Source organism: Miscanthus floridulus, chromosome 19 (assembly GCF_019320115.1).
Source record: "Miscanthus floridulus cultivar M001 chromosome 19, ASM1932011v1, whole genome shotgun sequence".
In the NCBI taxonomy this organism is placed as follows: Eukaryota; Viridiplantae; Streptophyta; class Magnoliopsida; order Poales; family Poaceae; genus Miscanthus; species Miscanthus floridulus.
This window is the reverse complement of record NC_089598.1, coordinates 37478244-37550332: the sequence shown is the minus strand read 5'-3', so window position 1 is coordinate 37550332 and position 72089 is coordinate 37478244. Positions and strand designations below refer to the sequence as shown.

The following is a 72089-nucleotide window of genomic DNA, read 5'->3' as shown; positions in this document are numbered from 1 at the left end:
TGTTTCCTAGGTTAATGGTCAGGATAGAGCGACAGTGTTTGTGTCACCACCCCCTGGTGTAGATTGGCCGCAAGTTGCTAACCCGACCACCCAGACCAGCATCAGGGGCGAGGACATGGACTGGGCCATGCTCGGAGTTGGGGAGGAGGCAGCGGCCAAAGCTACTGGTAAGCGGCCGGCGACCAACAAGCGTCATCAGGCGATCTTGACTTTGTCAGACGATGACACAGAGGATGCAGACATCTTTCCACTCGTCCCTCAAAAGAGGAGGAGGCAACTGGAGTCGACGGAGCAAGGTGGCTCCTCCGTGCCAGTGGGACTCACATCGCATACCACTGCAGCACCGAGGACGAGCGACGGAGGGGTCGAGCACCAAACCCCAGCGTCGGTGCTAGTCATAGAGGGAAACCAGGTGTCACCCACAGAGCACGTGGAGCAAGCACGGCCGAAGAGACGCGCCTTCACCACATCATTCCGTGCTTCCAACATGTAAGTATTTGTAACTTTGATGTAAGCTTGCAATTTTTATTGACTATGGTTGCCTTTTGAACTTATCTTGGATGTACTAGGTCGGCGTCCACCAAAAATCCAGATCAACTAGCCGGGAGCAGCATGGCTCCAGCAACAGTTGCAGAGAAGACTACGCAGTAGCCGGCCATGGAGGAAAACATAGCAGAAGGTCCACCGGAGCCTCAGACCACAAGCAGTCAGACAACAGTCCCCGAGCAGGGGGTCGAGAGAAGAGCTGAGCCAAGTGCAAGTGCTCCGAGCACTAACCCTGCTGAGGGCGACACTTCAGCACCTAGGGTAATGGGTCAAACCAAGGAGTAGGGGACGGAGGCGAGAGCACAGAGCACGTTTATCGATGCTGTAGCCCGTGGGAAGGCTATAGTGATCGCAGAAGCTGCCAACTCTGGACCAGCACCAATACCTGAAGAAGAGGCCAAAGAGGACGAAGTAGAAGAGGTCCTAGGCCATCCATAGGATAGACGACAACATGTATATGTGTCGCGCTGGCGGAACAACCAATGGGTTGTTCATGAGGAAATCCTAGAGGTCGAAGAGACCATGAAAGTTGAACGGGTGGCGAAATGACTAGTAACGGAAGTCCAGGTATGCTTTGCTTGACCACCTAATCTTGCCATCTAGTCATACTGTCTTACTTAGCTTTTTGCATGTAGGACTTAATGAAGACCGCAAGGTACTGCAAGAAATGCTTCGACCAGATTGAGGGGATCACATCAATCAATAAAGAACTGGCGGCCGAAGTGGAACGCTTGCGCCACCAACTTGAAGCCACCAACCATGAGAGGACAGAGCAAGAGGCGTAGAACCAGAACCTAGTCGTCCAGCTCAGTAACAAAGAGCAGAAAAAACAAGTAAGTAGTTACTTTATCACAATGATTGCATGACAAGTGTTGTTGCGTTGTTGGTAGTAATAGCCGTAGTGCAGGCTTAGAAGCCGAAGTAGTTTGTCTCCGAGAGGAGAATAGTCGTGTGGTCATAGAGTGTGATCGCCTGAAGGAGGACAACAAGAAATTGGCGCACGACTAGTCGTAGCTCTGGGACCACACGACCAAGATGAAAGAGGAACTGAAAAGTAAGTGTTTCAGACCCCTTTGCTCACTTTTGTTCCCCACCTTATCTTGTCGGGGTATGACGTTTTAATGTCTTGTGCGGTTTGTAGTTTTAAAAGTCAATGCCAAGAAGCATCTAGAAGCTGTGATGAAAGATCGTGATGGCTAGAAGGCGCAATGCCAAGAGATCACCGAGGATCGGGACACATGGAAAAACTGGTGCCAGGATGTGGCAACGGGCATTTTGCTGGTCCTCAACCTTATTGACCCAGCGCTTACAGAGGACGTGCCAAGGACGCCATAGCTCAGACTGGTCGATAGATGTCGAAAGGCATGGGGATGGTTCCAAGAGTTCGTGAAGGAGGCGGGTGAGTACACAGGCGCACATGTGCTAAGCATGGTACGTGCTCACTACCCTTTGATCGATCTCAAGCGCCTAGAGGCTGGATACCCGAAGGAGGTAGATCCAGACAAGGCTGAGGAGCTTCGGATGACCCAGCTGGACTTGTTGGCAAAAATAATTGGCGACATTAACCTATGTGGAGGCGGGACAACACCTGTACAGGGTACGCCATCAACAAGTCAGATGGAAACTCCATCAGTTTTGAGCCAACCGACGAAGCCTGCGGTCTCAACCAGCTAGGCATCGGCGGGGCCATCTTCTTCAGCTCGACCAGTACAAGAGTCCCTAGGACTTGAGCACGATGTTAGGCCCAGCGAGCAGCAGGTGCCGCGTGACCCGACCAGCCAATAGTTATAGGCTATAGCTGTAGAAGAAGATGTAGTTGTGTTATTGTAAACTTAGACCTTTTCAGGCAAGCTTGTAATAACGTAACTATATATCATCATGAGCTTGTTTGTTTTGTGGAAAACGTATTTAAGCTTGAATCTCGCGTTGGTGTAACTAAGTAAGAATATGTTAGCGTTCTGTTTAGTTGTACCAGTTTAGTCGACACGTCATCCTGACTGGTTTGTATGGCCCTAGTTTGTCTTGTGGTCAGAGTGTGAGGAGTGTAGCCTGTGCACACGTAGACACAGACAAGTCAAACCAGAGGGGACCTACCGATCACCCGCAGCGTAGAGAGCAGATCCCATGCACGCATTGGGAGGAACCGGAAATAGGGCCTGCTCCGAAACCTTGGGAAGGAATGGTGGTCGGTTTTGACTGGTTAAGTTAGACTAATAATGGACTTCGAAGTGACACATTAGAGTGGTCGGAGAAATCATAGTAGCTTTATTGAATTAAATCAAAAGTACAAGAGGAGTACATATCTTAGCAGTTAAGCATAGAAATGCCTAAGCTTGTCGATGTGCCATGAATTGGGTACGTCCATACCATCCAGGTGAGCTAACCTGTAAGACGTAGGTCGTGTAACTTCCTTGATCATGAAGGGCCCTTCCCATGGAGTTGTGAGTTTGTGGACACCAGCCTGATTCGTCTTCCACTTTAGGACCAGGTCCCCGACCACAAAGAACCGCTCCTTAACGTTCTTGTTGTAGTACCTGCGCAAAATAGCAAGGTATTTGGCTGTACATACGCAAGAATCGAGCCGCTTCTCTTCTGCACTATTCACTTCTAGCTCCCGCGCTTCATTGGCCTTTTCTTCGTTGAAGTTCTCTACCCTTGCTGATCTGAAGGCTATATCTGCTGGGAGCACTGCCTTAGCGTCGTAAACCATAAAGTATGGTGATACGCCGGTATTGCGACTGGGCTAGGTTCTGAGGCCCCAGACCACGGCTGGTAACTCTTTGAGCCATCTTCCAGGAGCCTTGTCATTTTCTCTGTACATCCTCTTCTTAAGTGTGTCCAAGATCATACCATTTGCCCACTTGACCTGTCCATTAGCTCTAGGGTGCGCCACCGAGACATATTTTACTACTATGCTCCTTTCATCATAGAAGTCCCAAAAAGCATTCCCGGTGAACTGAGTACCCAGATCAGTGATGATGCTATTGGGTATGCCAAAGCGGTGGATGACCTGGTCGATGAACATGACAGCCTTTTCTGAAGATGCCTGTACCAGAGGCATGTACTCTATCCACTTAAAAAATTTGTCGATGAGCACAAAGACACATGTAAATTTCCTAAGAGCCGGTTTGAAGGGCCCGATCATATCCAGTCCCCAGCATGTGAAAGACCAAGAGGCTGGTATTGTTTGGATCTCATGTGCTAGTACGTGGATTCTCTTGGCGAAGAACTGACAACCCTCATAATGGCGGACTAGCTTCTCTGCATCGGCCACAGCTGACGGCTAATAGAACCCTGCTTGGAAAGCCTTGCCAACTAGCATTCTCGAGGCCGTGTGGTTGCCACAGGAGCCAGAGTGGATTTGGCCCAGGGGTTGTTCACCATCCTCTTGGGTTATACACTTCATCAAGATTTCCTCCTTTGCGTTCTTGCGCCATAATCTACCATCGACGAGCATATACTGCTTACTACGACGCATCAGGCATTCATTTTCTGTCCAATCAGTGTAACCACTACCATCTGTCAGGTATTTGATGAAAGGTACTCTCCAGTCGGGCTGATTAGTGGATGGAGGTGGCTTGGTGGTGCTTGATGCCAGAACCGTAGCCACCAATGGTTGGTCTAGAGGTTTGTCGACCATGGGATCTTCCTCTTCGATGGAAGGCGTGAGCAGGTCTTGAACGAATACACCATGTGGGACTTTGGCTCGGGATGAACCTAACTTTGACAGCGCATCTGCTGCTTGATTTTTGTCCCAGACCACGTGTGTGTACTCGATGCCATAGAACTTGCCTTCTAGCTTTTCTGATCGATTTGCAGTATGCATCCACCTTTTTGCTGGTCGTGTCCTAGTCCTTGTTGAGTTGGTTGATGACTAGAGCCGAGTCTTCGTAGACATAGAGACGTTTGACACCGAGCTCGACCGCAATGCGCAAACCATGTAGGCATGCTTCGTACTTGGCGGCGTTATTAGATGCTGGGAAATAAATCCTGAGGACGTACCAGAGCTGCTCCTTGGATGGTGACATGAAAAGGACTCCTGCTCCTGTGCCGTCGATGTTGAGAGAGCCATCGAAGTACATCTTCCAATACTCGTCAGGCCCCTGAGAGGCAGGTGTGCTTAAGTCTGTCCACTCGACGATGAAATCGACGAGTGCCTGAGACTTGATTGTAGTACAACTTGCAAATTCCAAGGAGAAAGGGCATAGCTCCATTGCCCATTTGACGATGCGCTCGTTCGCATCCTTGTTGCGAATGATGTCTCCCAGAGGGTACTAGGTCATGACCACCACACGATATCCATCGAAGTAATGTTTCAACTTTTGGGATGTTATCAGTATGGCATAGATCGGTTTCTGAATCTGTGGGTACCTGGTCTTGGATTCATTGAGTATCTCACTGATGAAATAGATTGGTCGCTGTACCTTATAGGCATGGCCAGGCTCATCGTGCTCGACCACCATGGCAGTGGAGACCACCCGATTAGTTGCTGCAATGTAAAGTAGGAGAGTTTCATCTTCTCTAGGAGCAGTGAGGACCGGAGGTGATGTAAGGTATTGTTTCAGCTGTGTGAAGGCAGCGTCTGCTTCCTCTGACCACTCAAACTTCTCGGATGCTTTGAGCAGCTTGAAAAACGGTAGTCCTTTTTCTCCTAATCTTGATATGAAATGACTAAGAGCAGCCATGCATCCAGTAAGCTTCTGGACATCCTTCACCTTTTTGGGCGGCTTCATGTCTAAGACAGCTTTGACTTTCTCTGGGTTAGGGCGTATGTCATCATGACTGACGACGTTGCTAAGCAGTATACCAGAAGGAACACCAAAGATGCACTTCTTTGGGTTTAACTTCCATTGGAATGTATTAAGGGCTGCAAAGGTGCATTCCAGGTCATCAACAAGGGTATGTGCTTCCTTCGTCTTGACAACTACATCATCAACATAAGCCTCAATGTGGTCATCTTTTATCTCATCTTTGAGGCAGGCCTGTATGGCACGTTGATAGGTAGCCCCAGCGTTCTTGAGCCCGAACGACATGGTCATGTAGCAGTAGGCACCGAAAGGCGTGATGAAAGATGTCTTGATCTGGTTGTCCTTTTTTAGAGCAATCTGGTGATAACCAGAGTAGCAATCAAGAAAGGAAAGCAGCTCGCAACCGGTGGTTGAATCTATGACCTCGTCTATGTGAGGTAAGCCGAAGGGGTCCTTAGGGTAGTGTTTGTTGAGATCAGTGTAATCAACGCACATTCTCCATTCATTATTCTTTTTGCATACAAGAACCGGGTTGGCTAACCACTCCGGATGATACACTTCTTTGATAAATCCGGCTGCCAAAAGCCATGTAACTTCTACCCTAATCACCTTCTTCTTGTTGCGAGCGAACCGTCGTAGCTTCTACTTGATAGGTTTGGCCTTGCCGTTGACATTCAAGGAGTGCTCGATCAAAATCCGAGGTACACTGGGCATGTCAGCAGGTTTCCATGCGAACACATCCACGTTGCTCCTCAAGAACCTGATGAGCGCGTCTTCCTATTTGGGATCTAGGTTGGCCCTGATAAGGGCCGTTTTGCTAGGATCACCGTCGACCAGCTGGATCACCTTGTGCTCCTTGGACTTGATGTTCTTGCGTGGAGCCTCGAGCTCTAGGATCTCCAGGTGGTCGGCTAAGGTCTTCTTGGCATCGAGCATGGTTTCAGCCATGCGAATAGAGAGGTTGTGAGCCTCTGCTATTTTGAAGCTATCGTCCTTGCAGGTATACGCTACGTATACGTTGCCCCTGAGAGTTAGAAACCCTTTCTCGGTAGGCATCTTGAGCACCAAATACCTGTAATGAGGTATGGCCATGAACTTGGTGAGCGATGGTCGACCAAGGATAGCATGGTAGGTACCGTCGAAGTCAGCGACCACGAAGTTGACGTAGTCGGTGCGGAAGTGGTCCGGGGTCCCAAATTGCACGGGTAGCGTGATCTGCCCAAGAGGTGTAGAGCTCTGTCTGAGGAGAACACCCTAGAACTGTGCCTCATATGGTTTGAGATCCGCCTAGGTTATCTTCAGGGCTAGTAGACTATTCTTGAACAGTATATCGATGGAACTGCCACCATCAATCAGCACTCTGTCGAACTGAACCATGTTGATACAAGGATCGAGGACCAAGGGAAAATGCCCTGGCTCAGGTATCGCAGCCCATTGGTCCTTTTGCTGAAGGAGATCTCACGGTGAGACCAAGGAGGGAGCCGTGGATCGGCGATGAGGTTGTCGGTGTTGGCCACGTTCAAGCAAGCGCGGGCGAGCAGCTTGCGTTCTCATTTAGTCTCAATGGACACTTTGCCTCCAATGATGGTGTGGACGCGATCAGTTGGCTTGACGTACTTGTGACGGGGATCTGCGTCATCATCGTTGTTGTCCTTGTTGCGCTGTTCCCCTACGTCGTTAGGCTTGTCGGACATATCTGGAGCCTATTGACGTGTGTAGATAGACTTGAGAATGTGGCAATTCTCCATGGTATGGTTTGACTTGGGGTGGAGCTGGCAAGGTCCTTTCAATGCTTTGGCGTAGTCTTCTTCGTAGTTGCGACGTCCGCCACCTTTCTTAACGGTGTTGACCTCACCGTCGTCTTCCTAAGCACGCTTGCCCCTGTAATCATCACGGCGATTACGCCACTGATTACGCTGGCCGCGGTGGTCGTGGAGGTCGTTGCGCTGGTTGCAGCGATCAAAATTGTCGTTCTGACCACGATTGTCGCGGTAGTCGTCGTGGTGTGGGGGGTGGTCGAAGCGTGGAACCCTTGCTGCTTCCTTGATGATTATCTTTTTAGCATCGTCGGCATCTGCATATTTCTTTGCAGTGGCCAGGAGCGCTGTGAATGATTCAGGTCTCTTGCGAAGGAGCTTCTCCCGTAGGGCATCGTGGAAGTGAAGACCAGTAATGAAAGCCTCAATTGCCTCGTTGTCGGAGATTGATGGGACCTTGATGCGCATCTCCGAGAAACGCCAGACGTACTCGCGTAGTGGCTCATCTTTCTGGTCTCGAATCCACTGCAGATCATATTTGTTGCCGGGTTGCTCGCAAGTAGCAATAAAGTTGTCGATGAAGGCTTGCTTGAGCTCTTACCAAAAATCAAAGTAGTTCGCCGGCAAGCTGACCAGCCATTGGTGACCTGCATGGCCGACAGCGACTGGGAAGTAGTTAGACATGACGTGCTCATTAGCCATGGCTGATCTGCACGTAGTTTCATAGAGCATGACCCATAATTCGAGGTTCTCCTTGCCGTCGTACTTCTAAAGTTTTTCGAGCTTGAAGTTCTTGGGCCATATGACTTGGTGAAGGTGCGGAGTAAACTGCTTCAAACCCAGAGGGCCGTGGGCAGTATCATATTCCATACGGCGATAGCTTTCGTGGGATGCACGATCATTGGCTCTTTGGTTGATGCGATCGCGCAAATCATGTCCTTCGAGGTAATGGCGGAGATTGTTATTGCCATCACGGCGATCTCGGTTGCCATCCTGATTAACCCTGCGACCATGGTTATCACAGCGATTATCGCGGTTGTCTCGGTGGTTGTCATCCCGAACGTCGCGGCGGTTGTCCTCCCAACGGCGGTTGTCGTCCCGACCACCATCATGGCTACCATTTCCGCCTTGACGGTTGTCTGATGGGTTGTTGTTGCGCGAGCCACGTTGGTTGGGTGGCTATGAGCGACTTGAGTACTGGCGGCTGTGGCTTGATTCGACTGAGACAGATGGAGCCCAGGCTTGATTTACAATATCTACGGTCTGGGCCATAGCAGCCGTCAGGTAAGCTTGTATATCATCACGAACTGCCTGTGTTTCCGGGGTGTTGGGTAGTCGTTGCATTGTCGCCATAGCAACAGCTACGTTGGCGCTTGGAGTCCTGAAGACCTCCTTGTCCCCCACCCTGTCAAAAGCATTGTTAAGGTCGTGTGGCTGGACCCTTATGCGTCGGGCCTCCTCTTCTACCTCGGCTTCAATTTGTCGGCGATTAAACCGGTCAATATTGCGTGCTTCGCGTGCTAGTCTTTCTTGTTCTGTTTTGCCGACCGCCGATGGTTCGTCATTACTGATGACATTGATCAAGTCTCCTCGCCTTGGTGGGAAGGACGGGAATTGTGGGAAACCCAGGGCATGGTCTGGGGTACCCAGATAGTATTCAACGCCTTCATCGTCATGATGCTAGAGCTCAGTGTGGACGAAGGCATTAGATGCGATGCCGGACGAGGAGCTTGAGCCACCCTCTTGAACTGTGTGGACCGATCCTTCTTGATAATCCTCAATTCGAACCATGTTGATGAAGTTGTGTAGGCCGTAGGGCTGGACCTGGTGATTCTCCATCGAGGCTTCATACTCGGAGAGCCGGAGACCCATCGCAGGGGCTGGCCGGCGACGAACGGAGCGCCCTTCAGGAGTAGATGTGACCACGAGATCCATACCGAGTCGTGCAGGATGACTGGCTCGAGCTAGTTTGGTAGATCTGTTGTGGGTCGTAGTTACCTGCTCATTAGGTTGACTTTGAATCGAACTTACCAGAGCCAGGGTTTCGACAAGTTTGGTGCTGACCCGATCGATGGAGTCGAGCAAGTCGGTGTTGTCGATCTGCCTCCTTTTGTAGCGAGGAAGAGGACGACGGGTTGTTGGCATGGCTAAAGACGACGCTGGCGTGGTCGGAGCCAGATCCACCATAGTCGGAGCCAGATCCACCATGGTTGGAGCCGTAGCCAATGCAGGTGAAGCAGTGGTCGGCGTGGATTGAACCCACACCTCCTCCGGGGTCATGGCGATGAAGTCGTCGAAGCCGGTGGTCCAGGTGATCTGGCCGATGGTGAACGTGAGGCCGTTCGGCGTAGCCATGGAACCGGGGATGATGACCATCTTGTTCACTTGGAGAGCAGTACCCATACCCCCTACCTGGCGTGCCACTATCGACGAAATATAGTCGGCAGTCTACCTAGGGGTATGCCTAAGGTAGTAGATTATTGGCAGACAGATGCGCAAGCAACAAACAAGATGGTAGCGCAAGACAGACATAAGGTTTTATCCAGGTTCGGCCGCCGTAAAGGTGTAATACCTATGTCCTGCGTCTGATTGTATTGTTGTATGTCAATGAGAGATGTTTTTTAGATGGGTCCCTTGCCTGCCTTATATAGTCCGGGGGGCAGGGTTACAGATCTGGAAACTAATCCTAGCCAGTTACAATTGCCATAGGTGGCCGGATAAGGATTCCTATTCTAACCGACCAGGATCTTGCTTGATCTCCAAATCTGCCTTGATTCCTTGCGCGGGATTCCGAACAGGTTGGTCGGGCCGCGCGTCGTCTTCTAGTGGGCCGGACCCCCTGATCCGGGTCGGCCCAAGCCTAGCCGTAAGGGTATAGGGGTTAATACCCCCACATCGCCCGACGTCCGAGGGTTGGCTCCGCCTCACCCGATGTCTGGGGGCAGACTCCGCCTCGCTAGATGTCCAGGGGCTGGCTCCTCCTCGCCCGATGTCCAGGGGCTAGCTCTGCCTCACCTGACGCCTGGGGGGTAGACTCCACCTCGTCAGACATCTGGGGGCAGACTCCGCCTCGCTTGATGTCCGGGGGCTGGCTCCACCTCACCTGACGTCTGGGGGTAGACTCCACCTTGCCCGACGTCTGGGGGTAGACTCCGCCTTGACCAATGTCCGAAGGCTGGCTCCGCCTCGCCCGACGTTTGGGGGGCAGACTCCGCCTCGCCCGACGTCTGCACACTGCTCCTTCATAACTACGCACGCAGATAAGGCAGGGCACTCAAGTCAACCGCAATACTGATGACCATACCCTGCACGCCTGTAGGAAAGTACCGTCAGGATATGACAAGACGGGCGCTTAAAGGCCCTTCTGGGCTTGTCAGAGCCCGAACAGTGTTGTGGGCGCTGACATTTCTTTTACAGTGTTGTGGGCATCGCCATTGGCCCTTGGGCGTGGATCCTGATGGAAGAATACGACAACCACTATGGTCCAGGAGGAGATTCACATCCTCTACAGTGACGGACGTGCGGTCACCGCGACATCCGTTCCCCATAGGGTCGCGGATCAACACCCTGGTCTGTCGCGCCGCCCACTGGGGCAGGATGGGACGTGACCACTTGTTGATCAAGCCAGAGCATGGCATCATCAGTGGACAGATGCTAGGCATGGAGCTATCCCTGACACCATCTGTCGTGTCAGCAGGGCTCGCTCAGAGGAAAAGGAAGACCCGACACCTTCGAAGGACCTTCTTTGTCTCTGGTTTTTCTCCTTTTTTCCATCTGTAATCCCTGCTTTCCCTTGGTCTATAAAAGGGAAGGCAGGACACCCCACTAAAGGGACGGATGAATAGAACACACCACATATCACATAACACACAGCTGAGCAGCAACCAAGCTATTAGCGTCCTTTCAACCTTTCCATCAGAGACTTGGGACATGTCCCTCTCTCGCCCGTTCGTAACCCCTACTACGAACCTTTCAGTGCTAATAACATGAGCAGCAGCGACAAACTTGACGTAGGGACATTCTGCCCGAACCAGTATAAACCTTGTGTCCTTTAGCACACCATCCAGGCCCAACGCACAATAATACAAATTTACTCGTTGGTGTTTACTTGAAACACCGACACTAGGCTAACACACTTTGTCAATTAGCATGTCATCTACTTTGCCGTTGTCAATGTCTATGCTATCTTCATCTTCCTCGGTCCAATATAATGTTCCATCCATTTGGTACAATCGTCCTTAAAGTCCCTAAACTAATCAAGTGACCTCTAAGAGCCACCGAGTTAGTCCACTTTCTATTTACAGCATCTGATGGAAAACATGCCTTGTCACTTCTTCCTCCTCATAGATATCTGCCTTCACAGTTTGTATAAAGGTATTGAGAGCATTGGAAAAATGTTAGACTCTATCTTTGTAGACCGTACATCCATCCATGGTCCATCAACAATTTAACAACCCCCCCACCCCCCCCCCCCCCCCCCCAACCCCCAACCCCCCACCCCCCCCCCCCACACACACACACACAACATACAACAATAAACTCAAACTAAAGAAAGCTTCTTTGCTTTCCTAATGTGACTCAACTATAAAAGTAAATGCGTATACATTGTCGGGTCCTTGTGAAAAATCGGAGTAGAAAAATCTTTTCCACCATCAGTTCTTTCACTATAATCAGATTATATCTATGGTCCTCAAGTAGTAACCAATGGTGTCACAAAAATTTGATCTATCATTTAAGCCAAAATTATTGATATAGTGTCTAATTTTGGAACCAACTATATGCTACTAGTGTCTTGCTAATTAACATTGTTGTGAACATTCACACAATAATACAAATCATCAATAGCTTATGCACTCTAATCTTGATATGTTTCGGTGTGTACGGTGTGTACCTGTGGTGTGCCCCCCCCCCCCCCCCCCCTTAAAAGGTTGATGCAAACAATAAATGCACTCCCCCTCCCCGCTCCCCCACCTCTATCCACACACACATTCAGGGTTAGTTTGGAAACTCAAATCCCTTTGGGATCCTAGACTTTTCCTAGGGTGAGCAAGCTATGAGAATGTCATTTGAATAAGTCATTTAGTTCTTCATCGGAGGAATTTCCATCCCTGGGTTTGCATCCTCTTGCTTCCAAATTAGGCCTTAGAGCTTGGAAAAATCGTTGTTGCGTCTTTTCCTAGTAGTGTTAGATGTGTGCAATCTCAAAATTACTGGTGCTTCCGTGTATCTTAGATTGGTGGAAATAAAAGTAATACAAAACTAAATGAAAAAAAATCCTTTTATCAAATAAAGCACATTTGTATCTTTGTTACAATACTAACAAGAATTGATATATATATATATATATATATATATATATATATATATATATATATATATATATATATATATATATATATATATATATATAGTGCATTTTATATACTCCTGGGAGTAGTTACTCGCATAATCAATAAACCACGTTGCGTATATGTACATACTTATTTATCATTTTTAGTATATTGACATACTAATATTAAGATACTCCAGATCTTTACTACGTGAAAAAAAAATCAAAAGAGCACATACTTTTTAATGGAGTACATTATATAATACTATGATAGTAGCATATAAAATAAGTATAACCATATACTCTGAGTATACATACATACTTGTCATACATAGTACCGTAGATGGTCTAGTATGATGATATACTCTATCTAGATACACTTCGTCGGGCTATATACGCCCTAAATCTAGAGATATACACATGGGAGTAACTACTCCCAGGGAGTAGGAATATATATAAATAACCCAAAGTTGAACATAGTGAATCAAAACCAACGCAAAACTGAATGCAAAATCCCAAAGCGAATAGGAAAAAGCTATGTGGAATATATCAGCACACCACTGTGGCCGCTCATCTAGTTGGCATTCCCTCCTCCATGGAAGCAAATGTCTTGCACGGTGTCAAGCTCAAATATTATTTTGTAGTCTCTCCTCCATTTTTTGTAAATCAGCCAAATCTTTCGCAGCTAGCTCATCATGGGGAGCCTGGGCAGCCACCGTTCGAGCTGTTGGTGCCGCACGAGGGCCCCGCCCGGAGCTGCTTCAGGTACATTTGCCGGGGCAATTGCAAAACACCATTTCCGGGGACGGCTTCCATGCCCGGCGACGATGACAACGCATCGCCATCGACCCGCAACGGCCGCGCCGCTCCTCCTGGGGCTGCCAAGAACGCTATGACCAGCATGAGTAACACCGGCACAGCAGCAATCCCTCTTGCCATGCCGTATGTATGTAGTAGTGCAAATAAATGATCACCAACAACCTGTTAATCTCTATCAACACAATTCAAGCAGCACTTCTAGCTTTTGTTCGATCGATCTGATCCTCTTCTAATTGTGTGTGTTCTGTTGTGTACACAATGGGATGATGAGAGTTGCATGGACCGTCCAGTGCGTATATAAAGGGCAGGGGACCTACGGCAAGTTTTATAATCGAACACTAACTTCACATGCTTGCTAACCCATCGACTCGTTAATTTATTGAAAATCATTCGCTTTTCTTTTGAATTGACTAACTGAGTACTCCATCCACCAATTTTAGCTGCATTTTGGTTTGAAAAGGTCAAAATGTCCAAATTGTGACCACATTAGTCAAAATATGTGCATTTTGCAAAAGTGATTTAAATATGTTAATATATGAATTAGTTTTAAGATGATGTTAATTTTGCAGTGATTGACAATAAAGTGAAATTAAATGTAGAATTCTATCTACTCTCAAAGATTTGTTACTTCCAAAATACAACTTACGTTGTTTAGTTTATTTCCATCTCATTCAGTCAATTTGGAATTAACATGTGGAGATATTCAGACTGTTGCAAATTCGGGTAGAGTGACTACTGAGGCGAAATTAACAGGTAACCTTTTTTTTTTTTTTTTTTTTGTTAAGAAAATTGTCTCTCATTCAGATCACGACAGTGCCCTAGCTAGGCTGTAAGTCAGGAAATATGGAATAATACCATTCGATCAATGAAACAAAAGAAAAAGAGAGAAGATGAAGGATATGTAACGAGTCTCTCGAAACTAGAGTAAAGGCTTGTTTGATGTTGCAGTTTACAAAAATGTAGTATACAAATTCTCAGTTTAGTTTAGAAGCCACCCACCCACACACACACACACACACAGAAAAAGTACGGTTTTGATGATATCGTAGTTTAAAAATTGCAAGGTTTATTGCATTGAGCCATAAAGGAAAAGTTTCGATTATCGAAGTGCTTTATAAAACCATATAGTATTTGTCCAATACAAGATCTAATTTGTGATTCTTTCACATCAACGATTTGGTCATAGGTTTAGTGGCCGTCCAAATCAAAGAGCATATATAAAAATTTGTTAGTATCATATAATTGCTGGTTAAAAGCCTAATCACAGGTACAGGGGGACAAGATTTATAGATATAGTACATATGGTCGGCCATTAATTCGGCAATGCAGGACCGCCTATGGCACACGCATGTTGATTTTAGGTTTCCTCTGACTTCATGTTCAACCCGGACGTACGCACGGACACTGCTTTCTGATTTTGGGGTCAAACACCATGACATATGAATCGACTGCATAAGCATGGATCGATGCATTTGCTCAGGTGTTCTGGAAATCTGGACTTGTTGGTCTCCGCTTCGTAAACTGACAAGTTTAAATTGGCCATCAATAACTTCAACAAGCATATGCAATGCAACATGCATGCGCGCATATGTGACGTTATGGTGTTCGGCCTTTCTGTTGGACTGCACGACGTACAAAAGCTGACTCAATCGGTTAATTAACCCAGGGAGGCGCTGTTAGCCAGGCTGACCATGACCACTAGCCTTCTCCCTCCAAATTCTCCCTTTTCCCTCTTTGTTTTCTTTTGGACAACTAGCTTTTTCTAAAGGATCGGAAGGAGCCTGGATTAGCTAATTGCCGACGGATTGCATGATGTCTGCTGTGGCTGCATGCTGAACCAAATATATTTACACTGTTTATACTTAATATTAAATTAAAAGAAGAAAATTTCTTCCTCTAAATTTTTGTCCTTCACTCTCTCCCCAAAATCCATATGTACCTCCACTCCATCCAATGACCACAAGAGTTTTGGCCGGTCTTAATAGTAGTAGTAGGTGATGAAATAGAGATAAAAGTACTTTTCGAGATGTACAACTTTGTTTTGGCCGTTTCTTCAATTGAGATTGTTTAAAAATTCAAATTTTACAAGGCAACTCCTAGAAATAGAGCCACCTCTAAAAATCGATTTCTAGCCTCTGCAAATGCAATTCTAGAGGCGACTCGGTTTAGAGCCACTGTACAGGCGGTTGTAAATTGACCCGCCTCTAAAACAAAGCTCTCATTGCTGAAAATCAATTTTATAGTAGTGCATCTAGTATCTATATATGGGTGTTCTATTGAAAATGAATAAAGAGGGAGCGCAAAAAGATAACTAATTTTGATTGGTTGTAGGTACAAAACACATGAACTTCTAAGCCTATTCTTGATAGGGAGTATCATACGCATTTATTAGATGCCATGTAGAATACTTTGCTTATGTGCTAAAGAATTATTTTGAAGAGAGAATAAAGTTTGTATCGCCATGTTGATTAAATTTTGAAACCAATATAGATACTTGACATTAAATTCTGCAGTGACTATTGTTGTAGACATAGTGATGGATTCAGCTTAGACTATCTATATCTATATTCTATATTATATTCTATATATCTTATATTTTCAAACCCCACTAGTAATTTATCTTGTCATGCAAAATGTCCACATCAGCATCCACTAGAACATCTCACTAGCTCATGCAACTATCTCGTTATGCAAAGTATCCACATCAGCATCCACTAACACATCCAACTAACACATGCCGTTATGTCTTCATTCAAGGTATTCACATTAGCAAACCACATCATTTATTAACATATATTTAGTTGTCTACGTCAGAATGCTAAAAATCATCCACTAACATGTATTATGAATTCAATCATATTAGTAAATATAAGTAGTATAACTTTACCATTGATTCCCGCAGCAACGCGTGAGAAGTTCTTCTAGTTTGTTGTAGACACAATCTCTATTTTCTATTAGAGGTTATTTCTTCCTCAGAATTTAATACCCACCATGTGATGTGGTGGCCCTTAAATTAAATATCAGAGTATGCAATCACAGACTGAAACAACCTATATTTTTTTTAGGAAACTAGAGGGGCCGCAGCCCCTACATAAATTTTTTATTGAAAAGGAAAAGAGGGTTATTTACAATGCAAAATTAATCTACTGAGAGAAACTAGGGGGAGGAAGAACAGCTTCAAGATACAAAGAAGGAAACAAAGAAAATAAGGCAAAAGCCGGGGGCTCAAATCATTTCTAGCGGTTGGATCCATTGTTCAAACAGAGTTGAAATGAGTTCATTGAAGAAAGACCATTCTTGCTACTTTAATAAAGATTCTTCTACAATCCTGTGTGCTCACTTGATTTCCATTGAAGATGAGTTCATTTCTGGCCAGCCAAAATTGTCCAACACATGAGAATGATTGCCACCATGAAGAATTGAGAGTTGATCTAATCTTTGAAGGCAGTAAAGTTTTCAAGAGTCCCACTATCCAAGGAAGTTGTTAAATTGATCAGGCCCCAACATTGTTGGGCAAAGGGGCAATGTAGAAACAGATGCTCAGTGCTTTCTTCAACTCTAAGAGCACAGAGCTCACAATTGTATGAATCTTAGAGATCAAGATGTGGAGAGAATGTTCAGTCTACCTCTTTCACAGCTAGCTACATCTCAGCTGGTAGAGGTACAGGAGCTCATGCAGGAAAGGATAGGAGACAGTAATGCTAATGATAATTGGAACTATACTTGGGGATCTCCAAAATATAGTAGCAGGAAAGCTTATAGTCTATTAATTGGACACATTGATGCCTCACCACTGTTCTCTTGGCTTTGGGCTTGTAGTAATTTGGGTAAGCACACAAATTCTCCTTCTGGCTACTTCTTAGAGATAGACTGAACACAAGAAATCTTTTGAGAAGAAAAAATATGGAACTTGAGGATTATAATTGTGTCTTATGTAATGATGGACATGAAGAAACAAGCTTTCATCTTTTCTTTGAATCTGCCTTCAGTAAGCCTTCCTAGAGCGATCTATTCCAATAGATTGGAACCTGAACCTGCAGCCTCTGGATATGGTATTAGAAGCCAGATCATCTTTTGGGAGTCCCATTTTTAGAGAAATTTTCATCACTGCATGTTGGACAATTTGGACTACTAGAAATGGAGTCATTTTTTACAATGATCAGGTCAACATCAACACAGCGAAAACACAGTTCCAGAATGAACTTGGCCTTGTGTGCCTCAAAGCCAAGCCAGCAAGACAGATGATCCTCAGCTCGTGGAGAGATAATTATTTATGATGTATTCTTCTTTTGTTTTGGGCCTTGATGCCTTGTAATAGTTACTTTCTCTTTACCCTTTGTACATTACATTCTTTCATTTAATTGAAAAAGCAAAAAAATATAGGTAGGGGGTTCCCCTACTGATTCGGTCAAAAAAAAAAAACAATTGTATGAATCCAGATTCATGTGTTTCCTTCTAAGAATATTTCTCGTACTCTGTCTATCTTTAAGTAGCAACCAGTAGAAGACCTTGTGCTTAGGTTGACAAAAGCATTTTCAGACCCAATTGAAAGCTGGATTGGTTGGATGATGTCCAATTAGTTTTTTGTACATTCTTGAGGAGAGAAATTTGCTCGAACCCCCATTATAGGACCAGACATCATCATTATTTTCTAGAGTTGTGGCCTCCATTAGGTGTTGCAGACTTTGCAGCTGTGTGAAGGCAATTTGAGAGAGAGGTAGGTTGAATATTTCTATGATTGTATCTTGGCTAAAAGCTCTGCTGATAGAAATAAGTTTATTTTTGGCAATCGAATGAATCTCCGGTAGGCTCTGCTAAAGGGGCTGGGTTAGCCATCTATCTTTCCCAAACAAGCATGTTTGCCCATTGTTAACTTGAATGAATGAATGCCAGGTCTTTGAATTTTGAGAGCAACTTCAGCACATCTCTCCACCAAAAAGATCCCTTCTTGACATGGCTTGGCAGTTTTCTATTTTTGTATTGCTTCTCCCAAATCAAATTGACCCAAGGGATGTTTTTCCTGTTGAAGAATTTGTCTAGGTTTTTCATCAGTAGAGATTGATTCTGTATTCCAATATAATATTGATGACTCCCAATCCTCCTTCCTCTTTTGGGACACAGACCATTTCCCAGGCAGCTTTGGGCTGTGTTCTACCATCAATATTTGATCCTCTGTTCCTGAATTTATCTATTTGTTTTACAACTGCTTTAGGAAGTTCTAGAGTGCACATGTAGAAGGTTAGCAAAGCTAAGAAGACTGCATTGGTGATTCGCAGCCTCCCAGCTTGACTGAGTATAGCAGAGTATGTCTCATGTATTCTAGCCGGTGTAGAGCACACGGGTTAATGCATTAATTAGTATTACTTGAATCGCACACGTGTATGCATTTCATGCTTCTCAACAAAATAGCAAATATGATGCACCAGTCACATCTGAATACATGCATGCGTCCGTCAAGCACGAGTCATGCCTAAGCAGGCAGTTTCTGCACGCACACGACGGCATGTGTAACAATGACGATCGACGATCAACCATCATTTCGACTGCGTCTTCGCAAAAGGTTGGAGCACAATTCTGTCCAGATCAAACGAATCCTTGGCATCCAAAAAAGGCTCTTTTGTCTCCTGAATAATCCTGATGCATGATTGACGAATGAAATCTATCTGGAGTCAGACTAACGGGTTGTAAGCCGGCCCTTCAATCATGTTCTGCTTCTAATAAAAAAAATCATGTTCTGTCATTTCGCCGCATTCTTCCTTAATAATAATAATAAAAGGTTGGGCCACCACTCACTACCAGATTCAGGCGCTTTACCGAGTGCAGCACTCGGTAAAGAGCCTCCGGTAAAAAAATTCGTCGGCAAAGAATTCTTTGTCGAGTGCCCGACACTCGGCAAAGTTGGAACCGAAAAAAAAAACCCGAAAAAAGGGGAAAAATGGAAAAAAAATAGAATTTTTTTTAATCAGTGAAGGCCCCCCCACCACCGAAACGCGGCCAATGGGATTCGAACACACGACCTCCCCCTACGCGCGAACCTCCGCTACCATTACACCACACTGTACCTTGTATCTAGATTCCGTTTTAGTTCCCAACATATTATACTAAACTGAGTGTAAATTGCTTATTTGAGGCCCTAAACGAATTCAAATAAAAAAGTTGTAAACTACAAAGTTTCATAACTTTTCGAGATCTACACTTTTAGTTTAGGAAGTTTTTCCATCCGAAGTCGTTTACAAAATTTGAATTTCAAAATTTTGAAATTCAAACGCAGTTTTGCATGACAAGATGATTTCAAATCAAAAAGTTGCCAACTACAATGTTTTATAACTTTTCGAGATCTACAGAGTTTGTCTTGGTTGTTTTTCCATCCGAGGTTGTTTGAAAAGTTTGAATTTTAAATTTTTGAAATTTAAAGACAGTTTTGCATGACAAGATGATTTCAAATCAAAAAGTTGCCAACTACAATGTTTCATAACTTTTCGAGATCTACAGAGTTTATTTTGGTTGTTTTTCCATCCGAGGTCGTTTGAAAAGTTCGAATTTTAAATTTTTAAAATTCAAACACAGTTTTGCATTACAAGATGATTTTAAATTAAAAAGTTGTCAATTACAAAGTTTCATAACTTTTCGAGATATACAAAGTTTATTTTGGTTGTTTAGTCATCTGTTCATCTGACATGGTCGTTCTAACATTATTCACAAATCTTATATATCTCTCTTGTAGTTTACAAGAGCTTCTTTGCCGAGCATTAGCATGTGAAGTTAGTGCCATATGAAGAAAAGACCAAAACAAACATTGTACATCTTGATGAGTTATACAATTTTGTAGTTGAAAACTTTTTCATTTGAATTAATTTACTGCTTCAAAATGTGCTTTGAAATTTTCTTTGCCGGGTGTAAAAAAAAACACTCGGCAAAGAAGCTTCTTTGCCGAGTGTCAAAGAAAACACTCGGCAAAGAAGCTCTTTGCCGAGTGTCAAAAAAAACACTCGGCAAAGAGCTTCTTTGCCGAGCGTAAAAAAAACACTCGGCAAAGACGTCTTTGCCGAGTGCCCGAAAAACAACACTCGGCAAACCACTTGACACTCGGCAAAGAGCCGGTCTTCGGTAGTGACTCGGAAAGGTGGATGCACACCACAATGAATTGTTCACTGCTGCTCTTTGGTTTAGTTATTAGCATAGCATTAATAAGCCGTGCATTAGCATGTGAAGTTAGTGCCCTCCTAGAAAGAACATTCCTGTGAAGAAGCCCTGTAACATCCTCGCAGGTGCACTCGTACCAGAGAGCTTCTATTGCGCTATTGTCATGCATGAAACACATACTATGTACGGAGTATATGCAATAATGCAAACTGGGATTCCAGGAGCTAGTAGGCTAACCGTACAAGCCCAGCCCCCTCGTTTATATACGCATGGGTAGCCCATGCAGATCCTCATCGACCCCAACGAAGAAACACAACACGTACGCACAGCGTTACACACATACATCAACAGAGCGAAGCAAGCAGCAGTACGTACGTGTCGAGTTAGATAACCAAGGTTTTGCTGGTGGCAATTGTTAGTCAGGCGTCGCCCCACATGGCGATTTCAAGAAAGATTATTGGTGCTGCGCCGGTGATAATCCTGGTGGTGATAATGGCGTTCTTGGCCGTCTCAGGGGCGACAAGCAGAGGCGGCTGGGCGGCGACGACGTCTGGACGCCAGCCGGGGACTCTACTGTCTCCGGTGACGACGACGGTGTGGCGGTTCAGTTCCTCCGGCAAATCTACCTGCAGAAGCTTGGTGCGGGGCCCTCGTGCGGCACCAACAGCTCAAATGGTGGGTGCCCACGGCGCCCATGATCTATCAAAGATTCTGGCTTACATAAAAATGGTGGGAGAGCCTATGAAAGCATGACGTCTCGTGTGTGACTTGCTTTCATGGAGGAGAGGGCAATGTTAATTAGTTGAGTGGCCGCACTGGTGCTCATATTCTTTATATAGCTTGTTCTTTTTATTCAACTTTGGGTCATGTTTTTTTGTGATTCATTGTTCGGAGTTTGGGTTTATATTCACCCTTGTTCATTAGTTTAACTTGTAATAAAGAATGACCCATGTACTTGGAATAAAATGGTGTAATTGGATTTATATTCATTTAGTTTGGTTTCACCATTTTTTGTTCGAGAAGTACAGCAATATGTCCACATGTTCCATCAGGAGGACCAAGGAGTAGAAACATGTATCTAAGCCTCTCTCACAAGTACAGCGTGGAAAAATATGGAACTCACATTTCTCGACTCAGCAGTGCTAGCGCCCAAACATTCAGATGGACGCCACTGTCCGGACACCCACGCCTATAGTCCGTTTTTTGTGCCGTTTCACGTGCCCACACGGGGCCCACGCCGCCGGACGTCGCTCGCCCGCGCCTACAATCTGTTTCCCGCACCGGTGTTTCGCACGCCCACATGAGGGCCCACACCACCAGACCGCGCACGGGGACCGCTTGTGCCGCCTCCGCTTCCCACACGCATGCACGCAGGAACGTCTGCGCCCACTTGGTGGCGCCCGAACAGCGGCTGCAGGCGGCTGCAGCAGGTGGGTCTCATTGCAACATGTGCAACATACGTCTGAAACAACTATAACACTTGCAACATACGTCTGAAACACTTGCAAAAAACACCTAAAACACTTGAGAGTCATTGCAAAACATATACAACATTCAGATAAAACTCTCGCAATATATGTGTGAAACATATGCAACATCAAGATAAACACACTTGCAAACATACGTCTGAAAAAACAGAAACATTTGGAAAATATGTTTGCAACATACATGCATAGCCATTGCAACATATGCAACATCCCGATCTACTTTTGCAACATATATATGAAACACTTGAAATATACCTTTGAAACATCTGAAACACTTGGAACATACGCTTGCAATATGCGCTTTCAGCAAAACACATATGTAGTTGAGCACTGCAGAGCAGGATCCAGCTGTGTAGTTGCGCGGTGGAGAAGGATGATGGCAGCAGGTGCACAGCTGCACGGCTCTCAGCGATAAGACGCGTGCGGGGCCCACAGTGAGCGGTGTGGAGGCAGCGGCAGTAGTCGGGCGGGTGTGGCCTCGCGCTGTGAGGTGGCAGCATGTGTTCAGTCGTGGGGGAGCACGCCGCGGTAGTGTGGGCACGGCAGCAGTGGAGAGGAAGTCCAGTAGGAGGCGCGGTGGAGAGGAAGGCGTGCGGGAGGCGCGGCGAAGCACGATCGTGGAGCACTATCGCGGTGATGCGTGAGTTTTTTTAATAAGCTACGGTGATTGGAGGGGAGCAGATAGGAACAGATAAGATAGCCTTCTAGACGTCAGGGGCCCACCAACACAGGAGTCCGACGTCTCCGTCCCAGCATTACCGTTCTGCGGCTGGCTACTGGTCTCACGAAGGCAAACGGGATTTCCTCCTGTTCAAAACCTTCAAAATAAATGATGTATAATCCCAATTCCCAAATAGGTTCCAGAAGGATAAATGGTTGATAACCGCAACCTTCCTAGAATAGTATCCATATTTATACAACATCTTCCAGCATAAATAGGTATCATTGCACAAGTTCTCAATTCTTGTCTTGAGAACATCTCTAAGAGTACCCAAAACAGCTTCCCAATCTAGAAATTTTAGCAAGATTAAAATAACTCATCTCAAACTACTTTCAAACCCATCTCTTAATCTTTTGGCACTTGAAAAAAAACACCCCACACACGTAAAGTTGCGCGCGTGTATCGTTGCCCCAATCTAGAGGTGGAAGGACATGGGGAAGATAAAAAGTAGGACAGGGTTTCTGATGCAAATGTACGAGAGAGAAATAAAGTATAAAAGCGGTTAGTGTGATTTAGAAATAGTTTAGGATTCATGATTTAAAATTCCCTTCTATCTTTTAGGCACGAGATTTTGGAAAGTGTTAGAGTTGTAGCTTTTTTAAGTCTCCCAATATATTTTGCAAAGGTTGGAAAACTAGTTTTAGGAGTAATTTTTTAGATATTGTCGGAGACTCTTTGCATTGAATCCGCATCTTGGACCAAATCGGCTATATTCTTCTCAAGCATTGGCAATATATCCCTTAGCTGATTTCTGGTCTCTTCTGATAAAGCTTCTTTGGAAGAGGTGGCTGATGAGCTGATTTTGTCTTTATCTAGATACTCTTCAAGGTTGAAAGAGTAGATCAAAGCTAGAAAATTAAGTGTCTACATATAAGAGAATCTTGTTAGAAGGATTGAATCAGTTGATAATAAGATGAATGGTGAAGTAAATACGGTACCTTCTCTAAGATACCTTCTATCTGAGAAGGAGGAACGGCTGATGATGTACCAATGGTATCTGGTTGAATCGGCTCTGAAATCTCAACATTGGTATCTGCAAACATCAAGAAGGATTTTTAGTTCATGATTGTTGTAGAAGGGTAAAATAGACATATGATTTTTTTTTACCATAAGTTGTGAGCTGAACTGGGGAATCGACACTCTGGTTGTCAACAATAGTAGGATCATTTTCAATGCCAACATGATCATTTTCAATAGGGAGACTGTCAGACTTCTACTCTTGCATGGGTGTTTCCTCAGAGAGTATCTGGCATGATAGATGGTCAGGTGAAGGTAGAAGTTGAATAAGAATTAAGAAGTTTTGAGGAGATACCTTGGCAACATCAGAGATTGAAGTGGAAGGATTCTCATCTTCTACAGTCTTAGAAACATCTTCTGCTGTTTCAACCGAAATCGGCTCCTTTTGAGGATCAACCGATGAAGGTTTAGTTGATGCTGACTTGAATGCCTAGGACAATAGTTCCGCACCTAGAGTAGGTTGAGATGCAATGGTCGATAACTACAAGGAAAGAATCAGAATTAGAGATTGAATATCATTTTGGGAAGAGGATAAATTGTTTTACCTGAGCAGTCGATGGTCTCGTTCTGTGAAGTCTTTTCCCAGTAACTATTTTTTATGTTGTCCCTTGGGCCGCCTTGCACTTTGAAGATTGATACGTTACAATTATAGAGGCAACATAAGTTTTCGTCAGCTTCTTTAGTGGAGGTGCAGTTGATCCTATTCTTGAGGCTGGGCATGGTGGTTGATAATCTATAGGATGCCCCTTCCTGTCTAAGCTTGGGGGATCGAATTTGGTGTCCTGAAAAGGTCTGTTAGAACAGTTGGTAGGGGGATTCATCGAATAATTTTTCTGAAAAGGAATGGTAAGTTACCTCACTGTCAGAAACAAACTCTCCATCCAGAGCTATGCATCTAGGATGGGCCGACCCACAAAAGAGATGGGAGTGTCATTCTTGCCACCAAGAGTCAAAAAGATTGGAAGTGAAGTTGACTCTTGTCCAGTCATGCAAGCAAAAAGAAGGAAGATCTGATCCTAGCTAAAAGACTCTAGAGGCTTTCAACACTTCACTAATACCCTCTCTTGGCTTCAGTATATTCTTGAAGAACAGTTGAGGAGGCAGTTGACCAAGACCAAACTGACGAGCTACAAAAGAAGGGTTGTAAAACTCATAGGTTGGAAGGTTGCTAGGAAGGAAGGAACCTGTAGGCATTTTGCCACGACCATAACAAAATTCGGCTGGAAGAATACAAGGTTTGATGAAGGAATTAAAGATTCCAGCAGCCATTTTGTCTGAGCAGCCTGATTCAAATCGAAATTTGAATGGGAAGACCAACTCATTGTTCTCATCCTCATCATAGGGTAGCCAAGTCAGGATATCTGCATCAACCCCTCTATAAAATTTCTTGAAGAGATGGCCAACATCGATAGCAATTGTTATGGCCGATACAGCTTTACCATAGTTCATGCACTGACGGGTTCTCCCTTCTTCGCCTCTGTATTCCTCACACTACTAACTTCTGACCCTTATACCACGCTTTTTTGTCGCAACGGCATGGTTTCGTTGCAACAAGCGTTGTTATCACAACGATTTTCACTTTTGGTTGAGATAGATTGGTTTTTTGCCATGAAGATTGTTTTGTGGCCATAAGTGTGGAGATCGTTGCAAAAAGTAAGTGTTATCGCAACAAATTATTGAACGGTTGCAATAAGTGATTAATGTTGCCACGATTTGATTTGCGTTGCGGGCAAGTTTATTTTCGTTGCAATACTAAGGTGATATTGCAACTCTTTATTTTATGGTTGCAATAGCCCATCTATATCGCCACGAATATGTTCGTTGTATATAATAGTCGCTTGCGTTGCAAAAAATTGGTACATATAGCAACGAAAAAAAATAGTTCGTTGCAATCACTAAGGTTGCAACGATTATGGTTTCGTTGTATGTAGCAGTTTCGTTCATTGCAAAAAGGTTATAATATAGCAACGAAAAATTACATTGTTGCAATACCTAAGCCTTTCCACTTTAATGGTTGCATAATTTTTTTTAAAAAAATGACAACAATATGGGTTTCGAACCTGAGACCTCTTGGTCTTGAAAGTAAGCTCCTACCACTAGGCTACATCTATGTTTGTGTTAGTAATAGCGAAAGTACCCTATATTAATTAATGTTGACCAGTTATATTGGAAAAAGGATCTAATCTAATTTTACATATCACGTAGAGGTCGCGGCCTGTAGCTCCTGTCGCGGCTCCTTCTCTCCCGCGGCCTCTCTTCTTCCCCCACGCGCTGTCTCCTTGCGAAGAACGTGGTGGAGGCCCCCCTGATCCCTACAGCCAGCACCAGCAGCTAGCGTGGTCAAGGCCTCCCTGAAGCCTTTGTCGTCGCGGCGCCCCTTCCCTACGGCCGTAGTCGTCACGGCCCTTGAATTCCCTTGCAGCGACTACGGCATATTGGTGCCCTAGTTCCTTCCTGATCATCGACGAGATAAGGAGAGCGAGCACCGTCCAGTCCTTCCTCGGCATGCGAGAGGGGACGGAGCATTGAACCAGTTTCACCTCAGCACCCTTCATCATCCACGAGAGAGACGATCAGCGACCGGCCAGCGATCATCGACGTGAAAAAGAGAATCACGTATGCTTGCATTATTGCTCAGTTTTTTCTCTACATATTACTGTTAAGTTTGGTACTTGACTAGATCAAATTACTCACTGTTGTTGATAATCCAGACAAATTTTTGCAAGATTCTTATTCAGATGCATTGGCTAATCCACACATTTTTTTAATTTGTCTGGTTCAGTGCAAAAACATTCCATTCTTAGCCAATGGTACTCTATTTATGCTGAGGTCTAGCTTGTTTCGTTTTTGGCTTGGTCTAGAAGTGTTGATTAGTTATTGTGACTTAATGTGTAATACTCCAATCTGAGTTTCGGTTCATCACATTTATTTTAAGGAGATAATCATTTGTTTCCATTAACTACTGTTCTGAGCATGGATGGAGAAAACAGCAAAACACGCTGGGTAGCTGTTGTCACAATGGACAGTGCTAAGCTTCTGAATATTGCTCTAGATATACTAGTATATAAAGTTTGATAAAAATGCTCTTTGGATGCATTAAAGTTTATTAAATTATAGTTAAAGTAAAGGGCCCTTTTTTAAGCTTGGCTCAGAAAATTGATAGATTTTTAATTTTTTTATCTCTGATAAATAAAGTTTATAATAATGTCATGATCCCTTCAATTTAACGTGCTACAGGAAATCATTGTGATATTTCAAAGATATAATTAATGGCACATGATGATGATCGGAGTTGGATGTTGTTGCCTCGGTCATCAGTTGAGTGGCAAGCAGGTCTGGACAAATTTATTGATACTATTTTCGAAGGCACCTATGCATCAGAAACTGCACCATGTCCATGTTCAAGGTGTTGTGGAGTCGTGTACAAAAGAAAATCCGAGGTTCAAATGGACTTGCTAACTAAAGGGTTTGATGAGAACTTTGTCAAAGAGAAAGGTAACGCTGGCATATTTTTGAATGATGATAGGGATCTGAATGTAGGCCCACCAGATGATGCATCATCCGCCAACAAAGTTTATCACAGACATCTCCCAGTATATACTAATCTTAAAACATGGTACAAAAGACTTAGTCAAGCTCCATTCTTGATCTTCCTTAGTAATTGTTCCTTATGCATAGATCCAAAGTTAATTTATGCTATAGATGAGAGTGTATATACTTGGGTGTACAAAAGACTTAGTAAATAAGGAATGACTTAGGAATCTTTTGCTCTTAACTAATCTCCTGCCTAGCCATACTACATTTATGAGTATCTATTTCTATCTCTAGATTACTATCAATGCCTTACACTTATCATTTATTTATCATTTGACTTACCCCTAGCTATAGCATGAGAGTTAATGATCTTGTCATAAGTATACATATTTGACAATATCTCTATGCCAACCCCATAGCTCCTCCCTGTGGATAAAATATAAATAACGATACCTGGTATACTCCTGGGTGAAATGCTACAGTGGTATATTATCTGTGCACTTGCGGATTACTTAATACCTGATATACCACTATGTGAAAAAAGTTTATCACAGACATCTCCCAGTATATACTAATCTTAAAACATGGCTTAGCGAAGCAAAGGTCTCACCTACAGTTGTGCAGCAATCTTCCCCTTACCAATCTTCAGATCATTCCTCACGACCAGCACCTACAACCAAAGAACCAACAAACATAACAATTTTGGCCTGTAAGAACTTAAGAAGTATGATGGTTGATGAAAATTCTTTATTCAATATGTAAGGAAGCTTACATTAATGATTTTCGGCATAATACAATTGGAGGAGCAATGGCAGCAAATATGAAAAAGCCGATGTGGAGTGGTGTAGAACCAAAGATACACAAAGTAATTAGACCTGTCATAGGATTTCAATGTCAAGAATGCAGAAGTTATGCCTTGATCTAGAAATCACCAGGTATAACAAAGGAAAAAACATCCAAAGCTGAAACCACTGTCAGTTCTGTTAAACATGTTGGCAGATAATTAGTACAAACCCACTAGTACTGCCAGAAAACATAAAGCACAAGGTCTATCAAGTCATTTAAAGCTAACAAATCTATCAGGTCGATGTAGAGCTAGGCATACAAATTTAAGCAATATAGGTGAGAATGATGTACTAATAATCAACCTCCATATATACAAACAAAATATTACATTTTTCTGACTACACAATCTGTAATACATGAATTTAGACATGTTCCAAAGGAAAGGCCACTTAATACACGAATTTAATACACAACATGAGAATGATGTACCAATTTAATACATGTTTCAAAAGAAAGGCCATTTAATACACGAATTTATTATCCAAACCAGAGCTACACAAGCTGTAATTTCACCTTACATGTTAAATGTTTTTCTGACTACAGCACAAATAAGCTAAACAATTTTCCCTCATCTCAAACTACAGCACAAACAAAAAGCAAAAGATTAAGAAGGGAACTACAACACAAAGAAAAGGCTATAGAGCAAACCTTCTGTTAACAGAAGCATCAGAAGCACTATCTCTGATCCTAGAAGTACAGAAACAGAGAACAGATATCAGAGCAAACCTCAGTACAAAGCAAATACATTGAGATGATAATGTGGCTTTATTTTGCAGAAACTGGACAGCTCCAACTCAATATCATCGACATGGGTATGAGAAACTGAAATTCTTAGCTAAGTGTTACTGATCTAAATTCATTTACAGGCAACACATGTAATAGGCATTTTTATACTGTTCAACGAGCATAAGCAGAGTATGAAGTATTAGATGCAGTAACCAAGCAAGTTCATCAGGTTCTTATGGTTCACTCTGGACAGAACAGATACCTGAAACAGGAGTGGTTAATGTTCAGTAAGATGAGACACACACAGTGAAAAACTAGTTGACTTGACTGTAGCTTTGCACATTGCATAATAACCTTGTTCTTAAATTGCTCCTCAGACCTGTCGGTCCAATCTTTGGCAATTTCTTGTAGTTAAAGAATTAATATTTTGGACACATGTTGGCAATTTCTTGTATCTTTTTTAAATATAAATCTAAATGCTAATAATAGTTGTCATGGTCTGCAATTCAACAAACGTCCAAGATAAAATGTGTGAGGTTATTTTTCTACTTTTTTCTAAAACTCTTGCAGCTTCCTTAGTTAAATCACACTCAGCGACAATTAGTTTTGTCAATGGACCGTGTAGGAGGCAACTTAAGTCATACGATTCAGCATTAATCCCATCCCATAGGCCACAGCTGGGTGTTCGAGTCACTAAACGCTCATAATAAAATAATAAAGAAATCCTTCACCATGAGGAAGTTAACTGCTACGAAACAAATCCATACACGCACGAAGAAAACAAAGGGCCAAGAAAGGGGAGAGGCGCTCACCTGCCACTGGAGCTGCAGGTACCGCACCAACGGCCAAGACACGGCGGCGGCGCCACTGATGCCATTGGTCCCGCCGCAGGACACGGCGATGCCCCCTTCTAGCCCGCAGACCTGCAATCAGAGACCACAAGCTCAAGCACGACCACTCTCACCTGTGCACCGTGGCCCCCTTCTAGCCCGCAGCCATGGAACAAGCCGATGCTGACGCCGGGCCGTTGCCGTCGCCAATGGGAAAGAGGCGCCGCCAGGCCGGATCCGCTGCTACCGAGGAAAAGGGCCGCCGCCGAGCGCGCGCCTGTACCGGATCCGCCCGCTCGTTGACTCGAATCGCCGGCCCCGTACAACGCTAACACTTACCGGCGAGAGCGCCTTGGAGCACGAGCGCTCGTCGTCGCCTCGCGGGGTGTTGAACAGGGTTGATTCCCCTCGCGATTGCTGCAGCTGCGGCGCGATCGAGAGCAATGGCAACGAGCCGGCGGCGCGATGGAGGACCGACCCTTGTATTCTTGCTGCGATTTGGCTTTGCTTCGCGCTGGTGCTCCCATCCCGCACGCGCCCTTTTTTTTCCCACGGCCAGATTTTTGCCGCCAAATGTTGCCGCGCTCGCGAGAGGCCAAATCCTCGCGCTTCGCACGTCACTAGTAGACACAACATTTTTCATGAAATTAATCTAATTTTATACATGCTTTATCTAAGAATTTATAATATTAAGTGCTTATCTATTTTGGTAAATTCACATACATGTATAACACTTAAATAGTTAAATGCATTTATATATCACTTAAGCATATTATATGTCTTATAAGTCTTATCTATTTTGGTAAATTCACGTACATATATATGACACTTGAACTTGTAAATTCACTTAAAAATATACATGATATTTGTTAAGCCCACCTAAACATAAACGATGCTTGAACCTATGTATTATATTGACTTCATATATGACACTTAAACTAGAAAGGTTAACTTAAACATACATGATACTTAAAATTATTACTAGGACCGAGATACATGTGTCACATAAATGTTTAAGTTACATTCCCTGCCCGTGAAGCAAGAGACTGAGAGCCACCTATGACATGGAGGACTAAGAGCCACCTAGTGACATGGTGACGAAGCAAGAGACAAACTCTAGTGGTTGTGTGGTGACTTTGATCGAAGGGTTGTGAGGGGCTCTTGTGCTCATCCCACGGGAGGCTCACGAAGAGTAACTTTAATTGAATCATGAAAAGGTTCTTGGTGATCCACCGGCTTCACTCCAGCGCCCACATCATAGTGGTTGCACTATTCACCTCCCGTCTAGCCATTCACAGATTCTTTCAAGGTTTCAAAAATTTGGGAAATAGTTCACTATTTTCTATAGTTTGAATGAATTTCTCCATGCCAAATGAAACAAATTCTAAATCGAAGTGTGCGTTTCCCTAGTTACATTGAATAAATCACATAAAAAATATATTGGGTTTATATGGTCCATTCAATCGTTTGTGGTGGAGATAGATGAAAGAAATCAATTGATGTGCATGGATAATTCAACCTTTTTATCTTTGGATTACCACAAAATTTAATAATACCTAAGAGCATCTCCAAGAGTTCCCTAAATCCCTTTCTAATCCTTGGTTTTTAGCAAGACGAGAAAAAACCCCTCTCCAACAACTCCTAATCCATCCTCCTAATCTTTTAGAACTTGGGAAAAGTCACCCTGTTCCGCGTAAACTTACGCGCTTCCGAGTCACGCGTATCTTCTCTCCCCGCGCTTGTTTGTCGGCCAATCTAAAGGTGGAAGGGCGTAGAAAGAATAAAGAGTAGGAAAGGAGTTCCTGATGCAAATGTACAAGAGAGAAAGAATATATAAAAGTGGTTAGGATAATTTAGAAATAGTATATGATTCCTGAAATTATTTTCTCTATTTTAGGAGTGGATTATTAGAAACTCTTGGAGATGGCATTCTTTATTCCTTCCAATACTTTTTTAGGAGTTGTAATACTGGTATAAGAAATCTAAAAATTTACATGGAATCATATTTTGGCTATATATGCTTGCCATAAAAATTGCAAATAACTTTAATAAAAGGAGCCTATAAATCATTCACAAAATAAATACACCTCAAACATAAGTCGCTGTAACTCAAGTCATACTTTGAAGTTTGCACATCTCACATGAAACTTGAACTCATATGTACCTCAAATTTTGACAAAACCTTATGTTTATCACAAGTTACGGAAATAAGAGGTTCCGGAAATTTTGGAAATAGTCCACTATTTTCTATAATTTCAATGAATTTTTACGTGTCAATTGAAATAAATTGTAAATTAAACTATGTGTACCCCTAATAAAATTGAAAATCTTACATAAAAATATATTTGGGCTCACATGAACTATGTACCCCGTAATTCGAAAAACGAATTGTGTATATGCAAAAGCACTGGCCCGCCGAAAACTCACGAAAAAGCAGCAAAAATCTAAAAAGGCAATGCCTAAAAGACCTAGATTATATGGTCTGTATTATTTTTATATGTGTCAGTGTGGAGCAAACTCACAGAAAATTCAAACACCCAAACTTAAAAAATTCAACGAGCCAGGCGCGGTGGCCCAAAACCACAACGCGCGGGCACGTCAAGCACCAGAAGATGGCCCAAATAAAAGCACTGTCATCGCGATCTACAACTTTGGTTTTGGTAATTTCTTTATCAGAGTTCGTTCGAACAATTTAAAAGATTGAATTTCAAAATATTTAAACTCCAAAAAGAATAGGGTTACTTAACTAGTTGCTTGAAGAAGGAAAAAAATAATTCCCAACATCCACAATAAAAAATTATACGAGATTACAAAATTCCAATCGAAATACATCCCACTGGCACCGAGAACCCGCGCCAAATGAGCCCAAAATTACGATTCCCGCGTGTCAGGTCCATGTCATACCACCGCCTTATAATAACCCTAAAATACCTCCAACCGATTCACTTTCTCGCCCTGCGCTCCCCCGCTCCTGGCGGCGGCTCGCCCAGTCCGTCATCCACCATCCGCATTGTCTCCAGCAACCACCTCCCCTTGAGTGCCGCGGGTTGGTCGCCGCCTGCTCGGCCACCGCCTGTGCACTCGCGGAGCCTCGCGCCTGCCCGCCGCCCGTCGCCCGGCCGCCGGCCGCCCCCACCGCGTCTGCGCGGAAGGCGCCCCGCCGCCGGCGGACTAAGCACGCGCGGATCGAGCCTCGTGCCTGCCACTGCCCGTTGCTCGGCCACCGGTCGCCCCCACTGCGGCCTCCGCTCGGCAGGCGCCCCGAGCTCCTCCCGTCCTCCTCCGCTCAACCACAGCGCCCGGCAAGCCCCCAGACTCCTCCGTTCGAGAGGCGACCCCAGCTCGCCTCCCCGGCCGGCGACTTAGGCTCCCCCCACGCCTCCTCCCCACGAACTTCGCGCCAGGTCGGCCTTGGACTCCTCCGCACTGCCACTAGCTCGCGCAGACCCTCTGCTTCTCAGGTTTGCCACCGATCTCCAGTTCGGCGTGGTTGAGGATGGTCTGCAGGCTGCAGATCTCAGATTCGTAGGTTTGCCCCAATCTCCTTCCATTGTTCTAGATTATTTCAATTTAAAAAGATTCTCTACATGATGTTGCTCTTAACAGCATTGTTATTTATCGTGGTTGATGCATATTCCAGTACTGGACCATATCACCAATTTTTATTTTCTATTTGTATACGTCGATGTTGTAAGCGTCAAATTTATGTGAGTTTAATCTTTTGTTCTATGGAACAAAATTATTTTTCATTTGGTCTTTGCTTAAGTACTATCATTTTGGCCTCACCGTCGTTTATCAAATTATTTCATATGACATATTAATGCGCTGACAGTTTTATGCAGCCAGTAACTTGAAAAGGCTGTCTGAGCCAAGGAACTTCTCATCAGGACAGGTCACAGTGGCAGCATAACCCATTTGGACAGGGCATCAAGCTTTCCCCTGATCCTTGATTTGAACACAGATCGTTTAATTCATAGGAATACAGATTGAATCAAATCAATTGTCAGTGCCTGATTGTGGTGGATTTGGTCAGATGACCCTTCTCGTGAGTCATCATCGCTGTATGCTATGAACTTGCTTTACTCTTGGGTCATAGTGTTGCTTCAGCTAGTAATTTTTTCTTTTACCTTGAAGTAAAAGTTTAGTTTCAAAATTTTAATCTTATTTTAGACGATTATTTCCTTAAGTTTGTGTGCAGTCTTAAAATTAAAATTAGCTAGCCTCTTTCATATATATGAAAATAGCTTCTTCCATCAACTAAAAATAGGAGAGTTCATGCTTTTATCTTGCCCGCTTGTCTTATCAGTCGTACTTTTTCAGTGAAGGAACAATGTTTTTCTCTCACAACAAATCAGCGAACAATACTTTTCAGCTTGTCTTTTCAGCGAAGTGAATAGGGTTATATTGGTTCTGAAACTTTGAGGTAATAAAATAAGATAGGTTTAAGTTGTTATTATCATTTATCATATTTGTGTGTTACTTGAATGTAGTATGCCAATAAGCACCCTCTCATGCAGAGGCTGGGGGCGGTTGTCCGACTATTCATGAAGCAAGCATGGCTAATAGCCAGTACTCGTTATTCAGAGTTCAAAATGACTTTGATTGTTCTCTAATTAGTAGTTGCAACTCAATGCATGCTGGTCCTCTACTTTATTGGATACATAGATATATCAAACAGCTCAAATTGCAATGTTTGAACTTATTGAATTAGATGAAGCACAATTTTTTGTTACTCAGATATAGAAACAAGCTCGATTTAAAATGTCAGAACTGACTACTCAAATGCTTGTCCTTTTGTGCTTGTACAGATAGATGCTCTATGCTACCTCCCCTACTTGTATTTGTTTTTCACACAGTCGCTTCTTCGGACACACCAGGCATAAAGGAAACTTGTAGCGGTCTACAATAGCAAACTTTGAGGAGCTGAAAAAGGTAAAAGAAAATTCTTGTTGATCTTTCTGTCCGCATGCATTCGACCTTTTTATACCTTTTCCAATGTGTGTGTATATATATATTCTGTCACATAATCCTTTGCAAGAACTGAAATGGATTGGCGTGCCATCAACATAATATGTTTAGTTAGAAATTCATGGGTTGGATTGGTTCATAGCAGCTGATGAATAAAACAAGAAATTAGAAAAAGAAGATGGTAATAACTACAATATGTTATCAGACAACCTTGTGCACAGTTCTTATAATGTCAAAATGTCTTTTTGTGCTGTATTTCATCATTAATGATTTGTATGCGGCTCCCAGCAGGAGGTGCTGTTCATTGAGTACTTGCTGTAGTACTAGGCTTTGTAATTTTTAGTTCTACTTTTGCTTAATTAAATTGACAACACTCATTCCATTTTGCTTAATTCTACTTTTGCTTAATTACAACCATATTCTATCCAAATCTTCATCTCTTTACATTTGTGCAAAAATTAGTAAACTTAATATTGTTCTAATATCCCAATCATATTCTTTTGGCAGTAGGTGGACAAGGTTTCAGTGGGAGGCTCATAATCAAGCGAGGACATAGCCTGAGGAGATGACATGTTGGGCTGCTAGGAATTTCTCAAGTGCTGCATAGATGTTAGGAAGTTTGTAAAAAGTTGTCAAATAATGAGTTAATTGTACACTCGTTTATGATTTTAGCTACTATTTCATGGGTTTGGCAACATATTGAATAATTAATAATAATTAATATATGCTGGGTGCAATTGCTTTTGATATGGTTTATTGATTTGCAATGATGATTTATTAAACCAAAATTAAATGTTACTAGCGTTGCAATAAAAGCTATACCTACGAGCCGTGATGCGTGGCAATATGCTGTATGGCAACAGACTTATTTACGTTGCAAATAATACTATTGCCACGACATGACTATTGTTGCAATAACAATTAATCATTCGCAATGAATAAAATTGCGTGGCAAATTCTACTGTTGCAACGGCACCGAGGTCATGGCAATAATGAACGGTATATCGCAACGAATAAAATTGCGTGGCAAATGATACTATTGCAACGGCAACGCGGCCGTGGCAATAATGAACGGTATCTCGCAACGGATAAATTTGCGTGGCAAATGATACTATTGCCACGCCAAGACAAGCGTGGCAATAATGTATACTCTCTCGCAACGATTACATTTGCGTGGCAAATGATTTACTTGCCACGGCACAACGGTCGTGGCAACAACACCTTAAGCAACAAAATTATAGCAGTGGCAACAAAAATCTATTGCCACACTATCGCTCGTTGTATTTACCACCTCTCGCTACGAAGACGAACGTGGCAAGTGCTCGTATTGCCACGCCAATGAATGTTGCGATAACGTCCTATTGCAATGCTTGGCAACGTTGCAAGAAAAGCTAACTCTTGCAACGCCAAACTAGCAACGGTTGCAAGTTCTTATTGCAACGTGACTTTTTGCAACCATTGCCAACAAACGCGATTTCGTGGTATGAACTACCTTTTGCAACAAAATTGGGCCTATTGCAACGTTATCTCGTCAGTTGCGCAAGGGCTTAGAAGTTTGTAGTGTCATCAAAGTTGGAGGAGGGAAGCTCAAATTCTAGATATTTGGCCTTACAATCTTAGGCATATACAAGTTTAACCACATTTGTATTAGCCACCAAGGATCGCTGATGGTGTGCACTGTTTCATTTTTCAGCAGCTGAGCACCCATCTGATGCATCAAATGGTAAGTTGATCCCAATAGATATTTGCCAAGAATAATTTTAGCGTCTACTGTCAGATGCTCTGCCATGAGTTTATGAAGGCCACATATTCTCTTTCGCTAACAGTTGACCCATCTCCAATATGGTTCAGAATGTAGCTTGCCCATTCTGTGCAGTCTGATATTTTGGCTAATTTCTTAAATCCTGCACTTAAAAAGTCATAAGGTTGCATTGATCCTGTTATTCTAAGGCCGGTCAACATATAAACATCGGCTAAAGTAATGATTATTAGGCCGTGACCAAAAATAAAAGCATTTAGGGTATTAGACCAGAAGTAAGATGCAGAAATTAGGAGTGAATCATTCCGCTCCATCTCAGACAACGAGAGTGTCAGGCATTGATTCAAGTCATAAATCTCTCAATCTCTAGCATTTTTCTCCGATACCCTGCGGAACCAATCTCTCCATCCCTTAGGTATTTTGGGCTAGTTTCTTAAGGGAGTTTTAGTGTTCCAGGAGGACAAATCCACTATAGACTGTTTGAAGGGGATTCGGTTGATTTCTCGACAGATAAAGTCAAATGGATCAGGATCACCCATAGACCCAAGAAAATAGACATTTGGGGCAACAACCAATGGAATCAAGATTTTGTTCCTCATTTCCTAGAAACCAGATGAAATAAATCTGAGAAAAAGGAAATGCAGGGTAGCGGCTGGTACATGGAAAACAGGAACTTGGAAGCATACCTCCGGGACATGGTCGCTAGTCGCCATTGTAGCCAAAATAGATCTGAATCTAAAAGGGGTTACTTGAAGAACAGCTTGATGAAGCAGAGGATTTGCTAGGGTTGAGGCCTTGGCGATGACGACTTTGGTTGTTAAGATTTGCTCGAGAAAGAAGGGAAAAGCAAATGGGTCGAGTGAGTTGGAAAAGATACTGTTGGGATATTATATAAGACTCGAATCAAGAAATCAGGAGTCATGCGTATATCTCAGAATAAAACGGTTGCGATGTGGTAAACAGGTAAATAGGAATTTTGGAATAAAATCATTTTTATCCTAAAATTAGGGGCATGTGTTTACAACAAAATTTGGGAAGAAGAATATGGGAACTCGAAGCTTCCAAGATTATGTCAATTAAGGAATTGATTGCATAAGGATCGATATCAGCTGATTCAGGTGCAGCACTGGAATCGGCTCTCTTAGAATGACGTCAGCAAATAACGACAATGAGCTATGATTAGCATTGGGAAATATATGTCGGACTCTACAAAAAGGGAAAGATTAGGGTCCAAGTTATCTTAAGTTAGGAATATTTTCTTTTATACCAAAGATTGTAATGAGTCGTACTTGAGTAGGATTTATGCTTAGGCTCCGGGTATAAATATTGGACCCTAGCTATTATGAAAAGGACATCCAATAAATTAATATAAATTACTTTTTTGGCTTTACGTCAACCCTTAGGAGTAGGAGTAGTGTAGATCTTGGCGAGTTCTTCAACAAGTAGGGCTGCATCGGTTCGACCGATGTCTGGCTTGTCTGTAAGTACCATCATGGCTTATACTTTTATTTATACGGCTGCATCGATTAAGTTTGACCTCCACTGCGAACTCTAGTATAAGCTAGTTATCGACTCTTATCTAGTTCAAGTATGGCTGCATCGGTTAAGTTCGACCTCCACTTCTCGAATTAGATTAAGGTAAAGTTATTGGCTCTACCTAAGGGTGGTGTCCTTCGGGTAGATTCATTAAGTTAGCGATCTTTCTGATGATCTTATTGTCATTAGTTTTTCAGCAACATCAATCTGCTCGATCAAGATCGATCTAGATCGGTCTTATATCCTTTTAGTCCATCATTTATTTTGTTACAATACGATGTTTCTCACTCCAAACGATGGGTTATGTTTTATCGGATATTCTACTTCGATCTTGATCATACATAATACGCGGTTAAGGCATATCTGATCTTGAGAAGGTTTGCTGGCTAGTTAAATCTGGTCTATAGTTCGCTATTATGGCTGTAACAATCTGGTCGATCCCCACTGATGGCACTTTAGATCGAAGGATGCTAGTTGGTAGATTTGTTTTCGATCAGGCATGACCTCGACTGTTTGCTATGGCTGCATCGGCTAAATAGCCGATCGCCCGCACTTCAACGCCTACAGTGTGTTTCCATGATTCTGTTAAATGTGAATAGATCTGTTTACTTTAAAGGTTTGATTTGTTGTCTTTATCACGGCTACCATCGATCCAGTCGAACCCCACTGTTAGAGATAACAGGTTAAGTATGATGAGTTCATAGATTTGTCTATGTTAAATAGTCGATTGTTCACATACTGTAGTCCCCTTCCCATCTGAATCGGCTATTTCAGCTGATTCGCTTGAGCTTTCACACATATAGCATGTCTTTCGGAAAGCCTGTCAATGTATGGATGGTTTTAAGGATTTTTCGATTTTAGTTTGTTATTATCATCATAGCTGCCATCGATCTGGTCGAACCTCACTGTTGATGAAAACAGATTAGATTTAGAGCGTTTATAGATCCATTTATACTAAACAATCGATTTGTTCGCATGTTATATCCTTTCTCGTTAGATTCATCGGCTCAATGCTTTACACCGATAATACCCACCTAGCTGATTATTTTACTTAAATCTGCGTGCATCGTACCTGTCAACATAAAATCAATCACAACCCACAGGCTTTATAGTCCGTAACAGCTGATTTCTTTGTGTATCGGCCATTTAGTCGATTTTCCCTTCTGGCTGCTCCCGAAGTAGCACACTTGGAACTGTCTGGATAAAAACCGGCATGTTCCACATTAAATTACTGATAAACTTTCTCTTTTTATCAATTGCAGGTCAAATTGGCTGGCATGCCTTGGGAGGAATTCGTAGGATCGGTTGGTCCTGCGTTGAAGCCAAGCAGATCTCCGGGCTCATCCTAAGCAGATCCTTCCAGCTTGCTGTGTGCCAAGCGCATGACACGTTTTTGCGCCGACAATTATAACAGCGGATTATACAATGTGATCAGAGTTTTTGGCGGAAACCACAATTTAGGTAATGACAGTTCAAACGATGACATGAGGAGCATCTATATACATGGAATGATAACAGATTGTAATTCTTTCCTTTGTAAAACATTTTGGGTGGAAATTATAAATAACTCTATGTCCGCATTGTAAGGAAATCCTAGCTGAGCCCACCAGGAGGTTTCCACACAAAAGTGTCAGCTCTAGCATTCACCTATCACCTACAATAGGGGGAATAAAACCCTGAGTACTCGATTGTACTAAACAAGACTTACCCGACAGGAGGAAAATAAAAGACTCCAAGGATATGCAAGGCTATTTGGCTTGTTGGTTATTGTATTGTAGGAAGCATTACTAAATGTGCGTCCTTATATTCAATTTTATTAGAAGCCATCATTAGTTCATTAACTAACCATTCTATGTAAGCACCTATGCTACTTTCAAGCAGGTGGTAAGCAATCAAAACCATTTTACCATCTTTCATGTTCCAGTTCTTACTATGGTGCTAGATCATAGCCAAGTCGTACCGTATCACATGTTGATTCGTGAACCAATGTATCCCAGCTGGGTACCCCAAAACACACGTCCCGCTTGTACCCTAGGCACAAGCAAGACCAACCCACCACTCTCCTGTCAAGGGGTCCAGGTCCCTGTCCAAACTTGGACTCCAAGCCTCCACTCCTGAGTCCCGGACTCAGCGTGGTGCTTAGACCTCCACCATCCCCGCCTCTAATCAGCCGGTCTAGAAAGAGCCGGAACCCACGACAAGAGAGCAACGAGCCTTTTCGCTCCTATAAGAAAGTATGTGCTTAGGATAATAAGTCTGTTACCAGACTAGAATCCACTACAACGGACGGTCCTCAATTGACACAGGTGGGACAAATGCAACCAGAGCCTCTCTCGGTTACCTAACCAAGTCCAAATCCAAATCCAAAGTATGGTCCTACCCGGTCTCCAATTATTATCCATATATATTCCATGTGATAGTAACATGATAATAGTAACAATAATATATTTTCTATCTCTCGCGAGTGATAGGCAATCACTCGATTTCTACCGGAGTCCTGTACCATAGCAATCTACACGATACTGTCATACTAGTAAGACTCATAGGATAAGGATATATATATGCAAGTGGATTTCATTCAACTCCTTAAAACTTAATGCACAAGCATAAAATAAAGTGCAGAATAATAGGGGTTATGCACCGGGGCTTGCATGGGTAAGATATGACTAAAAGTTAGCATTCCAACATGATGACACGATCATCAATGCACCATCTTCTCTGCTACTTCGGCCGACTCCACGATCCATCGTTGTCCCTATTATGATATTCGTAGATGCAACGTGAAGACGTAAATACTCAACGGCAATCGCAACTCTTAAAATACGATTACGCCTCTCAAGCTAACAAGCTAGCTCTGACGACTAACATACTAGACCATGTATCCAAGTTGTCGAACTAGGCGCTAATTTCCCACAATGTTTTAGTTATAAAATCCCTAGGTGTTTCTTTATTAAGTAAATATATATATTTGAACTAGGGCTCATTTAGCTACCTTAGCAAACTAATTATTATAGAGCTATAAAAATTACAGTGAGCACCTAATAATGGTAGGAATTCACTATGAAAGTTTTAGAGCCAACACTAATACCAATTTATCATGAAAATTTCTACAAGTTTATGCTTAAATAATATTACAGCATGTTAAAATATTTAAGGCAACCATGAAATATTTTATAACCATGTGAACCAAGTACACTAGTAGGTAGATCATGATTTTATGAACTTAACAAAATTGGTTTCATAATTTTTGGTCAACTACACAAATTTCTATTAAATTTACATGTTTACCTTGGAAACCTAATTAGAAAACACGTTAGGAATGGAAAGGGCCGGCGGTAGCCAAATTGGCCTAGCAGCCCAACACGGACTGCGTGGACGAGGCCATGCGCCAGCAGGATGGCCCAACGAACGACCCATGGCGGACACGCCCTACGCGCGATGGTGGCTTTGCAGGAAAGCCCCTGACATTTCAGATATTAATACCACTACTTTGTGCACTATTCCTTACGACAGTGGTTTTATAAACTAGCCCCCGAACTATCCGCCTTGACAACGGGGTGGCTCCAGATGCCACTGCGCTCACCGGCGAAGCTTCGACCGGCATTGCATGGCTAAGCCGGCCAACCAAGGCTTAATCAGCACCCCTGACTGACCGATGGAGACCTACGGACCTACGCGCAGCGATGCGAAACAGAAGGGAGCTCAACGGTGCACTACCGCACCTAACCACGATGTCCAGCCAAACCGCACGGCGGCGCAAGCATTCTGGCGGACTAGGGCATTAACGGAGGAGTAAAGATAGTGGGGAAGCACCAGGAGCTCACCATGATCTGAGCTGCAATGACGGTTGAAGCAGAGAAGGGGTCAGGGTGGTCAGTCCATGTGCTAGTTGACGAGGCAGCGACGCTCTGAGGCAGGCACCGACGTGTCACCTCGCCGCCGACAAGGACCCTGGCCAAAACCACGCGAGCACCGAATAGGGGACATCAATGCGAGCTTAGGGATAAGATCAATCGAATTGCAACCAGCCCTATGGGTGTTACCCCCAATTTCCCGAGCACGGCAGTGATTTTTCACCGGCGACGAGCCAAACGCCAAATTGGCCGACCACAATGCCCAGTTGTGCCTTGGTACGTGCAGGTCTACTAGATAACCTCCTAGGATACCTACTGGTGTGAGGAATCAAACTGTGGAGCCTCGAGCAAGGTGAATTGGGAGAGCGGGAAGTGCGGTGCCCCTACTGTTGCCATGTCACGGAGAGGCACGTGCGTGGGCCAAATGGGTTAAAACGAAGCGGTACAAGCATGTGCTCCCAGCTGACGAGGCAGGGAAGAGCTTGGCGTGGTGCGTATCGCTTGAAGCAGCGAGACCCGAGCGGGCCTGTAGGCGTCGTCGAGCGGGACAAGCAAGGCAGAGGAGCATCACCTCAGCATTACGACTGGGACTGGATGGTCATGATGTGGCGGCAGCGGCACAGGCTCACAGTAGATGAATCTGAGGGCGGGTAGGTGAAATGTGCAGCTGAGACACATGCCACATCAGCTAGACGACGGCTGCCGTGGCGTCGGCCCGGACCTGCACGTGGCCTAGCGGCATGGCGTGGGTTGGCCAGCAAGAGGCAAGGAGAGGCGAGAGACACGCCACGGCGTTAGCTGGCACGCGGCAACAGCACACATGCTGGCCCACAGGGAGAGGCCACGACGGACCACGGACCAATCCCGGCACACGCTACACACCTGCGAACGGTGACCACGCCCACGAAGCCAACGGCCGAAGCGGTGCCAAGCACGGTTATTAAAGCGGCCTAAAAACTACTCATCGATTCAGTGAAGGCTCAACTAATTTCATGACCCCAAAGTTGACACTAACGGCTAGCTAGAGGAGCAATCCATACAACCAGAGGATGGCCAGAGAGGTAAGATAGTGAGATGCCAAAACAGGTTTAGTCGCGTTGGATGCTAGTTCGTGAACAGAGCCCCGAAACATGATCCGTCACATGTTCTAAGGGGTTTTGGGCAATTTTTACGAGTTTCACATGACAACCAACATGACTATAACCTACACTATGCTCAAGTGCTCGTCTTGATGCAACCAACTGTACAAAAACATGGATGTATTGATTAATCATTTTTGTTGAATTTTATATGCCAAAATGGCATTGTCTACCATTCTTTTCCAACTTGGACAGAGTAAAGGCTTGGTTAGAACTAACAACCTTTAGCAGTTTTGCCGTAATTTTTAAAGGGTCTAAACCTTACCGGATTCAACTAACAATTGTACCATGACCTAGCCCATACTACTTACTAACTCTTAGAAACATAATATCTAAGCACTTCCTAATTAGTTTCTCCAATATAATTTGCCACAGAAGGATACTATTAAATATAAGCTCAAGTGCTTGTTGGCAACGAAAATGACCCTTCTAAATTCCAAGTTTGATTTATGAGCTCCCAAAATACTAGCTAACAGTATTTATTCTCCAAAATTAATGTTGCATTTTCATCTACTGCACTTGTACTCTACTTTATTCAAGTACTACATACAAGTTGTATTTGATTTTTGTTTATAAAAATTGCTTCCGTGCCAATGTTTAAAACTACTTATTCTGCTCTTCGCGTTAGAATTTTTCATTAATACATATATGCATTTAAGTAAACTAACTCACTATATTTATTTGACTCTCTCTCTCTCTCTCAGAAATGAGCCACATAAGATTTATGTATCATTTCAAGTGTGTTTTTAAATCAAAAATCTGAGAAACTCATTTCGGTACATCAGAGGTGTTACAGGGGCGGCGTGCTAGGTTTGGGCCTCAGAACCCATGGAGGAATTCAGGGCGGCATGTGGTATCATCGGAGAGCTAGCATGTGCTCAGGTGAAGCTTTTCGTGAAGGGCCCGTGGCCATCCGATGTACAGATCTCAAGTTAACTACCTCTTCTAGTTGTGTCTTTCAGTCTCTAGTTTTTAGTTTCCTAAGTCTAGCTAGAGTTATATTGCTAAGAGGAGATCCAGTAGTCGAGAGAGTGGGTGCCTCTGTCAGTGCTGTTTTCATCTGAGAAAAGACTGACCTTGTAAGAACCTAGATCTTGTTGGGAATATACTTCACTGAATCTCGTTCTCAAATTGATGTTTTTCCAGTCCCGGAGCCCCTCTTCCGGTGTTTTGTTGGTTTTCTTGAATCTGATCTTTTGAGGGTGTTTTAGCTGGGTCAAGATGTGCTAGGATCCCTGAGGAATGTTTCTACCAACCAGTTTTGGCAGATTCCCGAGAAATTTTGAAGGAAAATTGAGGAAACCCTCTTTTTGAGATGGCTTTCGGGATTTGTTTTGATTCAGGAGTTTCTGGGTGTTGATCTTCTGGGGAAAATTCATCTCAAAAACAGATCTACAACACCCCTAGAAACATCGCTGTAAAATTTGGAATCAATAGAAGTTCATTCAGATTGAATTTGGTTTGGGGAAAATTCACGGGCTGCAGGTCCCATAGAATTAGCGTGGCCGGTTTCACTGGCAGCCAGCCCAGACCAGAATCGGCTAGGACGGTTGGTCAGTTTCCAGCGCAGCAGAACTGGCCAGGCCGGTTTTGCTAGGTTGTTTTCGTTCCATTGCTGCGATTTCAACTTACATGTTGTGTTTTCAATCGTTTCCGCTTCCAGTCTTTCGCTGTGTTCTCTAAAGACTATTGAGAGTATCTTGTCACCGGTTGGCCTATGTACACTCATTGTGGAGTTTTTGGTGTTTGCAAGCACTTCAGGGATTGACTTGGGAAGAAAGCCAAGATCTCTCTGAGAAAAATTTATTGGCTTCCATATTCACCTCCTTTAGTCGCCTGCTTGGTCCTTCACGTGGTAATTTAATTACTCGTTAAGAATTAGTGCTTCTTTTGTGAGTAGAGTACAGGAGCAGTTCCCAATACTAAGATAATAGATTGCATGTCTCAATCTTTTTACGGAGAACTGAAGAATGAATGGATATACACCCATATTGAACACAATGAATCAATCCAAAACAAATAAAACACGACCCAAAGTGAAGCAAAAAAGAACACGCTATAATAAATTAATAAAGAACATCAGCGCCACTACTGGATTTAGGCGCTTTGCCGGGTGTCGAATGCACTCGGCAAAGGCTACTTTGCACTCGGCAAAGAGCCTCCGGCAAAAAGTTAGTCAGCAAAGATTTCTTTGCCGGGTGCTTTTTATCGGGCACCCGGCAAAGACTTTGCAGAGTGCAAACCTAGCACCCGGCAAAGAAAAGTGGTCGTTACGGCGCTGCCTCCGTCATAGCTTGCTTTGCCGGGTGCCATGTCAGAGGCACCCGGCAAAGATTTTTTTAATTTTTTTTTCAAATTTTCTTTGCCGGGTGTCGTGCCGGGGAGGCACCCGGCAAAGATTTTTTTATTTTATTTTTATAATTTCTTTGCCGGGTGTCGCACCGCGGAGGCACCCGGCAAAGAGTTTTTTTTATTTTTTTTCGTAATTTCTTTGCCGGGTGCCAAGTCATGGGGCACCCGGCAAAGAATTTTTTTTTTAAAAAAACTTTGCCGGGTGCCCTGGCCCTGGCACTCGGCAAAGCTGGGAATTCTGTTTCCAGCTTTGCCGAGTGCCAGGGCCAGGGCACCCGGCAAAGCCTCAAAAATTAATTTTTTTATTTTGTTTTTTGATTCTATAATCACAAACACAGCATATAAAAGATATATATCACATCTGAAGCATCACAAAGACAATATAGCACATATATATCACATCCATCTCATCACAAACTCAATCCCACGCATATATATCACATCGCATATTTGCCGGGTGTCACCAGGCGTGGCACCCGGCAAAGAATTCCTTTGCCAGGTGCCCGATAAAAAGCACCCGGCAAATTTTTTTGCTCCTGGCAAATCAGCCGTTTCCTGTTGTGAGCACCAGTGCGGCTACTCATCTAACTAACATTACCCTCCTCTCTCTCTCCTCTCTAAATGAAAGCCATGGTCACGCACGACGTCAAGCGCCAAGATTGTCTAATGTGCTCTTCTTCATTATATTTTCCTGAAATCCAGAATCTTTCATCGATCATGGGAGCCGTGGGCATCCACCATTTGAGCTGTTGGTGCCGCACGAGGGCCCGGCTCCCAGCTGCTGAAGGTACATTTGCCGGAGGAACTGCGTGACACCGTTGTCGGCGGAGACGACCGCCCTGGCCGGAACCCACGCATCGCTGCCCAACGGCCTTGACGCACCTGAGGTGGCCAAGAGCGCCATGATGATGAGGAGTATCACCGGCACCGCGGCAATCACTCTCGCCATCGCCATGTTTTGTTTTTGTGCTAGCTGCCAATGCAATTAGTCACCAGCAATAGAAGCCTCTCGATCTCCTTCAGGGACATTTCAAAGCACAGTGTCTTCTTGCTTCGATCTGATCTTCTCGTAGTAGTGATCTGTGAAACACGATGATATGAGAGTTCGTTGCATGGACCATCCATGGGTATATATATGGCATGGTTCATGCGGTAAGTTTCTGGAACCTATGTTGCATGTTACGTGTGTCATGACGAGACAGAAATGCCCCGCAGTAAAGGTTGCACCTGCGAGGATGTCGCAACAATTGGAAGGAATGTTCAAAGAGCACTAACTTCACATGCATGTTGCTGTACTGCTCGGTGCTAATTGCACCCAGTTTCCAAAAGGATTAGTAATTAGATAGCCCATGTTATTGTTGGAGTGGGCATTCACCTTTTTAGGCCTTGTTTGGATACATATGTATTCACTTTAATCCACGTGTGTTAGAGTGCATTATCATGAACTTAGTTTACTTCTACTCCAATCCACTTCAACACATGTGGATTGAGATTGATACATGTACATTCAAACAAGGCCTTAAATGGTTCATCCTACCTTCATGATCAAATATCTTGCAGAATGCGCGTCAGGAATGTGGCGAAAAAGCATAATAACAGGACTAAAAGGAGTTGCAAACCCTTCGGCCTTTTCATTTCAAAAGCATATATGGACGTAGTGCTGCGTTCCAAACTTATGCAATGCCGGCAATGGGGTAGGAATGCTGTCAGCACCCAGGTGGAGGACGAAAGGGAACATACAGTCAGTGGCCTGCGTCCTTCTCGAAGCCGCAGGCCCAGCTTGAGTGGATTGGAGCCCAGTAAAGCTGTCGATGTGCTACTGGTGTCATGGAGTCACCCGGTTTAGTTGAGCTATGGCTTTTGAAAATACTGTTGTGAGTTGTAGGCTATGAAAAAGCTATTGTGGATTTATTGGCTATGAGCAAGCTGAAAGCCATTTGATTGAAGAGTTGTGGCTTCTGGAAAAACAGCAGACCCCATATGTCATCCACACGCAACCCCCCCCCCCCCCCCTCAACTCTCTTCCTCTCACACTGACAAGCAGACCCAACCCCGCTCGTCAGCCCCTTCTTCTTCCTCCTAGTCAAGATAGGGCCATGGCCGGCAATGGGACGGAGCAGCGGTCGCTGCCGGAACCGCGCTCGCCGCCGGCAGACATGGGCCTCGGGGCGCCACGCTTGTGGGTGTCTTCCTAGGGGCACCGAGCTAGGAGTTTACCAGCCCAGAGGAGGTCGCAGCTTTGCCGTAAGGAGGAAGAGGCTTCGGCCTATTTCTTTTGATCGAGAAGTAGAGGAGGTCATTGCTCGCGGCTGGCATCGAGGACGGGGGCGGGGCCATGGCCGGTGTCGACAATGGAGGAAGTGGCTTCGACCGGCCCTGTAGAGGAGATCTGCGGAGGCCGATCGCCTTGCAGAGCTATCTGCCACAGGTGAGCGCCTGGTTGGTGGCCGGCCTTGAAGGCCGCATCGAGTGCCTGGCTGGGGCGGCTGCCGGACTAGGGGCGGCCGGTCGAAGAGCCGCGCGTGCTGCTGGAGGAGACGACTGTTGGTATTTGTTAACGCAAACAGAGAAATCTGCAAGCGTACGGATACCGTTGTAGCTTTTACCCAGGAGTATTCCAGGGTATCGTATTTATCCTCAGAGAAGCAATGGTTAAAGAACTGATAGTCGACCATCATGTGTCCACTAGCTAGTAGACTAATATGGGGGTAAATGATAAAATATGAGTTTTGTATAAGTGACACACAGAGGAGAACTCCATGATAAGATAAAAAGAGCAGATAGGCTAAGCTGGGAGGACAACTGGAAAGCGATTCCTATGCACTTCTCTATTACTATGGTTCTATTCTAGTTCAAACTAGAGGGATTAACTAAGTAGTGGATAAAGCAAAGCAATCACACCATAACACTTCGGAAGCAGCAGTACCTTTCCGAGCATCGAAAAGACTAGGAAGGGGTGATGGGGGTCAAGCTGCCAAAAGCTCTACGAAAACACAAACCCGAACGCGGTGGATTACAAAGGTCTGGTTGGAGCTGTCACCTCCGGAGCTACCACAACTATCCGTGGGGTTGGGCGCAAACTCAGGTAATCTATAGTATAGATACCACGTCTACACTATCGATTACTACCTCTAGCCACATATGACAACCGGAGCACTCAGTCGAGCAGAGATCCCATGTCAAGGTGTAAACCACTATACTAACCATGCTTTAGCTAACCAACTAAGACGAGAAATAGATAACCATGAGAAATATTTAAGTAATTATAGAAGATAAATATATTGAATACTTAAGTCTTACTGAAAGGACCAATAAAAGAAGTATACCAGACCTCCGAAGACTTTTTCAGAACCCGAGCACTCTCCCTAACTCTCACCAAGGCTATTCTAATTCTATATCTCGAGAGTGGTAGAGTTGCTCCCTCTGATATGTGTTACGAGTGGAAGTACTTCTTGATTTATAGGTGTTACTAGTGGAAACTAAATCGTGGTCAATGTGGTACTAAAGTTCCCTCCACGCTGCTTGTTCCTGTGCGCTACCTGTGCTGGGCTCTTGCGCGACGTCCTGGCCTCCTAGGAGCTGGCCTGGCTGCTGAGCCTTGGGCGCTGGGCCGCCTGGGCGTTGACCCCCACCAGCTTCTGCATTTTGAGCCGGCATGGCTGCTAGGCTGGGGCCCAACTGTCTCCTCCTTGTGCATTGATCTTGCTCGATCCATTGTGCTGGCTGCGGGCTGCATGGGAGCGGCGGGGCCCAGCTACATTTTCTGAGCTAGTTGAAATACACGTCGTGTACAGTAGCTGGACCCATGGCTGGATACAATTCCTTGTTTTGAGTGCTCATAAGTCATAACGTTGACTTAATTAGTGAAATTGATATCTTTTTATTTCGAGCTTCAAATATAGCGAATAATATGTCCGTTTCGATCGTCTTGACGAGCTCTTCACAATGGTGTCCTCCAAAACTTTGTTTGAGACTGTTTGGCTGTGAAATAAATTTCGAATTTCTTTGGTGTCCAATATCCGCCAAGTTGTACGTGTACTATTTAATATCCTTTTAACACGAATTTTGAGTACATCCACCAAAATAACTCCGAGCACCAAAACTCGTGGAACTTGTTAAATAAAATACTATTTTGCTATGCCATAGCATGAAATGTTGTCATTTCAGATTAATTTGGTGGTCAAAATATGCGAGTTAAGAACCGCCAACAACGGCCTCACCGTGGGGAGGCCGGAGAGGGAGGAAGGAAGGTCCGAACTGTGGTCGCATCTTCTACAAGTGTCTAGATCATAATGTGAGGTCTTTTGGCCGTGTTTTTTTTATGATTTTAAGCCATTTTTTTGATAATTTTGATTCAAATTTCTTGATTTGGTGTTCTACTTTTAGTGGGATGGTAGTGGATGTGCCGGCTGGTACTGGGAGGAAGACTATGTTAAGCACATGAAAATATCAACTGAGGTGGCTGATGACGGTGCACCTGTGGATGAAGAGGGGAATCAGAAGAAGCCCATCGATGGAAGAACTTACGAAAAAATTTGTCTCTTTTAGTTCGAATTGGACGTGAAATCCTTATTCTGTTTAAGTGCATTGCTGGTTTAGTTTGTTTAGTGCTATTTGAGATTGTCTACCGTGTATCTATGCTTTAAATTAATGTTCAAGTAGCTAGAATAATGATTCAAAATAATTCTTCAAATTTTGGAAAACTCAGGTGCAATTTGTAAACTGACCAGCAATGATTATACGCACATGCAATAATCGATTTAAACATAGACATTAGGGAATCATTTGAAGTCTACAAAAATAGTATGAAGGCTACAAACATATTACAACATTTTACCAACTAGGGTGTTGTTACAATCGAAGTCTACAAACACATTACAATAGAAGCACCTCACAAACGTTCTTCTAGAACCTGGTAGTCTGCAAGAGCAAGCCAAAGGAGGGTGGAGAGAGCCAACCGAGGTGCAAAAGCGTTTGGAGCATGTGATGTGCAAGGTGGCTGATGCTAACTCAAAGTAGACCAACAACTGTTAGTGTCGTGATAAGCAACTCCGCCCTGCTAACTCAGCGCAGCGCTGTGATAAGCAACTCCGACCTGCTAACTTAGCGCAGCGCTAACAACCTACCGGAGGCCTGAGAAGCAATATATTGCTAACAACACCCAACCTTTGGCATCATCTTCATCTTCACAAACATTCTTCTAGTACCTCTCGTGTGCATTATCGTGACTACACATAATGAAATGTGTATGTGTAGAATTCTCTCCCACAAAACAGTCCATATATGTAGATAATCTTTGGCTTTGGAGGTGTCAGGACGTCGTTTTTATAACCAGAACCAATGGTGGTAGGTGGGATCAACGGTGGAGAATCAATGTTGCGATAGTTAGGTGGATCCAACGACCGAAGACAACTAGCTAATACTAACAGTTTAGTACGAAAACCTGTAGTGATATGAAATATTTCAGCGCCAGGTTGTGGCTTAACCCACCAGGGCTATCTCATTTCCAAGTGATAGCATAACCCAACAGTGATATGGTATGTATCACTTTCGGCTCGTACAATAAACCAGTAGTGATACATCACCACTAGGTGGTGGTCTCAACCGGCAATGGCAGGCTCCGTCACTGCCAGGTCTTTAGCTTGCCGCCAATTTTTCGGATCTTTGCCTTACCACCCGACAGTGATTACTAGTCACTGTCAGTCAAGCACACCTGGTAGTGATACAATGGCACTGATTGAGTGTTCTAGTGCAGTGCCGTCACTTCCCTAGAGCTTAATTTGGGTGTTGGGCGAGGCGAGACGTTGCTTGAGCAGCCACGTATTTGTTTAATCGACTCCTTCCTGCCTTTCTCTTGATGTTCTTGTATTTCTTGGCTCTTGCTAGTGTGATCCGGATGGGAGATTCTTAATCCATTCATTGCTTCAACTGAATATTCTCCTACGCGTGCTTAACTAATAAGAAGAGACGGATGATAAATAGTTCATACGTGTGCTTAATCAACCAATCTGTGAATTATCTCATCGTCGCCAATTTCAAAGCAATTGGTTCAAGGAATTTACTTGGCTAGAATATTCACCTCACACCAATTGTGCTTATCGTCTACCATGTTTTTATTTTCAAAGAAGCCAATTGGAAAATCTGGATCAGATTCATTTATTGTCAAGGGGTTTCAGAACCGGAAGAAAGTTAATAATAGAAAAGGAGTGTTCATTTCTAAAGCACGTGGGAGATGCTAGTTCAGCTCACAATTATTCTGTTCGGTGTTTTAACAATCCTAAAAACACAATGGCTCAAACTGACACTTTGATGGTTAAACAAAATGAGATACTTGTTGCAGCAGCAAGCGTAAGGCTTGGGACTCAATTGATTGCATTAGGTAATGATATATGAGAAGGATTTCTTTCTTTCATTTTTGCAGTCAAAGATATACATGTTGTACTATCTAATATGAACTTCCTCTATTTCTGTATTCAGGTGGTTGGCATTCCAAGGATGCCCCTTTAGAGGCCATGATGAATCTCTAGATTCTTTAAACAGGGTTAATTTTCTTGAAGTGGTCAAGCTTTTGGCTTCATATAACAAGGAGGTTAAAGATGTTGTGTTAGAAAAGGCTCCTAGAAATGCTAAGTACACTTCATCAGATGTCCAAAAGGAAATTCTAAGCATACTTGCTCGAAAAGTACAGAAATTAATTAGAGAATAAATTGGCAATAGCAAGTTTTGCATAATGGTTGATGAAGCTCGAGATGAATCTAAAAAAGAACAAATGGCAATAGTTCTTCGGTTTGTCTGCAAGGAAGGTCTTATACAAGAGCGTTTTCTTGATCTGGTCCATGTTCTTGACACAACTGCTTTGACACTTAAAGAATCAATTTGTGCGGTCCTCTCAGAGGTTATGATGGGGCTAGTAACATGCGAGGGGAGTGGAATGGTTTGAAAGCTCTAATTCTCCATGAGTGCCCTTATGCATATTATATTCATTGCATGGCTCATCAACTCCGGTTAGCCCTTGTAGCAGCATCTAGGGAGGTACATGAAGTGCACAATTTTTTTCAGCATGCAAAATTTATCATAAATGTTATTAGTGCTTCTACCAAGCACAACGATGAGTTGCTAGGTGCACAATTTTTTTCAACATGCAAATTTCATCATAAGTGTTGTTAGTGCTTCTACCAAGCACAAGGATGAGTTGCTAGGTGCACAATTCTTTTCAGCATGCAAATTTCATCATAAATGTTGTTAGTGCTTCTACCAAGCACAACGATGAGTTGCTAGCAAATCAAGCAGAGGAAATTGCTAATGAAATTGAATTGGGAGAACTTAACATAGGGCGAGGGGCGAATCAGATGTCCTCGCTACAGAGGCTAGGGGACACTAGATGGAGTTTGTTGGGAAAATGGTTTCCGAACAGGTTTAGGAGAGGAGGGTAGAGAGAGCCCCCTTGCCCTCATGCTCTTGGCATATGGATAACGGCGATTTAGAAGCGACCCCTCGGTGGGGGTGAAATTGACCTACACTAGCCCCTATTGGGCCTCTTCTAGGGGGAGTTGGCCCAAATGAATATTAGCTCCCCCAATAGAGTTTCCATTATAGGTCAATTCGGAGCTTAAAGAAGATGTTTGGTGCCAACGTTTCAGTCCTACGCAGCATTGGCGCCTTACGAATCATTGTCACATTTGATTTTGTGTTCATCCTGCTTATGATGGTAAAGATTATGAAGGTCCCTGATGTGTTGTGCCAAACATTACAAAAGAAACCCACCGATATCCTAAATGTGGTGGAATGTGTTTCTACCATAAAAGTGTTGCTTGGTGAGTTATGAAATAATGGTTGGGAACCTCTTCTTGAAGAGGTCAAATTGTTTTGCGAGAAGCAAGAGATTGATATCCCAGATCTAAGTACGAAGTATGTTATTTTCCCAAATTATTTTAGTATGAAAAATATACTTATTTGTCCATTAATAATCTGTCTTCCAATATTCAAGTATGTTGATGTGACTAAATCTCGAAACAAGAATGATAACACCACAGCCTTTCGCCATTACAAAGTGGATGTGTTTAATGTTGCAATAGATCAGCAAGTGATAGAGTTAGAAGATCGATTCAGTTCGCAAGTGACGGAACTTTTGTCCCTTTGTGGCCCTTTGGATCCAAGGACGGACGAATTCGACATAGAAAATACATGCAGTCTACTGGAAAAAATATTATCCAGCTGATTTCTTAAGTCAAGAAAGAGCCCAATTAGAATGCCAACTCCCACATTTTAAGATTGATGTGCAACCATCCAGAACTAAGAGAATTACCATCACTTGCTGATCTAACAAGTGCACTATTTAAGACCGGTAAAAGTTCATTGTACCCAATGGTGGACAGGTTGTTAACATTTGTTTTAACTCTTTCAATATCAACCGCAACTGTCGAGAGAATCTTTTTAGTTATGAAGGTTATGAAGACGCGTCTTCAAACTACAATGAGAGATGGATTTGCACGAGAATTGTTTGGTAATTTATATTGAGAAGGCATTGGCTAAAAAGATTAGTAATGATGATATCATTAATGAATATGATCTTGCCGATAGTCGCAGAGCTAAGTTTAAATTAATATAGGTGTAATCTTAATTATTCGCATTTTGCATAACATTATTGCCCTGATATGTATAGTTATTATAACTATAAGATTGGTGAATCAAACTTAAGTGGTTTTGTTTTGCTTGTTATTTGTGCCACCCCCCTATGTCGGATTCCTGGCCGGCTCCGCCCCTGGTTTCTAGTTCTACCATGGTATACCGACCCAAAATTGTAAGGTAATCATGCATGGTGAACGATCTGAAACACCTAAAAGTATTTTCACTTTCATTTTCGTTTTATTGGTTTTATAATATGTTTCCATTTCATTAGTAATTATTGTCGTTTTCATTTCAACCCTAATAAAGCTGTAAAATCTCAAAATAGTTCCCAACAATCAGAAATTAGAGTTATTTTTTTCATCCAACCATCACTTTAATTTTTACTCGTGAGGGAAAAAGCTGTTTATTATATATAAATTGTTAGTAGAATATTAGCGTTAAAGTTCATGGTCTCTATGCTTACCCGGCCAGAATTGTCAGTTGTCACATAGCATGGGCTTGGAGGCTCGTGAGTTAGCTCAACCTGTTTGGTAGACAAGCTAACAAAAATCTACAGTCGGTCGTCTTGACTGATCGAAGAATACTGCTTCATCCATTTTAAATTATAGTTCGTTTGATTTTTTGACATAAGTTTGACCACTTATCTTATTCAAAAAATTTGTGCCAACATAGTCAAATTTAAGTCATTCTTGAAGAACTTTTATTAATAAAGCAAGCCGCAACAAAAGATGTGATATTTTGCATAAATTTTTGAATAAGACGAGTGGTCAAACTTGAGGTCAAAAAAGTCAAATGAACTCTTATTTGGAACGGATTTAGTATGTGTATAGGAAGAGTCAACCTAAAAAGTTGTGTTGCACGAATGCTACTACTTAGAGCATGAGAAAAGTCCTTTGCATTGCTGTCCCCTTCACAAGTGAATGTTCGTTTATATATATACGGAAATGCTACTGCACGCGTTACATATGAATATATACACAAAAAAATATAATGAAATATAAGAGAAATAAAGGTACAAAAGGGTTTTACAACCTGGCTATGGCTTCATGAAAGAATTACCAACCGTACGCACATGTATATATGTATAAGCAAATTTAATTAAAAAACATGTATAATCTGATAATATGGACACGTACGTGACGTCAACTGCATATGCTGTTTGGTGTTTATATATACTCTAGCTAGCCTGACGACGGTGGTGGGCATCCACCGTTGGAGCTGTTGGTCTGACACGACGGCGCCGCTCCCAGCTGCTGCAGATAAAGCCGCCTGAGAAACTGGAGGATTTGGTTGCCGGAGACGACGGCGGCATGGGCATCTCCCGCTCCCAAGCTGGCGTCGGCGCCCGTCGCCAGCGGCCGCGCGGAGCAGGACGTGGCCACTAAGGCCATGACGACGACCGCCGTCAAGATCACCGCCGCAACAAACTTGGACCTCATCGTCGTCGATCAAACCACTAATGGTCGATGAGGCTACGTCTAAGCCGGCTCGATCTCTAGCTAATAATAGCTTGCTCCTCCGTGTGCGTTAGCAACGAAGTGATGATCCAAGAGCTTCCTCAGCTGGCTCGTATATATAGGCCGCAGATCGGCAGCGGTTTTCTTGAATGCGGGCCGGCATGCAAGCTCGTTACGTGTGCGACACTGCAATACGAAGAATTTGACTGCCGATGTGTACAGAATTCTCCGCGCAGCACCTACGTGGATGTTGCATTCAGCAGTTCTCGATTTCCTAGAAGTTTGAGCTGCCCACAGTCAAGCAGTTACTACTTCACATAATACTCTAGCTCACCAAATTGATCGTAAGTTTAGTGTATACTTAGTATTCCGTCAGGATCACTGCTGCATGAGCGTAAGTCAAATTGGCATGTGTCTCAAGTCCTGATGCATATCTTGCTTCCAGTTTCTTTATTTTACCTCTATATAGCATAATTTATGCGATATGTAATAGAATATCTTTTTTCTTATATCATCTTTGACAAAGCGGAGGTGCTAGCGACACGAGCGTCCAGACGCCCGTGCAGCCTGCCCGTCCGCTGATTTTTCCAGCCCCGCACGCGCACCTTGCCCAGTGGCAGCGCCCACCTGCCCGTCCGCTGATTTTTCCTGCCCCGCACACGCACCTTGCCCAGTCGCAGCCCACTCTATCCGCCTCAATTCAAGGCCATTCGCCCCACCCCGCCCCAATCGCGCCCCGACCGCCGGCCCCGAACACCAGCGTGCCACGTGCCCCATCTGCCGCCCCTAGCTCGCCGCACCTTATTCCCCAGTGCCCGCGCCGTGCCACCATCACTCCCCGCGCCCCAGACTCTCCAAACAACATGAAAGATATGCAACATGAAACACTTGAATGCAACATACGTATGCAACAGATGAAATATTTGTAACATACACTTGCAACATATGTATGAAACATATGAAACATTTGGATAAAACATTTGCAACTTGCAACATGAAAACATTTACTGCAACATAAGACTCAAATAGCCGAAACATTTCAAACATATTGTTGCAACATATGTGTAAAACATATGCAACATCCAAATCAAAATATTTGCAACATACGTCACTAACAGATGAAACATTTTGAACAAACCTCTGAAACACTTCCAACATTCTTCTGAAACACTTACAACATATGCAACATGTGCAACATCCCCGATCTACTTTTGCAACAACCATATGAAATAATTGCAACATACATCTGAAAACGTCTGAAACACTTGAAACATACACTTGCAACACGCGCTTTCATCGCAACATCTCCTTGCTGAGGTTGCGCATTGCAGCGGCAACGGTTTCGACAGCGGCCATGACCTTCTGGTGGGGAATGACGGCATCAGTAGCACCTCGGCAGCACCCCAGCAGCACCTTGCCGCGCGTAGGGGGACGGGGCACGGTGCGTAGCAGCGGGGGAGTGGTGCACATACGAGCTAGAGCGAGGGGAGTGGAATGGTTTGAAAGCTCTAATTCTTAATGAGTGCCCTTATATACATATTATATTCATTGCATGGGCCATCAACTCCTGCTAGCCCTTGTAGCAGCATATGGGGAGGTACATGAAGTGCCCAATTTTTTCAGCATGCAAATTTCATCATAAATGTTGTTAGTGCTTCTACCAAGCGCAACAATGAGTTGCTAGCAAATCAAGCAAAGGATATTGCTCATGAAATTGAGTTGGGAGAACTTGACATAGGGCGAGGGGCAAATCAGATATCCTCTCTACAGAGGCCAGGGGACACTAGATGGAGTTCCCATTATAGGTCAATTCAAAGCTTAAAGAAGATGTTTGGTGCCACAGTTTTAGTCCTACGCAGCATTGCTAATGATCGTTCAGTTTTGAAGTATTCTAGGGGTGATGCTAGTGGCGCTGAAAGGATCAAGATGCCCAAGAGAGAGGGGGTGGATTAGGCTAATTCTAAAATTCTTTGCAATAATTAAACTCTACACTTAGTCCACTTCACCGCTTGTGCCTAGAAAGTGTTTCTAATGTACTACCGCACAAAATTTTTGTAACCTAAGTTTCAATCCTACTCTAGCATGGCAATTCTATGAATGTAAAGACAAGTATTGAATTGCTCAAAGTAAATGCTTAAAGTAAAGAGAGAAGGAGGAACGCGGCGATGTTTTGCCGAGGTATCGGAGAGTCACCACTCCCCACTAGTCCTTGTTGGAGCACCCACGCAAGGGTGTAGCTCCCTCTTGATCCATGCAAGGATCAAGTGCTTTCTATGGGTTGATTCTTTGACACTCTGTCGCGGTGAATCACCCACAACCGCTCACAACTTGAGTTGAATCATCCATAAGCTCCACCGGATGATCACCAAACTCCCAATCACCACCAAGCCGTCTAGGTGATGGCGATCACTAAGAGTAACAAGCAAGAACTCTCATTTGACCACAACAAGCCTAATGAGAAGGGTGGATACACACTTGCTACTCTCTTTTCACTAATGAGGCCTCTCTCTTGGATTCTCAAATCTCAATCACCTCACTAGGACCTTGCTCTCCTTGGCACTCTCAAGGGTGTTTCTCAGCTATTGAAATGAGTAAAAGTGATCCTTTGAGTGAATAGAGAAAGTATTTATAACCCATCATTCAAAACAAACCGTTATGTGTCTCTGTGGGGGTGACCGGACGCTCCGGTCAGTTCTCCCCGCCACCGAGTAGTTAAGTTGTGACCGGACACTGACCAGCGTCCGGTCGGCACTGACCGGACGTGTCTAATCATGAAAACTGCTCTCTGAAACCTTACTGATGTTTACCGGACTCTGGCACCCAGCGTCCGGTCACTTTGCTGCTCAGCGTCTGGTCAGTAGCCAGAACCTGACCAGTGTCCGGTCAACACTGATCGGACACGTCCGATCAAGATTCTCCCTCTCTAGAACCTTACTGGAGTTGACCGGACTCTGACCCCCAACGTCCGGTCACATTTTACTCAGCGTCCGGTCGTGCCCAGACGACTTCACCTTAATCAAATGAACTGACCAGACACTGCACCAGCGTCTGGTCACACCGGAACCAGTGTCCAGTCAACATTTGACCCTCCATTCTCTTCCAACTCGAAATCATATGTGAATGAAGTTTGCTTCAATTGATCTAAGGGCTACTTAGAAGCTACCTAGTGCTAGATTTGACAAGTGTGCACCACACCTAACTCATTAGACTCACCTAGGTCAAGCTACACGTCCATACCCCCCTTAATAGTACAGCCAAAGGAAAAACAAAGTCCTAAACTACTCTAAGTGTCTCTTCAACACCAAACGACACTTAGAACTAGTCCATTCTTAACCTTGTCGTCCATCCTTTGAAAATTGAAATGATTTCCATCGTAGGGGCATGACAACCATGATTGCCCAATCAATTGTCATTACCATGACCTAACTTAATTGCATTTACAAAACACACGTTAGTCACAGTAATCTCTTATTGTCATTAATCACCTGAAACCCAACTAGGGGCCTAGATGCTTTCAGGCGCCTTACAAATCATTGTCACATTTGATTTTGTGTTCATCCTGCTTGCTTATGATGGAAAAGATTATGAAGATCACTGATGTGTTGTGCCAAACACTACAAAAAGAAATCCATTGATATCCTAAATGCAGTGGATTGTGTTTCTACCACAAAAGTGTTGCTTGGTGAGTTACGAAATAATGGCTGGGAACCTCTTCTTGAAGAGGTCAAATTGTTTTGCGAGAAGCATGAGATTAATATCCCAGATCTAAGTAAGAAATATGTTATTTTCTAGAATTATTTTAGTATGAAAATATATTTATTTGTCCATTAATAACCTATCTTCCTATATGCAGCATGTGACTAAATCTCGAAACAAGAATGATAACTCCACAGCCTTTCACCATTACAAAGTGGATGTGTTTAGTGTTGCAATAGATCAGCAAGCGATAGAGTTAGAAGATCGATTCAGCTCTCAAGCGATGGAGCTTTTGTCCCTTTGTGGCTCTTTGGATCCAAGGACGGAGGAATTCGACATAGAAAATACATGCAGTCCAGTGGAAAAATATTATCCAGCTGATTTCTCAAGTAAAGAAAGAGCCCAATTAGAATGCGAACTTCCACATTTTAGAATTGATGTATGCAACCATCCAGAACATCTATACTCTATTTCATGAAGACTGACTTTGCAATTGCGTATGTACGTGACTCATGAGGTTCGGGAAACTAAACGTATAGATTAAAATCACAAAACAAACAAATGCATAACTCCCACATTTTAAGATTGATGTGCAACCATCCTGTCGGTGCGAAAAGTGACCAACAAGTAAATATTTATAGTTTTGCCGTACGTTGTGATCGGATGTGGCCTAGCACTCAATGACACAGGGTTTATACTGGTTCAGGCAACGTGCCCTATGTCCAGTTTGAGTCGGTCGGTGACTTTATTCCTGAGCCCAGGTGCTCGAAGTTTGCTGTGGGGTTACAAACGAGTGGGAATAAGAAGGGGGTGTTAAAGGTCCGGTCGGGCTCTGGACCAAAGGGCCAAGAGTGACAGGAGCTCCTACGTGCGCTAAGTATTGGAACGTATGCTCTGTGTAGCTTTATAGTTCTAGAGCCGTGGAGCTTAGAATGTCTAAAGCTTAGCAGAGAAAGAGAGTCAGAATATATCCGTCTTTTTAGGAGAGAGCGCATCCCCTTTTATAGGTGAAGGGGACGGCCTTACAAGTTAGGAGAGGGAGAGAGAGAGTGTGTGTGTTTTCTAGTCTTGTTTCCCACTGCCGTCGGGTACAAGACAGTTTGTCGGCGCCCACAATACTGTTGACGCCCAGATGTATGTGGCAGGCTCCATCGTGTTCTTCTGGTATGGCAAATGTCGGCGCTTACCATACTATAGGACAAATGTCAGCTCCCACAACACTGTTCATATTCTGACATGTGTGAAAGGTTGCAAAGCACCCTTCTGGCATGGCCTGGTAGTACTATCCTGCAGGTGTGTAGGGTACGGTCATCGGTATTGCGGTTGACTTGAGCGTCGTGCCTTATCTGCTCCGCCTGACTCTTGGGTCCTTACCGAACGAGCGTCCCTGGTCGATCGTTCCTAGTCGGCTCCGACCGCGCTGGTTGGAGAAGAGCCGTAAGCAGAGGTTCGGTGTATTTCTGGTCAAAAAAGCGGGTTGGAGTCAGAAGCGAGCGTTGTCCCCTCCTTGGCCAGGCCTTTCGGTCGGAGACAGGATCACTCTTCCAGCCTGTCGTTGGTTGTTTGGGCCGGCCCAGGAGTCACGTGTTGTTGTAATGCCGTCTGCTAGGCCGAGTTCTTGCTGGGAAGCGGGCCCATCGGGGACCCTGGGTTTATGAACCCGACACATCCAGAACTAAGAGAATTACCATCACTTGCTGATCTAACACGTGGACTATTTAAGACCAGGTAAAAGTTCATTGTACCCAATGGTCGACAGGTTGTTAAGATTGGATTTAACTCTTTCAATATCAATCCAATGGTGGAGAAGTTGTTAAGATTGGTTTTAACTCTTTCAATATCAACCGCAACTGTGGAGAGAATGTTTCCAGGAATGAAGGTTATGAAGACACGTCTTCGAACTACAATGGGAGATGGATTTGCACGAGATTGTTTGGTAATTTATATTGAGAAGGCATTGGCTAAAAAGATTAGTAATGATGACATCATTAATGAATATGATCCTGCCGATACTCGTAGAACTAAGTTTAAATTAATACAGATGTAATCTTAATTATTCGCATTTTGCATAACATTATTGCCCTAATATGTATGGTTATAACTATAAGATCGGTGAATCAAACTTGGTTCTGTTTTGCTTGTTGTTTGTGCCGCCCCCCCTATGTTGGATTCCTAGCCGTCTCCGCCCCTAGGTTTCTAGTTCTACCATGGTATACCGACCCAAAACGGTAATCATGCTTGGTGAATGATCTGAAACACCTAAAAGATTATTTTTGCTTTCATTTTTGTTTTATTAGTTTTACAGTATGTTTCCATTTCATCAGTAATTATTTTGTTTTCATTTCGACCCTAAACCTGTAAAATCTCAAAATAGTTCCCAACAATCAGAAAAAATTACAGTTATTATTTTCATCTACCATCAATTTCACTTTTACTCTGTGAGGGAAATAAGTTGTTTATTATATATACATTGCTAGTATTCTCTCAATTCCCAATTATAAGTCGCTTTGACTTTTTTGGTATATTCATTTTGCTATGCATCTAGATAAATAATATGTCTAGATACATAGTAAAATGAATGAACTAAAAAAGTTAAAGCGACTTATAATTTAGAACGGAAGCAGTAGAATATTAGCGTTAAAGCTCATGGTGCTTACCCGGCCATATTGATTCTCACATGGGCTTGGAGGCTCGTGAGCCAGCTCAACCTGTTAAGTAGACAAGCTAACAAAACCTACAGTCCGTCGTCTTGACTGATCAAAGAATCAAATAATATATACTATATATGTAGCAAGAGTCGACCTAAAAAAAAAGTTGTGTGTTGCACGAATGCTACTACTTAGAGCATGAGAAAAGTCCTTTGCTGTCCTCATCACAACTCACAAGTGAATGTTCGTTTATATATGGAAATGCCACTGCACGCGTTACATATGAATATGTACACAAACGAATATAATGAAATAAGAGAAATAAAGGTACAAAAGGGGTTTACAACCTGGCTATATGGCTCTTCATGAAAGGAAATTTAATTAAAAATCGTGTATCTGATAATATGGACACGTACGTGACGTCAACTGCATATGCTGTTTAGTGTTTATATATACTCTAGCCTGATGACGGTGGTGGGCATCCACCGTTGGAGCTGTTGGTCTGACACGACGGCTCCGCTCCCAGCTGCTGCAGATAAAGCCGCCTGAGAAGCTGCAGGATCTGCTTGCCGGAGACGACGGCGGCATGGGCATCTCCCGCTCCCAAGTTGGCGTCGGCGCCCGTCGCCAGCGGCCGCGCGGAGCAGGACGTGGCCACTAAGGCCATGACGACGACCGCCGTCAAGATCACCGCCGCAACAAACTTGGACCTCATCGTCGTCGATCAAACCACTAATGGTAGATGAGGCTACGTCTAAGCCGGCTCGATCTCTAGCTAATAATAGCTTGCTCCTCCGTGTGCGTTAGCAACGAAGTGATGATCCAAGAGCTTCCTCAGCTGGCTCGTATATATAGGCCGCAGATCGGCAGCGCGCGGTTTCTTGAATGCGGGCAGCTGCATGCATGCTCTCGTTACGTGTGCGACACTGCAATTGATACGGGGAATTTGACTGCCGATGTGTAGAATTCTCGGCGCAGCACCTACGTGGATGTTGCTCCCAGCAGTTCTTGATTTCCTGGAAGTTTGAGCTTCCCAGTCAAGCAGATACTCCTACTTCACATTCTATTCTGGCTTACCAAATTGGTCGACTAGTAGATCGTGAGTTTACTGTATACTTAGAGCTCCAAGAGTTACCTAAAGCCCTTCCTAATCCTTGGGTTTTAGCAAGATGAGAAAAACCCCCTCTTGAATAACTCCTAATCCATCCTCTTAATCTTTTAGAACTTAGAAAAGTCACCCTGTTCCTTGTAAAGTTACGCGTTTTTTTCCTACATGTGCTTGTCGACCAAGCTAAAGGTGGAAGGGCATGGAAAGAATAAAGAGTAGAAACTCGGAGATGATCTTCTTTATTCATTCCAATACTTTTTTAAGAGCTGTAAAACTCCATATTTTTGGGAAGAAAATATTGGGTACTCTTGAGATGCTCTAGAGGTTGTTTGGTTCCTGACCTAGTAATCTTGACTGGGGCACAGATTGCTTCTAGGCGTTAGATTTCGAGGTTCTGGGGCTGGATGCACCTGCCTGGGAAGAGGCCCTTTGTATTCCGTCAAGATCACCGCTGCATGCATGATCCTAAGTCAAATTGGCATGTGTCTCGAGTCCTGATGCTTATCTTGCTTCCAGTTTCTTTATTTTACCTCCATATTTTTTATAATCATCTTTTTATAAAGTGAAGTCTATGTGGGCGCATATATACATATATAAGTTTCGATTTTTTGTTGTTAACAACATGCATGCTCGCCTATGTGGCTATGTCTAATTCCAGGCTCTATCCCTGGCTCCAAACAATATACTACAGACACTACTAAAAAAACTATTTTTAGCGACGGAGTTCTTTTTTTATAGGTAGCTCAATCAAAATCCATCACTAAAAATGATTTTCGAAATAAGATATACCTCTAGAAATTCATTTTTAGAGGCGGCTTGTATTTTCATCCGCCTCTACAAATAACCCTATTTAGAGGCGGCTCTAATTCAGCTGCCTTTAAAATATATTTCTAGAGGTGGTTGGATTTATGATTTGTAGAAAATGATTTGTAGATGCGACTGTATTTTTGAGCCGCCTCTGGAAACTCGATTTTTAGAGGCGGCTCGCTCTTGTTTCCAGCCACCCCTAGAGAAATTCATTGTAGAGGCGGCTCCTGTTTTGATTCAGTTCTACAAATCGATCTCTAAAGGAGGCTGAAAAACCACCAGGTGGCTAGTCACCTCTACAAATCCTTTACGTAGTAGTGATAAACGATTTGTAGAAGCGCCTGGTCTTTTTGATAGAGGCGGCTATATAGCCCGCCATAGTGTCAGCCACCTCTGAAAAATATTTTCAAAGGCTGGCTGAGAATCACAACCACCTCAGAAATATATATTTATAAAGGCGGTCGGAAATTCTCAGGATAAGAAAGTTTGATTTAAGACAGTTTTAAATGACTTAATTTGTGATCGAAGAAAATATTTAACTAGAGAATCCTCAAGAAAAAGATATTGCTAATATATGTTTCACTTCGAGTAATGTAACATGGTATAAGAAACCGTTAGATTAGATGGCTCGGAATAAGGCTTTGATAACAGTACTTATGGCTCAACGTTTCCATTATTCAATTTGGACTATTTGTTGGTGCATGACGATCAGCCAAAAAACTAGACATTAGTTGCTGATTAAGAAACTACTAATCAGTATTAGTGGACGTCGAAATCAAAGAATGTAACATATATATATGACAATATATTTATGGAGAGCTGGTGACGACAACGTCACAGTAGTACAACATCGTCGGCGGTTCAGCCGCCGCATGACACACTGACACGTCACACCCAAATTTTAGGTTTTCTTTGACTTCAAGTTCAACCATGCACACGTACACAGTTTAGAGCTTACGGTCAGATACCATGAGATGAATATATCGGCTATAGATGGCCAGGTATCACTGCTACAATAACAACAACATTTACCGGCCCATCACTGTCACAATTTAAAAAATAACAGTAACAAAAGTATCACTATCAGTTCATAAAAAATATTAGTCTTGGCTAATAAAAATTAACTAACAATAATAAATAATTATTACCGTTGACTAGTAATATAACCCGACAATGATCCATGATTCTCCATCCTCGATATTTTTATTCAATATGCTTAACTCCACTTTCGGTCCGGCAGCATCTTGGCCTTCACTCCGGCTCTCTCCCTCGCACTCTCGCACCCTCTCACATATATATGTATCTCTCTCTCTCTACCTTTTCCTTTCTCCTCCCAGCCCTCTCTCCATGACATGGCGTTGGCGGCACTCACAGCATAGGGCACAGCCGCAGCAGTAGGTCTGACTGCGGTGGCTCAATGTGAGGCACGGCGCCAGCCTTAGCGCTAGTGGCGGATTTGGGCCCAAGAAAGGCCTTAAAGTTAGTATGTCTTATCTCAATAGTACATATTTGCTTTGTATTACACAACATTTCATCTATGTTTGAGTTGTCATATACTAGGTGTCAGGGACCAAATACTGGAGTACCCAAAGAGGAGGAGCTAATAACCATCAAACGTTGATGCTTCCGAACAGGCAAGAACGCGACTACACCTCTTGCCCAATGACTGAGGGTTAACTCCGTCTCATCCGACCCCAAAGGTTAGCTCCGCCCCGCCCGACGTCTCAGGGCATACTCTGCCTCGCTCGACGTCTGGGGGCTGGCACCGCCTCACCCGACGTCTGGAGGCAGACTCTGCCTCGCCCGACGTTCGGGGGCGGGCTTTGCCTCGCCCGACGTCTGGGGGGCAAACTTTGCCTATCCTGACGTCTGAGGGCATACTCCACCTCGCTCGACATCCGGGGGCTGGCTCCGCCTTGCCCGACATCTGGGGGCAGACTCCACCTCACCCGACATCCGGGGGCTGGCTTTGCCTCGCCCGACGTTTGGGGGGCAAACTCTCCCTCACCCGACATCTGGGGGTAGACTCCGCCTCGCCCGACGTTCGGGGGCTGGCTCCGCCTCGCCCGACATCTGGGGGCAGACTCTGCCTCACCCGACGTCTGGGGGCAAACTCTGCCTCACCCGATGTCCGGGGGCTAGCTCCGCCTCGCCCGATGTCTGCATGCTGCTCCTTCATAACTACGCACTTAGATAAGGTAGGGCACTCAAGTCAACCGTAATACCGAGGACCATACCCTGCACACCTGCAGGAAAGTACTGTCAAGATGTGACATGACAGGCGCTTTAAGGCCCTTCTAGGCTTGTCAGAGCCCGAACAGTGTTGTGGGCACCGACATTTCTTTTACAGTGTTGTGGGCGTTGCCATTGGCCCTCGGGCGTGGATCCTGATGGAAGAATACGACAACCACTATAGTCCAGGAGGAGATTCACATCCTCTACAGTGATGGACATGCGGTCACCGCATCGTTCATTCCCCGTAGGGTCACGGATCAACACCCTAGTCCATCGCGTCGCTCGCTAGGGTAGGATGGGACGTGACCACTTGTTGATCAAGCTAGAGCATGGCATCATTAGCGGACAGATGCCCAACATGGAGCTATCCCTGAAATCGTCTGCCGTGTCAGCAGGGCTCGCTCAGAGGAAAAGGAAGACCCAACACCTTCGAAGGACCTTCTTTGCCTCTGGTTTTTCTCCTTTCTCCCATCTGTAATCCCTACTTCTCCTTGTCTATAAAAGGAAAGGCAGGACACCCCACTAAAGGGATGGATGAATAGAACACACCACGTATCACATAACACACAGCTGAGCAGCAACCAAGCTCTTAGCGTCCTTTCAACCTTTCCATCAGAGACTTGGGACATGTCCCTCTCTCGCCCATTTGTAACCCCTACTATGAACCTTTCAGTGCTAATAACATGAGCAACAGCCACAAACTGGACGTAGGGACATTCTGCCCGAACCAGTATAAACCTTGTGTCTTTTAGCACACCATCCGGGCCCAACACGCAATAATACAAATTTACTCATTGGTGTTTACTCAAAACACCGACAGTTGGCGCGCCAGGTAGGGGCCTTTGCTGCGTTTCGACATTAACATTAGGCCACAGATGGCTAGCCACGATATCAGCTGGGTCCTGGGCGCACACGTGCGCTTCAGGGACCTAGACTTCATCGTCACGGTGGGAGGAGAGTTGGCATTGGCTCATGCCGCCATCCAACCTCTCCCTTCCATCGGCCTTGACTACAGGAGGCTTGGGTGCCAGCTCGGTGTCTCCCTAGGGCCCCAGCCATCTAGGGAGGACCCACGCCACCTCGCCTTCTCTGACTGCCAACATCATGACAGTGGCTCGCCGGAGGGGAACCCCTCTCTTCGGAAACACCTCATATGGAGCGCCCCGACAGTGCTTCCATTCGGTCTCCGCAACGCCGCGCGACCGTTAGCCACCTTGTGGCACAACGCATGTTCCCACCTCCCACGAACGACGAATTCGTGGGAGTGATTCGAACACGTCTGTGGAATCTTTCCACGACCTCCTAGCAGAGGAGCCAGAGTCACTCTCTGGCTCTGACTGTAGCAGGGGAAGCCACCACCCCTCTCGTGAATGCTTCATGATGGGCTACCCCCAAGGGGCATGTCGAAAGCGTCCATGAGGGGGTAGGCTATCCCCAACAAATGGCCTCGACGATGAGGCCAAGAGGGAGACAGCAGCCTCGTCCGTGCATGCCAGCGGAGCAGCTAAGGGCCTGACATCGAGAGATTGAGCAAGCATGACTCCAGCTCGAGCAGGAATGTGCAGAGCTCGATCAGGAGATTGAGCACCGTGGAGACGATGGGCGTGCCAGCGCCATGGCCCATGACGTGAACCAGAGAATCATCGCCGATGATGAGGCCCTCCCTCGCTTTGCCCGGGCGAGCCAGAACATCACCGTTGCGGTGGCCCTGCTCCATGGCCTTCCAGAGGCCACGATGCCCAAGGATCATCGGGCCCACCATGAGATTCGCACACTGCTCGAGTGCGCGGCGGCGTAGTAGGCTGAAAGCTCGTTGTCTCGGTGACGCGAGCTCGACACTAGCCAACGCACGCCCTCAGAGCATCTCATTAGGGACGCATCGGCCCACCAGGAACCATAAGGAAGTAGGCAACACACCGTGGTCGTGGTGCATTAGTATGTCGGCTGCAACCATGACATGTGCAACACCCTCGACGCCCGCAGATGCGCCTACGACGACCCAAGAGAGGGAGCCAGATGTGGCTATCACCCTCACCGTGGCAGACGCTATGACAGTGGTGAGGACCGAAGCCTGAGCCCCCGCCTACCGGGGCCTCAGGCCTTCGGCTGACACATCCTCAACGCTGCTTTCCCGCCAAGGTACCGACCACCAACCAATATCCCGAAGTACTCTGGGGAAACAAACCCTGAACTATGGCTCGAAGACTATCGGCTTGCCTGCCAAGTCGGTGGTGCAGATAATGACAACTTCATTATCCTGCAACCTTCCACTGTTCTTACCCAATTTGGCACTGAGCGTGGTTGGAACACCTACCGTCCAACGGAATCCAGAGTTGGGCAGATCTGAAGGAGATCTTTGTGGGGAACTTCCAGGGCACATACAAGTGCCCTTGAGAACCCATGGGACCACAAGAACTCCTGATAGAAGGCTGGTGAAACCCTCCGTGGGTACATCCGGTGCTTCTCCCGATAGTGCAACGAGCTCCCTAACGTCGCCGACACCGACATTATGGGAGCTTTCCTGTCTGGGACCACATGCGAGTCTTTGGTTCATAAGTTGGGATGCAAGGGCCCATGAACCACCAAGGAACTCTCGGACATCGCCACCAGCCATGCCTCTAGAGAAGAAGTGGTCGGAGCAATCTTCGATCGTCTTGATGGCAAGGTAAGGTGGGACGAGGACGCTGGCGAAGGCGCCTCCAATCATTCTGCCAAAAAGAAGAACAAGAAGCAATGACACGAAGGCTCGCTCGTGGCCGCCGCTAAGCGGAGAGGTGGTCAGAAGCCTACAGAGGGCACTCCAAGCCATTTTGAAAAATTACTCGAGGGGCCATGCCCAAACCATGCTTTCCTGGTCAAACATCTATACAAAGACTATAGCCTCATGCGGCAGTTCTTGTCTAGGGGCTCCAACAAAGGGGAGCACAGAAAGGACCCTGACCCCACCACGGACAACGCCGAGGAGAAGGATGGTGGCTTTCCAACATCGGATGGTTGCCTCATGATCTTCGAAGGATCAGTGGCCTACGACACCAAACACCGTCAAAAGGTCATGTGTCGAGAGGTCTATATGACCGAACCGGCCACACCTGCCTTCCCCTGGTGGTCAAAGTCCACCATAACCTTCGATCAGACCAACCACCTAGAGAGCATCCCATATCTGGGGAGATATTAGCTCATGGTCGACCTGATCATTGGCATGAAGAGGCTCACCAAAATTCTGATGGATGGAGGCAGTGGCCTCAACATCATGTATGCCAAGATGCTCGACTAAATGGGCATCGATCGGACACACGTCCACCCAACTAGAGCACCTTTCTAAGGCATCGTGCCCAGAAAGCAGGCCATGCCACTTGGGCAGATCGATCTGCCTGTTATCTTCGGGGATCCATCCAATTATAGGATGGAAACCCTCACCTTTGAGGTGGTCGAATTCCCTGGAACCTACCATGCCATCCTGGGACGTCCATGCTATGTGAAGTTCATGGCCGTCCCCAACTATACCCACCTCAAGCTAAAGATACTAGGCCCCAGCGAGGTCATCACCATTGGCACCTCCTTCCAGCGCGCCTATGAGTGCGAGGTCAAGTGTTGCGATCACACCACAGTAATCATCACCTCCGGAGAGCTTGCCGCCATCAAGAGGGAGGTCATCGAAGAAGCGCCCGACCCCAAGAAGTCGACCAGGTCTTTTGAGCCTGTGGAGGGCTCTAAAGAGGTCCTCATAGATCCCAACCGCCCCAACAGCAAGGTGGTGTGCATTGGCACCGCACTTTCCTCTAAATAGGAAAACACGCTCGTTGACTTCCTCCACGCCAACAAAGACATCTTTGCGTGGAAACCCTCGGACATGCCAGGCATCCCGAGGGAAGTCGCCGAGCACACCTTGAAGATTCTGTTCAGGCTCCAAGCCAGGTGAAATAGCACCTATGTCTCTTCAATGAGGGAAACGTAGGACCATCAGCGAAGAGATCACAAAGCTTTTGGCGACTAGATTCATCAAGGAAGTGCATGACCCAGAGTGGATTGGCCAATCCTGTTCTTGTATGAAAAAGAGTGGGAAATGGAGGATGTGTGTTGACTATATGGGTCTCAACAAAACATGCCCAAAGGATCCTGTTTCCTTTGCCACGCATAGACCAGATATTTGAATCTACCTCGGGGTGCGAATCCCTCTACTTCCTTGATGCGTACTCCGGGTACCATCAAATTGTGATGAAAGAGTCCGACCAGCTCGTGACATCTTTCATCACCCCCTTCGGATCATTCTGCTATGTCATAATGCCATTCGGTCTGAAGAACACTGGGGCTACATACCAGGTGCTATATACTCAGGTGCTTCGGGGACCTCATCGGGCGGACCATTGAGGCCTACATTGACTGTCATTGTGGTCAAAACCAAATAGGCCGACCATCTCGTCGCTGATCTTGAGCAGACCTTTGCAAAACTCTGAGCGAACGGACATCAAACTCAATCCCGAGAAGTGTGTTTTCGGGGTCTCGAGGGGCATGCTGCTTGGTTTCATCGTCTTCGAGCGTGGTATCGAGGCCAACCTAGGAGAAGATCTCAGCCATCACTGAGGATGGGCCCGATTCAGAACATAAAGGGGGTGCAGTGGGTTATGGGGTGCCTCACCGCACTCATCCGCTTCATCTCATGCCTCGGCGAATGAGGTCTCCCCTTTATCGACTTCTGAAGAAGGCCAATCACTTCGAATGGAGATCTGAGGCCTAGGAAGCACTTGACATGGTTAAACAGCTCCTGACAAAGGCCCCAATCCTGGTTCCTCCCACTGAGGGAGAACCCCTTCTGCTCCACATTGCGGCCACCACACAAGTAGTCACCGCCACCCTGGTAGTGGAGCGGGAAGAAGAGGGGCATGCCCTTAAGGTACAGCACCCTATGTACTTCATCAACGAGGTCCTATCTGACTCGAAGACCCGCTACCCCCAAATCCAAAAACTCATGTATGTTGTCCTCATCACTAGGAGGAAGCTACGCCACTACTTCGAGTCACATCCAGTGATGGTCGTGACGTCCTTCCCCTTAGTGAGGTCATCCAACACTAGGATGCCACGGGGAGAACCACGAAATGGGCACTTGAGCTGATGGGTTAGGGCATTGTGTATGCCAACCGAATAGCCATTAGGTCCTAGGTGTTGGCTGATTTCATCATGGAATGGACCGAGGTCCAAATGCCACCAGCGGTCGTCGATCAAGAGTACTAGACAATGTACTTCGGCGGATGGCTTATGAAGAAGGGCACCGACATGGGCCTGGTCTTCGTATCACTCCTTGGGATACACATGAGGTACATGGTTCATCTCCATTTCCCCTCCTCCGATAACATAGCCGAGTACGAGGCGCTCATCAATGGCCTACGTGTTGTTGTTGAATTGGGCATCCGATGCCTCAACGTTTGAGGGGATTCCTAGCTGGTCATTGACCAAGTCATGAAAGAGTCAAGTTGCCATGATGCCAAGATGGCCACGTACTGCCAAGAAGTTTGCTGATTGGAGGACAAGTTTGATGGCCTCAAACCCAATCACATCCCAAGGCATCTCAACGAGGCAGCTCACGCGCTTGTGAAAGCTGCTTCCGGCCGAGAGCTGGTGCTAATGGGCGTCTTCACCAGCAACTAGCACAAGCCCTCAGTTTGCTATGAGGAGTGAGGACAGGGTGGTGATGGTCTGTCCAATCTTGGCCCAGGAGCTAAACAACTATCGGCTACATCCGGCTCCGAAGTCATGGAGCTCGAAGAGGATCCAACGATAGAGCCCGACCCTCTGGTCGACTGGAGAACGCTCTACCTCAACTACCTCCTCCATGACACACTACTGATAGATAGGACAGAGGCCCAATGGCTCACAAATCACGCCAAGTCCTTTGTTCTTGTGGAGGGCAAACTTTACAAATGGGGCCACACCAGGATCTTGCAGCGCTGCATCCCCTTCGAACAGGGGAAGCGTTTGCTGAGCAATATCCACGGTGGGGTTTGTGGTCACCATGTTGTTCCTAGAACCCTGGTCGGAAACATGTTCCGACAAGGCTTCTACTGACCTACCATGGTAGCCGATGCCGTGCAAATCGTACACAACTACGAAAGGTGCTAGTACTATGCTCGGCAAACTCACCTACCGGCCCAAGCACTCTAGACGATCCCCATCACCTGGCCATTCGCATTCTAGGGACTCGATCTGGTTGGACCACTCAAAAAGGTGCCTAGGGGCTATGCCCACTTGCTTATCACCATTGACAAGTTTACAAAATAGATACAAGCTCGGCCGATCTCCGCGATCAAATCTAAGCAGGCCGTGTTGTTCTTCCTCGACATTGTCCATCGCTTCGGAGTCCTAAACTCCATCATCATGGACAACTGACACACAGTTCACTGGGAA

The 72089-nt window shown here is 44.6% G+C and overlaps 1 long non-coding RNA gene and 1 pseudogene across 1 annotated transcript; both read left to right on the top strand.

Annotated features, from left to right (window-relative positions):
- The first annotated feature begins 32473 nt into the window (after positions 1 to 32473).
- On the top strand, positions 32474 to 35158 carry LOC136529188 (uncharacterized). Its single transcript, XR_010777223.1, has 3 exons — positions 32474 to 33548; positions 34312 to 34435; positions 34979 to 35158. It is a non-coding gene; the product is annotated as an uncharacterized lncRNA (long non-coding RNA).
- A 12288-nt stretch (positions 35159 to 47446) lies between these two features.
- Positions 47447 to 57149, top strand: LOC136525882 (uncharacterized; annotated as a pseudogene).
- The last annotated feature ends 14940 nt before the right edge of the window (positions 57150 to 72089 follow it).